The following is a 59,791-nucleotide window of genomic DNA, read 5'->3' on the forward strand; positions in this document are numbered from 1 at the left end:
TTGGTAGGCTCAATCTAATCACCCGAACTCTTTTTTTTTTTTTTTTAATTATTTTATTTATTTATTTATTTATTTTTTTTTACTTTGCAATTTATATTTAATATAAGCATTGTAAGTTTCTATTTTTTTTTAATAAATTTTTATTAATGGTAATGGGATGACATTAATAAATCAGGGTACATATATTCAAAGAAAACTTAAGATTAGATATGTTTTTCTGTCTGGAGTCAGAGAGATGTGGCAGAAGAAGAGTCAGGCAGAAGACATGTAGGAGAAATGAATGAGCCTTGGAACGCTTTTCCCTAGAGCCTCAAAAAAAAAAAAAAAAAAAAAAAAAAAAAAAAAGAAAGGAAAATGCAGCCCTGCCAATACACTGACTTCAGCCTTGTGAGACTCTAGGCAGAGGAACTGGCTGAGCTGTACTACTGTGTGGACTTCTGATTCATAGAGCTGTGCAATAGTAATGCATCTGTGTTAAGTTGCTAAATCTATGGTAATATATTATGGCAGTCGTAGAAAATAATACTTAAGTTAAACAGAGATCTCAAACTAAATATTTCCAATGCAGAAATTAAGATATTTCAAATTTTTATACACTTAATCTTCTCTGATCTTTTCTCTCTCACTAAATAATACTATTATTCACACACCTGCTTGGGCCCCAAATAGAATTATTTCCAGATGATTTCTTTTACTTTAAAACCCAGACCTAATGCTTCATCAAATACTTTTGAATATTTTTCACCTGTTTCTGTATCTGACCACTTTTCCACTGATACCACCCAGTCCAAACCACCAACTTTCTCACAACAATTTTGAAATAGCCTCTACTCTTGTTCTCCTAACAGTGTGGTATTCAGAGACCAGCCAGAGAAGTGGAGATTTGAAAATGTTAATTAATCAGATAATGTTATCCCCCTATTTAAAACTCCACACTCAGAATGAATTCTAGGGCCTTAGGATCTGGGTTTTTTATTTTAGACACCTGTTTTGCATACATATATTTAGAATAAAATTCAAATCTTCAGTCGATGTTGTGGTCTGTCTCTGCCTTCTGGATCTCTCCTCTCCTTTCACTCCTCTTTTTTCTAAGAGTGAGCCACATTATATTCTCTGGTCCTCCTGCATGCATAATTCATTGCTGGTTCAGACCTTTACATGTTTGAACCTGCCTTGAATAGTCTTTCTCTAGACTTTTTACTATTTTACTTCTTAACATTATTTAAGTACAGAGGGTCCTCAGGTTATGACAGTCTCGACATATGACATTTTGAGTTTACGACTCTTACTCCCATAAAAACTCAAAAAAATTGAGATGTGTTTCAGCTTACGCTGTCAGCATCATACTTACGGACTACATGGGCAAACTAGTTTAATTGCACGAGTGGAATAATACACAGTAATGAGTGTATGAGTGAGGGAGTTGGAGTCCCCCAGTACACTTACCTACACCCTTTTGGACTGTTAAAAGCACAAGTGTTTCACCTGTGTTAGGCTAGAGTGTATTTCGACTTATATCAAAATTTAGGTTACTCCACTGTCATAGGAAGGGAACTGTGTCATACCTCTAGCACCCTCTGTATTTGCTTAACTATCACTTCATCAGACGTTTTCCCTAATTATCATCTCAAAACTGCCCATCAACATTTTATGTATCCTCAGCCTGTGTTATTATTTTTAAAGCACTCTCATTTCTTAAATTACATTAACATGTGTCTACTTTTTTTTTTTGTCACAATACAATGTAAGTCCTATGAGGGCAGTGACTTTGAAGGTCTTCATAATTGCTGTTTGCTCAACTACTAGAACAGTCCCTACATAACGGTAGATTCTCAACAAGTATCTATGCAATTAAAGATAGCATTAAGCACATGTAAACAACTTTAGGCTTGCTTTAGATATCTTTGAAAAGTTTTGCTTTATAAGTGTTTGGTGACAATGTGGGTAGTTAGGTGTCCTGCAAGAAAAATGCTGTGCTGTACTTTGAGAGTCTAAAATGTATGAAAAGTATAGCTCTCATGATATAATGAGGCCATTTTGGAAACTGTCATAATACTTCTGATTAAAATGTTAACTAAGAGTTGGAAGCAATGGAAACTTTGTAGTCACAGACATCAGTATTTCATTATTGATGTCTGAAGCCATCATCTATCTCCTCCTTAACTTGGAAAATGATTTCTTCATATCAAATTTCAAGACTCGTGTTTCATATCTCACTTAGATATTTTGATTGGCTAGAAAGGCATTTCTGCTCTGGAGTAGGAGAGACAATATGCAAGCCAATTTATAAGTAATGATCAGACAGTCCTCAGAGATTTTCAGGGAACATGCTGTGGGGATAGTTTAATACTAATCAATATATTATTTCATGTTTTGTGATTGTATGATGGGTTTTGGCGCTCATGAGGGCATAATATTCCTTACTCCTCTAGCTTCATCACCCCACAAGTTCAGGCATGTCACTGTATTTTCCCTTATTACATCTTTGGCCTCATAGTACAAGGCCAAGCTTCTGGAAACAGTAATCGTCACTTGGGTGGCAGACATGGGGACAAACTGGTGGCTCACATGACAACACTGGAAGATTTTATACTACTGTTCAACTCTTTACTTTCACTTTATTTGCCTAATGTTTGGTGGGTTGTTTTGGTTTCTTTTTAAGATTGTTTCTCCCCAACAGCTTTGAGCTATTGGAACATCTTATCTTCTTCCAAATATGGAAATGACTTGATCTAGAAGGCCCTTGGTAGTGGTACCAGCGGTTGTAGGGTTGGTGGAGTCTGTTTTGGTGGTGGTGGGGTTTTCTTTGGTGGTGGTGGGGTTTTCTTTGGTGGTGGTGGGGTTTTCTTTGGTAGTGGTACTCGCTGTAGTAGTTGTTGTTTGGGATGCAGGATCCACGGGAGGACGTTCAGGGAACTCTGGAGGTTGGAAATATGGATATGGGTAATTTGGGTCATAAGGGGGGAAAGGAGGTGGTGGAGGGTATCTCCCTGGGACATATGGGGGAGGAGGAGGAGGTGGTGGGTATCTCCCTGGGACATAAGGAGGAGGAGGAGGAGGAGGTGGTGGATATCTTCCTGGGACATAAGGAGGAGGAGGAGGAGGTGGTGGATATCTCCCTGGGCCATAAGGGGGAGGAGGAGGAGGTGGAACAAATCTTGAATCCAAAGGTTGTGGAGGCAACGGAGGTGGCAATGGTGGTACAGGTGGATATGGTCTCCTGTGGCCTTTGTGACTCTCAGCTGGCTGTGGAGAGAAAAATGAAAAAAATTTAAATTAAATATTTCAATGTCAAACATAAGAACTTATACTCTCTGTGGCAGAAAGAATTCTGAGATGACTCACTGTTTTTGCCGGCACATGCTGGTCTGACCTTATCAGGTGAGCCATTTAAAATAGGTTCTACAGGTCAGAATGATTTGTAGCTGCAGTAAATGCTCTCCTGTTGGCTTTGGAGCAAAGAGCTATGTTGTGGAGAGGACCACAGGAAGTAAATGGTAGACAGGCAGGAGGAGGTGGGAATGGTTCCTGGCTCATAGCCAGCAAGAAAATAAGAACCTCAGTGCTACAAACAAGGTATCCAATTCTGCTAACAATCTTGTAAGCTTGAAAGAGGATCCCGGGCTCCAGAGAGGAACACAGTCCTGGAAACACTTTTTCAGCCTTGTCAGAGCCATGGCAGAGAATCTAACTAAGCCCACGCCAGAGTTCTGACCAAAGAATCTGTGAGATGGTAAATGGATTTTTAAAGCTACTAATTTGTGGAAACTTATTCTGCAGCAAGAGAAAACTATTACATGTATATAAGTCATGCAGTCTGAAAGTCTATAGAAGAAAAGAGGAAGAGTTTCTCTTTTGCCCTCTGAACACATAGGCTCTCAATGAGAGCTGAGATAGCATTGAATGGGGAAAAACTAAAAAGATATCCTTTGCTTATAGTAGAGTCTGTCATTGGAATTAATTTCAGATGGGGAAAATGTCTCTTTATAGCTCATTCCAGAGTTCAGGAAGGTTTCAGACTTTAAAAACTAGTAACTTGTCAAACATACTTGGGCAACAAATTTGTGCAATATATAGAAGTAGTAGCTATGGGGTACAACCATGCCATTTATGAGTCTATAGATCAATACTAGCAGTAGTTACAATACTAGAAGGTAGAGAAATGGTCCATATAATGGCAGAATGACATTTTTGGAGTTTCCTGCTTCTGCTTCCTAGAGAATGTATGAATATGAAGTCCTTTTTGAGACTTTCTCTTACCTCATCAGAAAAATGACATTCATAAAAGTACCCATATGCTAAGGTCATTGTCAGATTTGTTGTGAAACATTATTAGTAAAGTCTTAGGGCAGTGCTTGGCTCAAGTATAGTGCTCACTAAATGTTATGTGCTACTATTTGTTATGTTAACACCTAGAATAGTGATTGCAATTTTTGGAAATAAAAATAGTTGAAAAATAGTGCAGGAAACAAATACATTAGAGATTTAGAGTGATTAGTTTTGGATAGAGGAAAGATGATCTCGTTGAGGAGGCAGCCTTGGAAAGGAGGCTTAAATAATATAAATTGTGAGAGGGCATGCCAAATGGTCGAAACATATGTGAATGCTCCAGTGTGGGAAAGCACCAGTCCTATCCTGAGAATTTTCTTAGGACCCAGAACTGCATTCCCTTCTCGCTGTACTCAGGTCCTTCACCCTATTTGTCTGACATTGACAGTTGCAAACTGTAGGATCCCTAAGTCATCCCTTCTCGTGATTCCTACTTGCAGGTTCTTAACCTGTTGTGGCAGGTGTCAAAAGGCCTGTTCCATGACAAATGTATAGTCCTCCAGCACTGGCCTGCATTCCTTCCAAGTGCCTTAGATTTATGCTACCTTACTTCCCAGAAGCCTAGAATTTACTGAGTTGATGCCAATTTGATTAATTTATTTACATTTTAATGGGATTAATCATAGTCTGTTTCAGACTTTCTCTGAGGATTAAATGAGATAATATGTGTAAAAAATCAGAAAACTACCTATAACAGGATGAACACTCAAAGAATGACTACAACTTACCTGCCCATATTATTATTAATCATCATGAATCTCATGTAATTAAGTTGGAAGAACTTAATTGATTAAGTTGATTAAGTTCTCAATCTCTTCTTCAGCCCTCATCCATCCCACCAAGATGATTTTCCTCCTATTTCTCCAAAGTAATGCAAGCAATTAGAAATGAACTGTACTGTAAAGTCGAAGATATCTGGATTTTTTTTTTTTACAAGTATTTTCCAGAACTCATTCCTTAACTTCAATATGTGCCTTTTCACTGGCTTGTTTTCCTCAGAAAAGAACTATCACCTATACTCTGTTTTTAAACAAGGATGACTTACAGCCATGCATTTTCTTATTATTACTCTTTCTTCACCTCTTTCCTTTACAGCAAATCCTGAAAAGGTAGTCTTGGGACCAACTCCACTTCTTATGTGGTAGTCACTCTTCAACCTGGCTTCTGCCCCAGCATACCAGAAAAACGCTTTTCTTGGTGTTAGCAATGAAACAAAAAATGCCAAGGCACAGTTATGAAACCAGTCCTTATGTTGGGCCTCTCTAGCTCGTCATAGCTTATTGAATTATGGAAAGCATTTGACATAAGGGCTGACAGTCCAAAAGCTAGATCAGGGTGTTTGAAAAGTTTAAGACTTGATTTTTAATTGGCAAGAAAATAAATCTTTAGTGTGGGAAAATATTTCATATTACTTCATTGTTGGGAAAATGAATTCACTGAAAGTACCCTCCGAAGGATATCCTGATATCAATCTAAAAGTTATGTCTAATGAAAGAACTCTTCATAATAAGTATCTGTTCTTTTCCTAATCTTTTATCTTAACCATAATGATTAGCTTTCTTCTACAACTGAACAATGATAATTAACTTGGTATAAATTATGAAAATACTATGTTAGAAAGAAAAATTATCCTCTCAGTGGGCTGTAATTGGAACTAATCTCCAGGATTATTTGGTTTGGGAATGATCCAGCTAAGGTATGAATACTTAGAATCTAAATTTATTTATGTTTTAATGGGATTAATGATAGTCTGTTTCAGACTTTTTCTGAAAATTAAATGAGATAATGTGTGTAAAAAATCAGAAAACTACCTATAACAGTATGAACACTCAAAAAATGACTATGACTTACCTGCCCATATTATTAATTATTAATCATCATAATCTCATGTAATTAAGTTGAAGGAAGTCTTATTTTTATTTAAACTGCTTATGCTAAACTGCTTATATTACTGGACTTCTTGTATTTATTTTCAAAAAATATCATTGTTTAGGTAATCAATGTCTGATTTTTAAAGGAAGAAATTGTTTTTTCTAGAAGAAGTAAAGGTCTCACTTTTTGCAGATGATATGATCCTATATATTGAAAACCCCAAAGAATCCACAAAAAGACTACTAGAAACAATAAGCCAATACAGTAAGGTCAAAATTAACATACAGAAGTCAATAGCCTTTCTATATGCCAACAATGAAACATTTGAGAACAAACTCAAAAGAATAATCCCCTTCATGATTGCAACAAAAAAAAATACTTAGGAATAAACATAACAAGAATGTAAAGGACTTATACAATGAAAACTATAAACTATTGTTAAGGGAAATAAAAAAAGATATAATGAGATGGAAGAATATTCCTTGTTCTTGGTTAGGAAGAATAAATATAATCAAGTTGGCCATATTACCCAAAGCAATATACAAATTTAATGCAATTCCCATCAAACTTCCAATGACATTTTTTAAAGAAACAGAGCAAAAAATCATCAGATTTATATGGAACTATAAAAACCCCCAAATAGCCAAAGCAATTCTAAAGAAAAAGAATGAAGCTGGGGGCATTACAATACCTGACTTTAAACTATATTATAGGGCCACAACAATCAAAACAGCATGGTATTGGCAGAAAAATAAACACTCAGACCAATGGAACAGAATAGAAAACCCAGAAATAAAACCACATATATATGGTCAAATAATTTTTGATAAAGGGGCCAAGAACACACAATGGAGAAAAGAAAGCCTCTTCAATAAATGGTGCTGGGAAAACTGGAAAGCCACATGCAAAAGAATGAAACTGGACTACAGTTTCTCCCCCTGTACTAAAATTAACTCAAAATGGATCAAAGATCTAAACATAAGACCTGAAACAATAAAGTACATAGAAGAAGACATAGGTACTAAACTCATGGACCTGGGTTTTAAAGAGCATTTTATGAATTTGACTCCAAAGGCAAGAGAAGTGAAGGCAAAAATTAATGAATGGGACTACATCAGACTAAGAAGTTTTTGCTCAGCAAGAGAAACTGATAACAAAATAAACAGAAAGCCAACTAAATGGGAAATGATATTTTCAAACAACAGCTCAGATAAGGACCTAATATCCAAAATATACAAAGAACTCATAAAACTCAACAACAAACAAACAAACAATCCAATAAAAAAATGGGAAGAGGACATGAACAGACACTTCTCCCAGGAAGAAATACAAATGGCCAACAGATATATGAAAAGTTGCTCATCTTCTTTAGCTATTAGAGAAATGCAAATCAAAACTGCAATGAGATACCACCTCACACCTGTTAGATTAGCTATTATTAACAAGACAGGTAATAGCAAATGTTGGAGAAGCTGTGGAGAAAAAGGAACCCTCATCCACTGTTGGTGGGAATGTAAAGTAGTACAACCATTATGGAAGAAAGTATGGTGGTTCCTCAAAAAACTGCAAATAGAACTACCTTATGACCCAGCAATCCCTCTACTGGGTATATACCCCCAAAACTCAGAATCATTGATACGTAAAGACACATGTAGCCCCATGTTCATTGCAGCATTGTTCACAGTGGCCAGGACATGGAAACAACCAAAAAGCCCATCAATAGATGACTGGATAAAGATGTGGCACATATACACTATGGAATACTACTCAGCCATAAGAAATGATGACATCGGATCATTTACAGCAAAATGGTGGGATCTTGATAACATTATACGAAGTGAAATAAGTAAATCAGAAAAAACCAGGAACTGCATTATTCCATTTGTAAGTGGGACATAAAAGTGAGACTAAGAGACATTGATAAGACTGTGGTGGTTACGGTGGTAGGGGGGAGAGGGAGAGGGAAAGGTGGAGGGGGAGAGGCACAAAGAAAACTAGATAGAAGGTGACAGAGGACAATCTGACTTTGGGTGATGGTTATGCAACATAATTGAATGACAAGATTACCTGGACTTGTTATCTTTGAATATATGTATCCTGATTTATTGATGTTGCCCCATTAAAAAAATAAAATTAGTATAAAAAAAATTATTTTTTCTCTTCTGGTCTGAGGATATGAAAATATTGATTATCAGCTTTAAGAGCAGATAAATAAGACATAATACGACCTTTAAACACTTCGGTCAGTATATTTTATTGGTTTATTAAAATCATATCACATTTATAATGTACTTAAGTAATATGGCCAAGGTCTGACTGCACGAGACCTACCAAATGGCCTCCTTTCATGAAAGCTGCTGAGAGTAGATAGAAGAATTATTTTATGTTTCAGGATGATATAATTTTATGTTTCCTGATTTGTGTAAGTTCTAGTCTCTTCTGAAAAACAGTTTTTTTTATCTTTTTCACTTAATATAATAGACTATATTTCTTTGGTAGATATTGTTCTGGAATTAATCTTTTTTTCTCCCCCAAAGTAGGAAATTAATCGATCCCTACTCTGAAATTAATTATTATTCCAAACGTTTGACTTTTTTCATCCCTTGAAACTTTGCGTATTTAGAAGCTTCTGTAGTACTTAACCCAGTCCTTTATACATGGTACATGCTGATTAGTATAAATTCTTATAATTTATCAAAGTTGTCTGAGTCCTTGGAAAAATGCATACTCTCAGGTCCCACTCTTAGACACTCATTTATATTATTTATTTATTTATTTTTAATGAGAGAGACACACAGAGAGATAGAGACAGAGATAGACAGACAGGAAGGAAGAATGATGAGAAGTATCAATTCTTTGTTGTGGCACCTTAGTTGTTCATTGATTGCTTTCTCACATGTGCCTTGACCAGGGGGCTCCAGCTGAGCCAGTGATTCCTTGCTCAAGCCAGTGACCTTGGACTTCAAGCCAGCGACCATTAGGCTCAAGCCAGTGACCATGGGGTCATGTATATGATCCCATGTTCAAACTAATGACTCTCGCTTAAGCTGGTGAACCCTCAATCAAGCTAGTGAAGTTGTGGTTTGGAACCTGGGTCCTCTGCATCCCAGGCTTATGCTCTATCCACTGTACCACTCACTGCCTTGCCAGGCAGGTACTCATTTATTCTGAGATATGGCTTGGCTTACTCTATTTTTAATAAGTGAATCAGGTTACTCTGATGCAGATGACCCGTAAATCATTTTTCCCCCCATAAATTTTAGGTTGATAAAAACTGTTTTATTTTAACTATCCTATTATAAAGATGAGAAAATTGAGTTCCAATAAAATTGAAGAACATGTTCAAATATATTCAAAAAGTGGCTTTAAGTATATTGGATCAAAAAATTACAATAAATTTGTTTGCCTACTTGTGCCTTTGCTAAGTGAGTACTCATATTTATACATGTTTGCATAATGCAATCTAATCATAATACATAATTATAGATTTAAAGAATCCAATATGGTAGCCATGAGCATGTATGGCAATTTCAATTAAACTAGATTTTTAATTTAAATTCAAATTAAAGCAGTTAAAACACCATTTCATCAATGACCGATTGCTACTAATATATAAGGAAGAGTAACATTATTAATGTGGGTAACATAATTGTGAGAAAATATGAAGATGTGATTAATGAGACTTACCAAGAAACAGGCTTCAAGGGCCAAAAAGCCCAAAATTAAGTACAGCGGTTTCATCCTCACGGTTCCTCCTGAAAACAAGCACAATGGCTGTTTAGTATTCCTTTTTTGAAAGTGTCCAACCACTGGTGTTTGATGTAGGGCAAGAATAGTACTGTAGTATTTTAAGGCAGTTGTCTATTTTTTATTTTTTACTCAGTATTAATATGAAGCTATACTGTTAGAGATATGATATGACATGTAACTATAAAATGATGAAACAAGTTTTCACTTTTGTAAACTAACACTAGAGATAATGACAAAGAATTATTCGTAAAATGTTTTATGCGATAAAAGTTTTTATGAGTAAGGTTTTCACTTTCAGAAGTAACTATTATATCTAGTAAGCTGACTCTTTTTCTTATTATTGTGATGTCTCAAGAAATAAAATTTAAAATAAAAATATGATTTAGTTATAATATTAATATCTCAAATACAAATCTGTAGAAATCTATAAAGTAATATAATTGCTATTATGAAACATCATGATGTTCACATCCAAATAAGTTTCAATTTAAAAAGACAGTTGACCCTTGAACAAAACAGGTTTGAATGCAAGTGTCAACTTGTATTTTTAATAAATATACAATGAATAAGCCCTCCATATTCCCAGATTTTGCAACTGAAGATTCAACCAACTACAGATTTAAAACTATTTTTGGATAGTAGGCACACAATGCAATATACAGATCATGTCTCATAGAAATGTACGCTTGAAACATTTATTGTCCCATTAACCAATGGCACCCGAATAAATTTAGGGAAAAAACTGTTTTGATCTTCTCATTGGAACTCTATGGGCGCAGAGGGCCAACTGAAAGGATTGATCTGCACCATTACATATAAGGGACTTGCGCATCCACAGATTTTGGTATCCGTGTGGTCCTGGAACCAACCCCCCTATGAGTACTGAGCGATGATTTATGAGTCAAAATTATACTCGAATTTTCAACTGTGGGGAGGTGAGTGCCCCTAACCACTACATTGTTTAAGGGTCAACTATAGTTTAAAAAAATACTATCAAGTAATACATATCCTAATTTCAACAAAATTTTACTAAGTTATTTTATTTCATTATAAGTGGTCTCGCTCTGGCCGGTTGGCTCAGCGGTAGAGCGTCCGCCTGGCGTGCGGGGAACCCGGGTTCGATTCCCGGCCAGGGCACACAGGAGAAGCGCCCATTTGCTTCTCCACCCCCCCTCCTTCCTCTCTGTCTCTCTCTTCCCCTCCCGCAGCCAAGGCTCCATTGGAGCAAAGATGGCCCGGGCGCTGGGTATGGCTCCTTGGCCTCTGCCCCAGGCGCTAGAGTGGTTCTGGACAAGGCAGAGTGGCTCTGGTGGGCAGAGCGTCGCCCAGGGGCAAACCAGGTGGATCCCGGTGGGGTGCAAGTGGGAGTCTGTCTGACTGTCTCTCCCCATTTCCAGCTTCAGGAAAAAAAAAAAATACAAAAAAAAAAAAAGTGGTCTCAAACTACTTCTAAAAAATCCTCATAATGCACATCAAAGACCAGGGCAGAGAAAAGAGAGATGTTCAGGTCTTTTACTCTCAATTGGCTTCAAATTTACAATATATTTCAAGTACAAGATAGCCCGAGTTCTACGCCTCTGTGCCGTCTGGCTTTCTAACGGTCAACTCCACCCATTAGTTGAGTGTGTTGCTGAGCTATATAGACTTTAAAGAATCTTAGGGATAAATGTTACAGAATATTCAATTGTAGATGCATATAGTTATTTTTTAAGTATCATTTTTCCTATGAAACTCTTTTATGAAAAGTTTTTAAAAACAAAGACTAATAATAAAAATGCACTGTAGCACCATTCAATTCTTTGAGAGTACACTTGATAGTGTTATGAAGCTCAAAAGTGTTAAGGTACATTCGGGGGAAATATAGATTGATTGTGTAATTGGATGGATTAATTGTCCCAAGTGCCCAACATAAATGCTTTTCCCTGACATATGGAATTTCACAAAATTTAACATGTTTTATGGCTTACCAAATTTCATGTAAAGCACTTACTATTCTTTTACTGAAAATAAATGTTTTCTAAAAAAACCCATGAAAATGATAGCTTTAAAAGTCTCAGAAAAAATTAGTATTGAAAGTAAAAATTCTCCAGTTTATATTTCTATGTACCTACCTTTATGTGAGGAGCCTTTTGAAGGCTGAGTATTCTGCTAGTCAAAATGTCTCCTCCCAGTTATGTTTCCAAAGATGACAAATGAAGGTGAGAAGGAACAAGAAATCTCAGCTCTTATATACATTGCAATGAATTTCTAGTGATAATAAGGAAAGGCTAGTTGCAAGATATAAACTTCTGGGTTGATGCTCTTTAAACAAAGGTAGAAAAGTGTCAATGCCAATTTGGCAATCTTTCTATGCAGTTTTGTTTTGTTTTTAATTTCAGAGGAGCTTTGATCCATTCAGTATTTGGTGTTTCCTGGGGAAACATATACAATACAATGAATTCTAATGTCCTTTTGTTTTGATGAAATAATCTGGAGCTTGTGGTGCATCATTGCCTTTTTTTTTTTTCCTGTATTTTTCCGAACTTAGAAGCGGGGAGGCAGTCAGATTCCTGAATGTGCCTGATCAGGATCCACCCAGCATGCCCACCAGGGGGCGATGTTCTGCCCATCTGGGGCATTGCTTTCTTTTTTTTTTTTTTTCTATTTCTCTGAAGCTGGAAACAGGGAGAGACAGTCAGACAGACTCCCGCATGCGCCCGACCGGGATCCACCCGGCATGCCCACCAGGGGCGATGCTCTGCCCACCAGGGGGCGATGCTCTGCCCCTCCGGGGCATCGCTCTGACCAGAGCCACTCTAGCGCCTGGGGCAGAGGCCAAGGAGCCATCCCCAGCGCCTGGGCCATCTTTGCTCCAATGGAGCCTTGGCTGTGGGAGGGGAAGAGAGAGACAGAGAGGAAGGAGAGGAGGGGGGTGGAGAAGCAAATGGGCGCTTCTCCTATGTGCCCTGGCCGGGAATCGAACTCCGTTCCCCCACACACCAGGCCGACGCTCTACCGCTGAGCCAACCGGCCAGGGCGGCATTGCTTTCTTGTAGCACGAGCCATTCTAAAACCTGAGGCAATGGCCATGGAGCCATCCTCAGCACCAGGGCCAACTTTGCTCCAATGGAGCCTTGGCTGTGGGAGGGGAAGAGAGAAATAGAGAGAAAGGAGAGGGAGAAGGGTAGAGAAGCAGATGGGCACTTCTCCTGTGTGCCCTGGCCAGAAATCGAACCCGGGACTTCTACACTGAGCCAACCAGTCAGAGCTCTTTTTCATTTTAAAGAAAAAGCTCAAGCTGTTCTATTTTAAGTAATTTTTAAGGGGTCATCTTTGTTATACGTTAATATCACCATACTTACTATTTTATTTAAAAGTTAACCACATTATATGAGAAATTAAAATGTCAAATTATTTTTAAATTGAACTCTAACACAATACAGAGGTAATTTTAAGAGATAAAACCTAGAATTAAAATTAAAAATCATTATTAAATTCATATTGTTGAATGCTGCATACAAGGTATAATAGCCAGTTATGTTCAGCGTATCTCAAATATATTGCTTAAGTTTTGGACCATTGTTCTATAACTTTTGAGGTTACTGTTTCTATTCTTTTTTCAGTTGAAATAATGAAACTGTATTACTATTATATACCTATGTATATCTATGTATCTAATCACCTATATTTTATTTCTCCCATATATGTAAACATTGGCATAGTTAACTGAATGTTTTTGAAGGATGAGAAAAATGAGTGCTTGAATTAAGATTTTGGTCTATGTTTTAGAAATTGCCTGACCTGTGGTGGCGCAGTGGATAAAGCGTTGACCTGGAACACTGAGGTCACTGGTTCAAAACCCTGGGCTTGCCTGGTCAAGGCACATATGGGAGTTGATGCTTTCTGCTCCTCCCCCTTTCTCTCTCTCTCTCTCTCTCCTCTAAAATGAATAAATAAATAAAAATAATTTAAAAAAAAAGAAATAGCATAAAAGAAAAATCTAGTATTAAGAGAGGGAGGAAAGAAAGAAAATTTGTGTAGTTTCTTAGCATTAACTATATCTGAATTAGACTCTGTGTCTAAGATTGTTTCAAGATATTTAGATTATTTAAAAGATACTTAGGTCCTGGCCTGGAGCTTAGTTGGTAAGAGTGTTGTCCCGACATGCCAAGTTTGCAGGTTTAATCCCAGGTCAAGGCACATACAAGAATCAAACAATGAATGCATAAAAACTGATGTTTCTCTAAAAATTAATAAAAAAATGTAAAAAGGTACTTAAGTGGAATTTTTAAAAGATGTTTCCTTTTGCCAATAAAGAATTAAAACAGTTGTCTGAGATCATGTTTTAGAAAGTCACATGCTGTTTGCAATAATTAACAGGGGAAATTTAATTAAATAAACAAAAAATAATTACATAAACTTTTCAATCATGGAGACATTATGTGGATATATTTTTACTTTGATGTGACTACCTATGGATGAGTCACAGCTTTATATTTTTTACAAACTCAGGCTTTGAGGGTTTTCCTGTTCTAGATGATTCTGTAATCTCTAGCTTTTACAAATTATAATAGAATAGTAATTGTTATTATTTAAAAAGAGCTTACCATATACCATAAGGCAAGATGAAATGAGTTTTATTACTATCTGTTTTATACAGAGATACTAATGAACCAGAGTCTGCTCACTTCAAGACCTGAATGCAGTATTCCATGCTGCCTCTTTTTTTTTGTTTGTTTCCAACAAATATTTATTACAGTTAAGCCATGATTCATGATCTTAGGGTGGGATGTACCCAGGTCCCCCTTCAGCTCCCTGGGAGAAGGATGGAGGACACAGGACGAGTGAGGTGCAGGCAAATTCAGATCTTCCCAGGAAATGTGCCTTCTGCCCGGCGGTCATCCCAAGCTGACACCCAGGATATGGGGCAAAGGGACTTGTACACACGCCGGTACCATTCGCACAGAGACATCACCCCTTTTAGCAGTCATTGCCTTCTCACAGCGGTGGAAGTCCAGATAGTTCTGCTAACAGTTCCTGGTCTGGTTCTGGTTGGGGAAGCGGCTGTCAAAAGGGGCAGTCTGGTAGTTCTTGATTTTGGTCTTAATGTCTTCTGCCATGTTGCTGACTTCTCAAGACACCCCTGAAGTGGTTTGCAGCTCAATGTCCATGCTGCCTCTTAAATCTAAATAACTTTCATAAACTTAACTAACATTATATATTATAATATGATGCAGAGATTAACCAAGTGAATTTATAATCAGGTTATTTTGTTCAGAATAACCTAATACCAACATTTAGTTGCTGGGTGATATCAGACAAGCACTTTAACTCATTGCACTTTAATATCTCTATTCCAAAATGCCGACATTTATAATTTTCATGTCATGGAATTTAGCTATTCTATCATTCATTTACTCACTTAACCAACATTTGTTTAATATTTACTATAATAGATGTCAGACATGGTGCTAGTTGTCAAAGTCACAAAATACTTAAATGTATGCTGTGTTAAAAATCTTTTGCAAGTCATAAGTGGTATAAGAGCAAAGAAGCCACATTTTAAGAGTTCATCTTAGTTTTAAATTACTGTACTCAATTTTATCTGTTTTGTTGCACTTTGTTGCCTTAAAAAACCCGATGACATAATCAAGTATAATAAACTGGTTTGCTAACTTTTGTCCCTAATCAGTGACTGACGATTCCATTTCTAAGTTAACATGAAAGTTTGATAAAACTGTTCTTTTGAAAAGAATTTAGTTTGTCAAAAAAGGAGTATCTCCTTTTTCTTGTTTTGATGCCAGCATATTTTTCAGCCAAGAGTTTTAAATTCAGGTGCGATCTACCTTGTAATGGATCACTGGCTATGAAGGACTCAGCATGAAATTGCACGACTGAAAGATAATTTGACTGATTTGTGACCAAACAAGGATTAGAGCTACATAAACCAGTTGAAGCCCATGTCTGTTAAGAAAGAAACAGTCACTCAAGTTAATCTTTAATTAATTCGTGGCTTTAAAAGATCTTGAATGAATACTTTCTAGGATAGTAGTACCTCCATAAAACTAATGTGTCTAGTCACAGGAAGTTTAAGGTGACAGTGGAATTAACTCTTGTTAATTCAGAGACTTATGTAGCAGATGTAAATATATATATTTTCATGAATAATTATATTGAACAGAATTCAACTAAGTCAAACAACAAATATTTGCAGTCTGCTGCCCAGTTGTTCAACAGCAGAACTCTGCTTCTTCAGACCTATGGAAGGCATATGAATGTGTTTCTTCTACAGTATGTATTTGGCTCCAGCCTGTGAATGAAAATAAGTATACAATTGCCTTTTTCTCAGAATCTTATTAGATAGATAACTCTAAATAGGTAACCAAAGAATTTCAGTTCCTCTTTCAAGATTTCCCTGGGGGAATATTCCTGGTTTCATCTTATTATTCAAAATATATTATCTTTGTCACAGTTTATTTTATTTTGTAAAATACTGGCTGTATACAAGTTTTCTTTATAAACTAGATACAATACTTTCAAAAATTTAAATGTAAATGTAACATATTTTTTAGTTGATAAATCATGTTGTATTTATTTTTTCATTTAATATGCAAAATAATTCTAAGGTATAGTCAGGAAGAAATTAACATACTAGCTTTAAAAAAAAAAAATAAGAGAGAGGGGTAGAGTTAGTAGTGAGACCGTATCAGGTTTGTGTAGAAAGGTTCTTTTTTAAAAAATATTCATACTTTTTTTTTTTAATAAATTTTTATTAATGGTAATGGGATGACATTAATAAATCAGGGTACATATATTCAAAGAAAACATGTCTAGGTTATTTTGTCATCAAATTATGTTGCAAACCCCTCGCCCAAAGTCAGATTGTCCTCCGTCACCCTCTCTCTAGTTCTCTGTGCCCCTCCCCCTCCCCCTAACTCTCTCCCTCCCTCCCTCCCATGTCCTCCCTCCCCCCCACCCTTGGTAACCACCACACTCTTGTCCATGTCTCTTAGTCTAATTTTTATGTTCCACCAATGTATGGAATCATGTAGTTCTTGTTTTTTTCTGATTTGCTTATTTCACTCCTTATAATGTTATCAAGATCCCACCATTTTGCTGTAAATGATCTGATGTCATCATTTCTTATGGCTGAGTAGTATTCCATAGTGTATATGTGCCACATCTTCTTTATCCAGTCTTCTATTGAAGGGCTTTTTGGTTGTTTCCATGTCTTGGCCACTGTGAACAGTGCTGCAATGAACATGGGGCTACATGTGTCTTCACGTATCAATGTTTCTGAGGTTTTGGGGTATATACCCAGTAGAGGGATTGCTGGGTCATAAGGTAGTTCTATTTGCAGTTTTTTGAGGAACCACCATACTTTCCTCCATAATGGTTGTACTACTTTACAGTCCCACCAACAGTGAATGAGGGTTCCTTTTTCTCCACAGCCTCTCCAACATTTGCTATTACCCGTCTTGTTGATAATAGCTAATCTAACAGGGGTGAGGTGGTATCTCATTGTAGTTTTGATTTGCATTTCTCTAATAACTAATGAAGCTGAGCATCTTTTCATATATCTGTTGGCCATTTGTATCTCTTCCTGGGAGAAGTGTCTGTTCATGTCCTCTTCCCATTTTTTTATTGGATTGCTTGTTTGTTTGTTGTTGAGTTTTATGAGTTCTTTGTAAAATTTGGATATTAGGCCCTTATCTGAGCTGTCGTTTGAAAATATCAGTTCCCATATAGTTGGCTGTCTGTTTATTTTGATATCAGTTTCTCTTGCTGAGCAAAAACTTTTAATTCTGATGTAGTCCCATTCATTTATCTTTGCCTTCACTTCTCTTGCCATTGGAGTCAAGTTCATAAAATGTTCTTTAAAACCCAGGTCCATGATTTTAGTACCTATGTCTTCTTCTATGTACTTTATTGTTTCAGGTTTTATATTTAGGTCTTTGATCCATTTTGAATTAATTTTAGTACACGGGGACAGGCTGTAGTCGAGTTTCATTCTTTTGCATGTGGCTTTCCAGTTTTCCCAACACCATTTGTTGAAGAGGCTTTCTTTTCTCCATTGTGTGTTCTTGGCCCCTTTATCAAAGATTATTTGACCATATATATGTGGTTTTATTTCTGGGCTTTCTATTCTGTTCCATTGGTCTGAGTGTCTATTTTTTTGCTAATACCATGCTGTTTTGATTATCGTGGCCCTATAATATAGTTTAAAGTCAGGTATTGTAATGCCCCCAGCTTCATTCTTTTTCCTTAGGATTGTTTTGGCTATTCGGGGTTTTTTATAGTTCCGTATAAATCTGATGATTTTTTGTTCCATTTCTTTAAAAAATCTCATAGGGATTTTGATGGGAATTGCATTAAATTTGTATATTGCTTTGGGTAATATGGCCATTTTGATTATATTTATTCTTCCTATCCAAGAACAAGGAATATTTTTCCATCTCATTGTATCTTTTTCGATTTCCCTTAACAATGCTTTGTAATTTTCATTATATAGGTCCTTTACGTTCTTTGTTATGTTTATTCCTAGGTATTTTATTTTTTTTGTTGCAATCGTGAAGGGGATTATTTTTTTGAGTTCGTTTTCTAATATTTCATTGTTGGCATATAGAAAGGCTATGGACTTTTGTATGTTAATTTTGTATCCTGCGACCTTACTGTATTGGTTTATTGTTTCTAATAATCTTTTTGTGGAGTCCTTCGGGTTTTCGATGTATAGGATCATATCATCAGCAAAAAGTGATAGCTTTACTTCTTCTTTTCCGATATGGATGCCTTTTATTTCTTTGTCTTGTCTGATTGCTCTGGCCAGAACTTCTAGCACCACGTTGAATAAGAGTGGAGAGAGTGGACAACCCTGTCTTGTTCCTGATTTAAGGTAGAAAGTCCTCAGTTTTATGCCATTTAATAGGATGTTGGCTGATGGTTTATCATATATGGCCTTTATCATGTTGAGATATTTTCCTTCTATACCCATTTTGTTGAGAGTCTTAAACATAAAATTGTGTTGTATTTTATCAAAAGCCTTTTCTGCATCTATTGATAAGATCATGTGGTTTTTGTTCTTTGTTTTGTTGATATGGTGTATTACGTTAACCGTTTTGCGTATGTTGAACCATCCTTGAGATTCTGGGATGAATCCCACTTGATCATGATGTATTATTTTTTTAATATGTTGTTGTATTCGGTTTGCCAGTATTTTGTTTAGTATTTTAGCATCTGTATTCATTAGAGATATTGGTCTGTAGTTTTCTTTCTTTGTGCCATCCTTGCCAGGTTTTGGTATGAGGGTTATGTTGGCCTCATAGAATGTGTTTGGAAGTATTGCTTCTTCTTCAATTTTTTGGAAGACTTTGAGTAGAATAGGAACCAAGTCTTCTTTGAATGTTTGATAGAATTCACTAGTATAGCCGTCTGGGCCTGGACTTTTATTTTTGGGGAGATTTTTAATAGTTTTTTCTATTTCCTCCCTGCTGATTGGTCTGTTTAGGCTTTCTGCTTCTTCATGACTCAGTCTAGGAAAGTTGTATTGTTCTAGGAATTTATCCATTTCTTCTAGATTGTTGTATTTGGTGGCATATAATTTTTCATAGTATTCTACAATAATTCTTTGTATATCTATGATGTCTGTGGTGATCTCTCCTCTTTCATTTTGGATTTTATTTATTTGAGTCCTGTGTCTTTTTTCCTTGGTGAGTCTTGCCAAGGCTTTGTCAATTTTGTTGATCTTTTCAAAGAACCAGCTCCTTGTTTTATTGATTTTGTCTATAGTTTTTCTGTTCTCTATTTCATTTATTTCTGCTCTGATTTTTATTATCTCCTTTCTTCGGCTGGTTTTGGGTTGTCTTTGTTCTTCTTTTTCTAGTTCCTTAAGGTGTGAAGTTAAGTGGTTTACTTCGGCTCTCTCTTGTTTGTTCATATAGGCCTGAAGTGATATGAACTTTCCTCTTATTACTGCTTTTGCTGCATCCCAGAGATTCTGATATGTCGTATTTTCATTTTCATTTGTCTGTATATATCTTTTGATTTCTGCGCTTATTTCTTCTTTGACCCATTCATTTTTTAGAAGTATGTTGTTTAGTTTCCACATTTTTGTGGGTTTTTCCCCCTCTTTTTTGCAGTTGAATTCTAGTTTCAAGGCTTTATGATCAGAAAATATGCTTGGTACAATTTCAATTTTTCTAAATTTGCTGATATTGTCTTTGTGGCCCAACATATGGTCAATTCTTGAGAATGTTCCATGTACACTAGAGAAAAATGTATACTCTGTCGCTTTGGGATGAAGTGTCCTGTAGATGTCTATCATATCCAGGTGTTCTAGTATTTCGTTTAAGGCCACTATATCTTTATTGATTCTCTGTTTGGATGACCGATCTAGAGCCGTGAGCGGTGTATTGAGGTCTCCAAGTATGATTGTATTTTTGTCAGTTTTTGTTTTAAGGTCAATAAGTAGCTGTCTTATATATTTTGGTGCTCCTTGGTTTGGTGCATATATATTAAGGATTGTTATGTCTTCTTGATTCAACTTCCCCTTAATCATTATGAAATGACCATTTTTGTCTCTGAGTACTTTTTCTGTCTTGTAGTCAGCATTATTAGATATGAGTATTGCTACGCCTGCTTTTTTTTGGGTGTTGTTTGCTTGGAGTATTGTTTTCCAGCCTTTCACTTTGAATTTGTTTTTATCCTTGTTGCTTAGATGTGTTTCTTGTAGGCAGCATATAGTTGGATTTTCTTTTTTAATCCATTCTGCTACTCTGTGTCTTTTTATTGGTAAGTTTAATCCATTTACATTTAGTGTAATTATTGACACTTGTGGGTTCCCTACTGCCATTTTATAAATTGCTTTCTGTTAGTTTTGTATCTAGTTTGATTCTTCTTTTTTGTTTTTCTATCATTTGTTTTTGTTTGTTTGTGTTCCATACTTCTTTCCTCTGTTGCTACCTTTTTTAAGTCAAGTGTTTTTGTGGTGGTTTTTTTAAGGGTGGTTACCATTAAGTAATGAAAAGGGTACCTACCATATTCATTGTAGTACCCTATCTTATAAGTATTTCTGCACTTCATCATCCTTTGCTACTGTTAATCTCCATCCTCTCCCCCCTTTTTTTCCTTTGTTGTCACAGTTTAAGTTTGGTTTTATTGTGTTCTTGGTGGAGCTGTTACTTGTGGTGTTGTTTTCTTTTGTTCTTTGAATCTGGTTGGAAAACCCCCCTTAGTATTTCCTGGAGTGGGGGCTTTCTGTTGATAAATTCTCTCATCTTTTCTGTATTTGTGAATGTTTTTATATCTCCTTCATACTTGAAGGATAGCTTTGATGGGTATAGTATTCTTGGCTGAAAGTTCCTCTCTTTCAGGGCTTTAAATATTGGGGTCCACTCTCTTCTAGCTTGTAGAGTTTCTGCTGAGAAATCTGATGATAATCTAATAGGCCTTCCTTTATATGTTGTACTCTTCTTTTCCCTGGCTGCCTTGAGAATTTTTTCTTTGTCATTGGTTTGTGTCATCTTTATTATGATGTGCCTTGGAGTGGGTTTGTTGGGGTTAAGAAAACTTGGTGTTCTGTTTGCTTCTTGAATTTGAGGTTTTAGTTCCTTCCACAGGCTTGGGAAGTTCTCGTCTATTATTTGTTTGAGTATATTCTCCATTCCATTTTCTTTCTCTTCTCCCTCTGATATACCTATTATTCTTATGTTATTCTTTCTGATGGAGTCAGACAATTCCTGTAGGGCTTTCTCATTTTTTATTATTTTTGAGTCTCTTTCTTCTTCTCTCTGTTGTGCCTCAAGTTGTTTGTCTTCTATTTCACTAATCCTATCTTCAATCTGGGCTGTTCTGTTAGCTAAGCTTGTTACCTCGTTTTTCAGCTCGTGAATTGAGTTTTTCATTTCTGTTTGATTTGTTTTTATAGTTTCAATTTCCTTGGTAATATATTCTTTGTGTTCATTGAGTTGTTTTCTGATCTCCCTATATTGCCTTTCTGTGTTTTCTTGTATATCTCTGAGTATTTTTAAGATTTCTATTTTAAATTCTCTGTCATTTAGCTCCAAGGCTTCCAATATGTTAAGTCTTTTCTCCATAGATTTTTCCACATCTATTTGTGTTACCTCTCTTTCTTTTGTATCCATAATATTAGATTTCCTCTTTCTTATCGGCATCTGAGGGTGGTCTTATTGATAGCACTAATTAGAATTAATAAAGAGTAAAAAGTAAAAAAAAAAAAAAAAAAAAAAAAGGTAAAACACCCCACAAAAAAAACAGTAATAATTTATTATTTCCCCCTTTTTTTCTCTCTTCTCTTTCCCTCCTCTCCCCTCCTCAGGGAAATATCGTGCCTATAATGGAGGGCCTGATTTGGGGTGAAGAGGTCAAGGGGCAAAATAAAGGGAGTAGGGACCTACTAAATGCAAAAAAAAAAAAAAAAGGAAGAAAATCTTAGACAAGCATAAGATGATTTGCTTGTATGTGATGGTCAACTAAGAGATATAATGAGAGGGATAAGAGGGAACCAGAAAAAAGGACCAAAAAAGAATAATAAAGAAGAAAAAATAAAAATAATAAGTAAAAATCTGTTGTATTAAGTGGAGCGAAGACTAAATACAATGGAGACCTTGGGTTGGGAGGACCCAAAATGCCACAAAAATAAACAAACAAGAAAAAAAAATAAAAACAAAAGCAAAAAAGAGAAATAAAGCCAAAAAAAAGCCTTGAGTCCCAAATTAACTAATTTGTTCGTGATTGAGGATTATATGGGAGGAAAGTAAAATGAGAAAAGAAAAAATGAATAGAAAGGAAAAAATAAGAAAAAGAGAAAAATGAAGGAAGAAATAAAATAGGAAGAGAAAAAAACAAAATAAAGCAAGACAAAAAAAAAAACAAAAAAAAGAGGAGAGAGTGAGAGTTAAGTGTTTTGGAGTATAACCTTAAAGGAGGGTGAGGATGAAGAAGAAAAATAAAATGCAACACTCATGGGTAGTGTAGTTCAAGGAAGGGGAAGCATAAGATGGGCAGAGAATAGAAGGACCGAGGTGGAGGAAATAAAGGCAAAAAGATAGAAGAAACAAACAACAACAACAACAAAAAAAAAATTAGTGGATCAAGTTGTAAAGTCTGTGCGTTTTTCTTGATTTTGAGAGGTTAACTTCTTCCTTTTTCTTTTCTCTCCCTCTTCCTGGTCGGTGACTCTGTACCCCAGGCTCTGCCCCTGTGTCACTCTTAGGTAGGGATTTGCAGTTGATGGGATTCTATGGCAATGTCATATAATTGGCTTTAGTCTTGCTGGAAGTAAAGGCTTGTTGGTGTTTGCAGGGTCCAACGATGAGAGAGTTTGCTTTCCTGGATTCTCTCTCCTAGTCCCCCCTTTCTGAATTAGCAGCCTGGTGATCCAGCTATAAGGCTGCAACTGCTTCTGCCTGGGGAGTAAGAGGCTCAAAGAGCTGGGAAATCCCCACTCTATCCCCACTCAGTGCAAGGCTTTGGGAAAGGCTCTGAGAGTCAGGGCCTCCAGTGTAATCAGGCGGGGGTGGGAGTCAATTGTTGTCAAGGTGACTGTTCAGCGCCTATCATTTAGTTGGACCTCTCAACCCAGGCTTTCCACACTTTGTAGCCTGTTTTTGCAGGGAAGAAGAGGCACTAGTCTCTGCTTACGACTAGTGTAGTATAGACCTTATTATCTGCCAAGTCCTTCTTGTTAGCGTTTATCCCTAAATATGGAGGCTCTATTAATCAGAAGTTGCCCCCGCCCCTTTAGCGAGAGGCACTAAAAAATATCACGCCTCTTGTCTTGGATCGCTGAACTGAGAGAGATCTTATCAATTAGAACCGAGGGTGCGCAGATTTTATGGGTTAAGCTAATTTCAGTGATTGGGTCGCAGCTGTGCTTCCGAAGGTATTTTAGGCTGCCTGCGCGCGCCCCGCCCCCAACGCTTGATTATTAGCTTGAATGGCTGGGTGAGGTGCCCCGCCCACGGAGAGAATCTCCCAAGCCTCTCCTGCTCGCCCCGCCGCTGGCGGCTGGACCGCACCAGGCGCAGGATAATGGAGCCCCCTGGGTGTGCGGGCCAGCAGGGCGCCCTGGGTGCGTGGAATGCCCAAGGCACGCGCGCGAATGGGGCGCTCCGGGCACCGGTGGCCGGCGACCCCCACTCGCAGTGTGCGGGCCGCTGGGAACATCAGCGGTGCTCAACCGGACCGGGCGCTCGCGCGGCTGCTCGGGGTGGCTCGCGGCGGCGGTTCGCGGCAGCCGCTACGCTCGCCTCGCGGCAGCGGCTCGCGTCAGCCGCTTGCGGCGGCTCGCGGTTCCCAAGTATATGGGCTGACTCACCACAGGCGCACTTCCTTGCGGTTTGAAAGAACGTCCCTGTGGTAGATTCCTCCACACCCTCGTCTCTCAGATTCAAGTGATAACAGTCCTTTCGCTATCAGTTTGTGTGGAACTCCGGAATGCTCCGAGGATAAATTTTTCTGTTTCTAGTTGATAAATTTGTTGTGATTTAGGGGAGAGCTGTCGGACGCGCTGCTCACGGCGCCATTTCCGTGACGTCACTCCAAATTATTCATACTTTACTGGTAATAATTTGTTACTTAAAAAAATAAGAAAAAACACTAGAAAACAGTATATTTAAAACAATGAAGATTATATGTTCATTATGTAAAAGCTAGTAAAAATACCTTAAATAACAACTTTATGTTTGGAGGAAAATGGGCATATTGTTCTTTGAAATGGCAATCGAGAGACCTCAGTTTCAGAACTGACCTTGCCATCATGAATAATATGACCTTGGGGGAAATGTCATTAACCTCTTAGGGCTTTATTTTCTTCCCTTGTGAAATGGGAAAGTTAAATTGAATAGCTCCCTTTTGTTCTTATTAGAGGCGGATCTAGGTTTGGAGGGGCCTAACGCTTACATAATTTGAGAATTGACTATAAGAAGAAGAATACAAAATTGAGATTACCAACTAATTGCAGTGTTGGTTGATAGCAGCAATAGAGAAGGGAAGAAAGAGGAATGGCTAAATGTCACAGGCTTCATTGCAAGGGGAAAGATTTTTAGATGATTGGGAGAGTAATGGTCTCTGATACTTTGTTTTACTGTAGTAACAACAACAACAACAAAAATCTTGGTGACTAGCAAAAGAAAACATTTATTTCTCTCATATCACATATTGGCAACTGTTGGAAGCTTATTTCTGCAGTTTCATTGTGTGTTTTCTCATTTCAGGACCTCGGTTGAAGGAACAGTCTCTATTTAAGACATACAGCTGTTGGTAGCATGCAAGGAAACACTAAGAGAGCAGCAGGAGTGATGGGAGTTGCCTGTGGTGAATTCTGCTCACATTTGAAAGACAAAACAAGTCGCAGTGCCACTTTTTAAAAAGTTGAAAAAAAATTTTCAATTACAATTAAAATTCAGTATTAGGTTTCAGGTGTATAGCATACTAGATAGACATTTGTATAAATTACAAAGTGATCCCTATGAATGGCTTAGAACAGTGGTTCCCAACCTTTTTTGGGCCATGGACCGGTTTAATGTCAGAAAATATTTTCATGGACCGGCCTCTAGGGTGGGATGGATAAAAGCACAAAATAAATTTATGCAACCGGTGTAAAAACTGTGGTATTTTTAAATATAATTTTCGAACTTACGAGACAAGCGTCAAGAGTGAGTCTTAGATGGATGAAACAGAGGGAATCTGGTCTTTTTTAAAAAATAAAACATCGTTCAGACTTAAATATAAATAAAATGGTAATAATGTAAGTTATTTATTCTTTCTCTGCAGACCAGTACCAAATGTCCCATGGACCGCTACAGGTCCGCGGCCTGGGGGTTGGGGACCACTGCTCTAAACCATTGCTGATGATGAAGACAATATGAAGTACATTAATGTGGAGTTTATGCAGTTCAGGTTGAGCAAAACTTTTCCTCATAAAACTCCAAGATAAGCAGAACACAAAACTGATTAGACCATCACAATTGATTCCTAGTTTGTTTTGACATTCTAGATGTCCTAGGCATTCTTGGTGGGAAAAGGAAATAGTACAGGCTACACCAGCCAGGTTAAATGTCTGCTCTTCATTTACTTACTATGTATCATCATAATTACAGGCATTCTTGACTTTTAACTCATTTCTTCAGGACTAGTTGTGTCTCATTAGTTAGTGAATTTGCTTTCAACACTTCTGTAGCAAGATTTTGTGATTATCTGTGTCTCCTACAATAGTTTATCCATCATAGTTCTCCATCAGTGTTTGCCCTCCCTAAAGAAAAACATCTTTCTCCCTTGTTTGCTCATCATTGTTTCTACTTTGAGTGTAGTATTTACTACAGACTTCTTAGATACTTTTTTAGTTAATTGCCTTGTTTTTAATCTTTGCCACTTGAATTTTTGAAGAATAACATTTGAGGTTTTTATATTTGTATTATTCCGTTCCATTTGCTAGATCTAGGTAATCCCCCTCCCCAAATCTCTTGGAATAATGATCAAATAGAATCAAATATATTTTTGGATTAAGTAATTTGTGAAATGGTACAGTCTCAGAAGAATAATCTTTGGAGAAAATACCTCTTTAGATGAAAGTGTGTGTTTGAGATATTCAGGAAAAGAGTCTCTAGCTATATAGATATGTAACATTTATTCTTTCTGTGTTTTTAAAAGTATGTTTTACTAGACTATGATCTATTTAAAGGTAAGAGTGTATTAGTACTTCTTCTTTGTAACTTTTATCATGCTGGCAATATTATAAATACATATATGTGTATATAGAATTATGTTTTCTAAAAATTATAAATATGTAATTGGTTATGACTAAATGCACTGCTCATTTTTTCTTTTTTCTTAAATGAGAAATGGAGAGGCAGGGATACAGACTCCCACATGTGCCCTGATTGGGATCCACCTGGCAAGCCCATTAGAGGGCGATATTCTGCCCATCTGGGGCCATTGCTCCATTGCTTGGCAAATGAGCTATTTTAGCTCCTGAGGTGAGGCCATGGAGCCATCCACAGTGTCTGGGGCCATCTTGCTCCAACCGGGCCATGGCTGCAGGAAGAGAGAGATAGAGAGAGAGAAGGGAAAAGGATAGAGGTGGAGAAGTAGATGGTCACTTTTCCTGTGTGCCCTGACCAGGAATTGAATCTGTGACATCCACATGCCAGGCCAATGCTGTGCCACTGAGCCAACCAGTCAGGGCCTAAGTGCACTGTTATGTGATATTAAAAGGAAAAGTCATTTCTAATGTTTATAATATTTTAACATAATGTTTTATGGGCTGATTTCAAACAATTTTGGTAGTTTTGCTTGGGAATCATTTACGTCCCCCCCCCCCCCCCACACACAAGTACTTAGTGTATTAGAGTCATTTGAAAAAGTAAAGGTACTGGTAATATTGTGTCACTCTACAGAGAAATTTGAAGAGACCAATACACATGTGATCAAATGCATAAATCAAGTTATCTTTTAAAATTTTTACAGCTTAGCCAAAATAAAAAGGAAAAATAAGATCACATATCCTTTCATTTTTGTATCTTTTTCTCTATTTTTGTTAAAACTAAAATGGTGAGAGAAAGTGATCACAAATACATCAATATTAAGTTTTTCATGGTCTAAAAACAAAACACCACAAATAATTAACAGTACATGAGCTTTTCCTTCTCCAATTGTTTTAAAATAGCCACATGAAGGGTAGGACATTAGAAGCTTGGACCATGGGGTGAATGATAGATGTGAGTATAAAGACTGGTCTGCCGTTTATGGTTTATGGTCTGTTGGAATGTCACACAAAGTCTCACAACCTCAGTTTCCCATCTTTAAAGAGGAAGGAGAGCATTTCTTTATGTCAAATGCATACTTTGTCGGACTTAATAAACTTGGAAGTATAAACTAACTTTTGTATACTGAGACCTTAATTTTTTTTAAATTTTTATTAATGTTAATGGGATGACATTAATAATTCAGGGTACATATATTCAAAGAAAACATGTCTAGGTTATCTTGTCATTAAATTATGTTGCATACCCCTCGCCCAGAGTCAGATTGTCCTCCGTCACCCTCTATCTAGTTTTCTCTGTGCCCCTCCCCCTCCCCCTAAATCTCTCCCTCCCTCCCTCCTGCGTCCTCCCTCCCCCCACCCCTGGTAACCACCACACTCTTGTCCATGTCTCTTAGTCTCGTTTTTATGTTCCACCAATGTATGGAATCATGTAGTTCTTGTTTTTTTCTGATTTACTTATTTCACTCCGTATAATGTTATCAAGATCCCACCATTTTGCTATAAATGATCTAATGTCATCATTTCTTATGGCTGAGTAGTATTCCATAGTGTATATGTGCCACATCTTCTTTATCCAATCTTCTATTGAAGGGCTTTTTGGTTGTTTCCATGTCTTGGCCACTGTGAACAGTGCTGCAATGAACATGGGGCTACATGTGTCTTTACGTATCAATGATTCTGAGGTTTTGGGGTATATACCCAGTAGAGGGATTGCTGGGTCATAAGGTAGTTCTATTTTCAGTTTTTTGAGGAACCACCATACTTTCCTCCATAGTGGTTGTACTACTTTACATTCCCACCAACAGTGTATGAGGGTTCCTTTTTCTCCACAGCCTCTCCAACATTTGTTATTACCCGTCTTATTGATAATAGCTAATCTAACAGGGTGAGGTGGTATCTCATTGTAGTTTTGATTTGCATTTCTCTAATAACTAATGAAGCTGAGCATCTTTTCATATATCTGTTGGCCATTTGTATTTCTTCCTGGGAGAAGTGTCTGTTCATGTCCTCTTCCCATTTTTTTATTGGATTGTTTGTTTGTTTGTTGTTGAGTTTTATGAGTTCTTTATAAATTTTGGATATTAGGCCCTTATCTGAGCTGTCGTTTGAAAATATCATTTCCCATTTAGTTGGCTGTCTGTTTATTTTGATATCAGTTTCTCTTGCTGAGCAAAAACTTTTAATTCTGATGTAGTCCCATTCGTTTATCTTTGCCTTCAATTCTCTTGCCATTGGAGTCAAGTTCATAAAATGTTCCTTAAAACCCAGATCCATGAGTTTAGTACCTATGTCTTCTTCTATGTACTTTATTGTTTCAGATCTTATATTTAGGCTGAGACCTTAATTAAGAGTAACTATATCAAGAAAATAAATTGTATTTCAGCATTGGAAACTGAGGGTGAAATACCTACACATTTGTGAACATTTTATTTATTTATTTATTTATTTATTTATTTACTTATTTATTTATTGTTTTTACAGAGATAGAGAGTCAGAGAGAGGTATAGACAGGAACAGACAGACAGGAACAAAGAGATGAGAAGCATCAATCATTAGTTTTTCATTGCACATTGCAACACCTTAGTTGTTCATTGATTGCTTTCTCATATGTGCCTTGACCGTGGGCCTTCAACAGACCGAGTAACCCCTTGCTCGAGCCAGCGACCTTGGGTCCAAGCCGGTGAGCTTTTGCTCAAACCAGATGGGCCCGTGCTCAAGCTGGTGACCTCAGAGTCTTGAACCTGGGTTCTTGGCATTGCAGTCCAACGCTCTATCCACTGCGCCACCGCCTGGTCAGGCTTTTTTATTATTTTTTAATTTTAATTTTTAACTTATTGTGCTGACATGGTTTTAAGTGTCCCACTCAATATAGCACCCTCTACACACTAGTGAACCTTTTAATTGTGTCTTTCTTATATAAGAATCTGGCAACATTGGCGTTATAGGTATAACCTATCAACTCAAGGAAATGAAATTGAATTTGTGAAATAAAAAAGGAATCAGAGCTTATCCCTTTGGCAGAGTTAGAATCATTAGTTTATCTTTTTCTTTGATGGGGCAACAAACAACAACCTGGTCTTAACGGTATTTAGACACATCTCCAAGTCACTCATTTAGTCAGGAAATATTTTGAAAAATATTGTTTACCTAGGTTTGCCTTTGTGCTTCGTGGTTGCCACCTGTGTAATTGGAGACAGTTGTAGACTTGACTGAAGCTGTTCTGCCAGGTCAGCAGCAGTAGAGCCGGGAGCCTCAGCGGGGGCAGTGCCCGCCACAGCTTTGGTGGCGCCCTCGGCTGGAGGATGCTGGAAGCCTCAGTGCTTGGACACCACGCCTGTAATTTCGGTGGTAGAGACGGTGGCAGCAGCAGCGGTGGTGGTGGGAACTGCAGTAGGAGGAGCACGAGGTGTGGCTGGTGGTGACTGAGAGCCGAGGGTTGCAGTATTCTCAAGTGAGCTGGGGCAGGAGTGGGGAGGATGGCCGGGTTGGCCTCTGTGCCTCTCGGGACGGGACGACCGCAGTGACAATCTGGAGTTCCAGGAGAGGGCCCACATTTTGCAAAGTACTTTCGTAAGTGCTTAGAAAGTAATACTTTAAATAAGTTAAAAATGCTCCTCAGAACTGTCACTAAACTTGAGAGAGAAAAAACAATTGTTTTTATACAGATGATATGCATAAAGTAACCTGAAATTAGGTCTAAAACATATATCTATAATATCACTTTAATGTGTAAGCATTCCAACTTCATTCCATATGTAATTTGAAGAGTGTGTCCCCTAAAGAGAGGGTTTTGAATATGACATTTAGTAAATTTTGAAGTAAACTGTATCTTTGGTATTCTCAAACGCTAATCATTTTATCATAGATTTTCCCAAAATGTGTTCTCTAAATGCATATAATTGGAAAATATTTGGTAGTCAAATAACTATGGAAAATATTTGGATAAATTACACATTTCTCCAGTGCTTATTAGAGTTGTTAAAGTAATATGCCAGTGAATAATTTAGCATATCTAAAGAATATGCAGTGTGTTTTAGTGTTGAAAAAGAACACAATGCATTTTTCAACTCTCAATAAAGAGAACAAAAGGAGACTATAGGAGCTTTGATGTACTGTCTTTTCAAAGACCCCTAAATAAATAAATCCATGTGGCTGACTCATTTGCACAGGATCACAGATGCTAAAAGCTATGAGTGCCCCAGGTCGGTTAGGGCAGATCGCCCAGTGAAATACATTTCAGCAATGCCATGGGCAGTTTGAGTTTGCTTTAGTTACTTGGAATTTTAACATGATATTCCCTTTGATTTTCCATTTATGCCCTTGTCTCTCATTTTGTCTTCAATGGCAGAGGTTTATCCTGAAAATTTGAATAATGAAACTCCTCCTGCCTCTTCATGACACATTAATTCTCAAAGGGAAAAATTCTAGAAATAGATACCTGAGTTTAAGATGAAACAGAAATAAGTTGCCAAAATTCTCATAAATTTGCAAGGTAAATTTAGAATTATGATTTTTTTCTAAATATTAGCACAATTTGGGATTCTAAACCTAGACAATATCTATTCCTCTGTATTAGGAGCAGGATAACACTTTATTTTATTTTTTTGTTTGGTTTTTAAGAATTCATTTTGACTACTTGTCTTGGAATGGGGAAAGGAGAGAGCAGGGGGATATAACAGGATGATGTGACAAATGTTTTTAGTGATCATATCTTATTGTGCACCCTACCTCCACTATGTCATAGAGTAAGGGTTACGACTTTTACGAATGGCAGAAAATGGAAACAGATGGATAATTTTGAAAAGTCCAGATGATTCTGAATGTTTCTTTTTAAAAAGCATTAATTTGGGGAAAAGAAACTAATTTTTGCATCTGGTGGGATCATAGGCAATGCTCCTTATTAAAAATCCATTACTATTTATAAGGAGAAAGACATTTACATTGAACAAAGAAATGTAGATAGTTTTTTTTTTTGTACTGAAGACTGGGTAAACTTTGCTTTTTATGTGCTGAACTGTCCTATTCTTAATACAGATGAAAACATATCTAAGAGGCAGGCAACAGGAGGCAAGATTTTGGTGCAAACAAAACTATTTTTACTGGGTGACCCTCACCCCCTCAACTTTTTTTTAGTTATTGTACCTTGTCAACTCTTCAGACATAACAGATTTCTGATTATAAACAAAAATGTAAAAAGATCACCAGAAACATAGATAAAACTTACTTCTTTGAAGATTTTTCTCTTATGTGCAACAGCTGACTAAAATGAGATGAAGAATACATATATGTTAAGAAAAGTTAGACCCAGAGTATATATGGCATTTTAAGAACACTGCTTATAAACTATTTCTAAGGATAAAATGTGGTTGGGTTAAGGTTAATGGAATGGAATCCAGTGTTACAATTTTGAGTCATCATTAAATGGGAGTGGTTTAAAGGTACCCAGTTCATGGGATAAGGATGATCAGTTTTGTTCTGGAAATCTTTAAGCAGAAGAATTTCTCTCCCTCCTCATTCTCATGAGTGTGTTGGACCAGTCTCCAATCTCCAGGTAATGCGAAATTTAGCTTTTTGTATCATAATAACTAATATTCATCTTAGGTGCCAAACATAGAGACCATTTGGAACCACTATCTTTTTAAAAAAACTAATTAATTAAATTAAATTTTAGAGAGAGGAAGGGAATGAAGAAGAAAGATAAGACAGAGATAAAGAGAGAAAGAGAGAGACATCAGTTTGTTATTCCATTTATTTATGCATTAATTGGTTGATTCTTTTATGTGCCCTGACTGTGGATTAAACCGGCAACCTTGGTATCTTGGGACAATGCTATGACAAACTGATTTACCTGGCCAGGGCTGAAACCAACATCTTCATGAATTGATGTAAGTAAAAACCAGACTACATGTGTGGGAAAGAAAAATAGGTGATCTAACAAGGTCTAGAATAGAGTTTTTTATTGGACAAAATTCCTCCTTGCTACATTTTAGCATGGGACAACAGCGAAAGAGGCAATTTTCATACATGCCAGAGCCTATTAGATGTTGTCAGTTCCTGAAAATAATACTGGATTATATTTGTAGCAATAAGCTTTAGACAATGTAATTTATCCTTTACATACTTTAATTTAGGTGCAGATGTTAGGTAAACAAATCTAAACATGTTAGAGGATGCCAAGCACATGCTCTTGAATGGAAGTTATATATCATATCTAGAATTTTAAAATTCATTTGATCTATGTTTAAATCCTTTATATGGTTTCAAATTTATTTTGTAGTGTTCCTTATAACCAACTTTCTTCCCATACCTTTCTTTTGGGGGAGCCTACTATTGGAGGAAAGCCAAAACACCTAGTGACTTTCTGTTCCCATTCTGAGGAAGTGAAGGTCAAGACCAAGCATACATGACTGAAGGCAGTCACGTCCAGGGAAGGCCCAAGGACATGGGTGCTTGGCCAAACTGGAGCTTTCTGCAGAGCAGGAATCAGACAGCAGATGGTGTGGTGTTATGTCTCAGAAAGGGCAAGAGAAATCTAATCAGTTCGCAAAATTAAATAATAAAATTGTACACTGTATTCTGCTTGTTAGTTTCTTCTGCAAGATGACATATTTCTGCTTAATAAATTGGATAGCTGATATCTCTAAGACACCTCAATCCTGGAGAGATTGCGGTCCTCCACTTGCAGTATTGTTGCTGCCTCATTCCTTTGCGGCTCTTCTTCATGAAACCCTGAACATGAACAATAGCCTACATGAATAAATACTATACAGAAATGCTACTGCAGAGATAGAATCAGAACATACAACTTAAAATCATGATATTATAACATCTTATTTACAAAGGTTGGAAATTCTAGAGACTATTGATAATGTGTAGAAAAATAAAATAAAATTATTATTTGCATTCCAAGGTCAACAAAAGATCATGAAGAAAGTTAAATTAAGGTATTTGGCAAAAAAAAATTAAAATAATATGTGTGCAGAATAAATCTAAGTTGACATAAAACAATGAACTGATTGTACAATTTATGATTAAGAACTAAATAAAGAAAAAATATATGTAAGATATATAATATTTACCAAGAAGCAGGTAGTGAAAGTCAAAACGATAGCAATCAGAATCAGTCTGCATGTTGTCTTACGGTCTTCGAGAAGTAGACAGCAAGAGATGCTTCTTTGGTGGTGGGAAAATAAAAGAAGGACCATTTTGTTTCTGCTGAATTTTAATCAAAGGTACATATTTATAATGGAAAAATATGGATACAGATAATCATGTAGGAACCCCTGCCCCCAAACATATGCATATTTAACACAGACACAGAGACAACAGTGTGATTTGATAGCCAGAGGGAAAGGGGGTGGGAGGTAGGTGGAGGTGGGCAGAGGGGGGATAAACGAGGATGAATGAGACTTTGCTTGCAGTGCTGGGCACACAGTGCAGTATGTAGAAGAAACTTTATTGAGCTTGCCACCTGAAACTGTACCCCAATATATTTAATTTAAAAAATAAATAAAATTTTTAAAATTGAGAAAAGGAGAAAAAGACCACGTAGAAATTTAAAAAATACTTATGTGTAATGGTAAGAAAGTTTAACATCATACTGTATATAAATTATCTAAATAAATAAAGACAGAAAAACAGGCAAAAATTAAAATGTGTCATGTGGTGTTTTAATTTATGAGGAGATTTTCAGTTATTAAAACTTCATGGCTTTTCCTGTGGCCAGAGAGGAGTGTGGCTTTCTCATCTCTGTGCCGTGGCGTGTTCTTGTCCACGATATCAGTACACTCTGGAAGGTGGACGTATCAAAAATGTCACTTTGCCTGCTGTGTTCAAGGCTTCCATTTGACCAGATATTGTAAATTTGTTCACACAAACTTGCACAAAAACAATAAATAGCCCTACATTGTCCGTGAATTGGCAGGTCATCAAACCAGTGCTTAGTCTTGCGGTCCTGGCAAAGCTGTGGTTAAAATTCCCAGAGTTGAAGGTGGTAGAATTCATCATTCTGGACAGGGGGAACTGGAAATATGTCTTGTGGCGGCCACGTGATTGCACCAGTCTAAACCTGGTGCTGTTGGCACCGCAGAGTGAACACAAAACATTGGCATATGCTGTCCACGCGGCCCTGGCTGCCTCTGCCTCGCCAGCGCTGGGCATGTCTACAGGTCATCACATTAAGGAAGTCCCTGAACTGCTTTGGTGGTTGAAGACAAAGTTGAAGGCTGCAAGAACACTAAGGAGGCTGTTTTGCCTCTTATGAAACTTAAGGCCTGAAATGATATAAAAAGATCACTTCTTCTCAGTTGATGAAAGCTGGCAAAGGGAAAATGGGAAATTGTTGTTGTCTCTAGCACAAGGGGTCTCATATCATCTACAATATGGGCAGTGGTATCACCAAAGCCTTCAGAAACATTCTTAAAATTACTCTGCTTATTGTAAAATTATTCTGCTTAATGAAACTTGCTCCTGTTGGGCATGTTGGCATTTCTGATTTGGATTGAAAGTGCTTTCTGCAGTGCTTTCTGCAAGTTAGATGATCTGTGTGTTACTCGAAGTAAAGCTGCCTCCCTAAAGGGTAACTAAACCTTCCCCTGCACAAGTTGCTCAGTATTAACCTTAGTAGAATCTTGAAAATGGATTACTACTCAACCATAAGAAATGATGACATAGTATCATTTATGACAACATAGATGGACCTTGATAACATTATACTGAGTGAAATAAGTAAATCAGAAAAAGCTCAGAACTGTATGATTCCATACATAGGTGGGACACAAAATTGAGACTCATGAACATAGACAGGGGTGCAGTGATTACCAGGGGGAAGGGAAAGGTGGAGAGGGAGGGGGATGGGTGAAGGGGAGGGGCTTAAAGAGAAACAAAATATAGGGTGACAGAAAATGATTTGACTTTGGGTGATGGGTATACAGCACAATTGACTGTCCAAATGATGTGGAGATGTTTTCTCTCAATCTATGTACTCTAGTTGACCAGTATCATCCTGTTAAATTTAATTGTCTAAATAAAAAAAAAATTAAAAAAAGGAAATGCCAAGGGTCCAAAGAGCCTTCCAAACACTACGCAGGAAGATTCACTGCAGAGTCCTGAAGAAGAATCCACTGAAAAACCTGAAATCATGTTGAATCTAAACCCACATACAAGGATCCTGCACTGGAACAGTAATCCTTGCCAGGCCAAGAACCCCAGGCTCCAGGCAGATAAAGCTGCAGCGGCATCAGAAGCCAAATCAGATGAGAAAGGGGTGCCAGGAAGAAGCCCGTGGTAGAGAAGGAAGGAAAGAAGACTGTTGCCCTTCATAAGCAGAGGAAGCGTCTGGTGGGAAAAAAGGCCACAGCTTCCAAGAAACCAGCAGCTGAGAAGAAGCCCCAGAAACCCACCACAGAAGAGAACAGGCCTGTGGCATAGACTTAAATTTGTTTATTTATTCCATAAAGGTCAAATCATGTTGGACAGCTAATTTTGGAAAAAAAACCTGATCAAAAGCAGTAAGAACATGAAAAAAAACTTTTATGATCTTTTGTTGATTTTATAATTTAAACACATAAAGGTAATACACTATACAGAAAAATTTAAACACTAATGTAACTTAAAATGTGTATAGTTAGAAATTGAAATTATTTTATTAATCTTTTGATCAGTATTATTTTCATTATTTATGAGTATTATTTAGAAACTTGACATTTCTGCTAAACATTTTTGATAGGATCATTATGGCTAGGTTCTGTTACCCAAAGAAAATGAGAAGAAAAAGAAAAACAAAAATAATGCAAACCTAAATTTCTTTAATTGAAGTTATTATATAATTATCTTTTCTTCAGAATTTTGCACTCACTTAACATATTTCAGTATTGGATCAATTTTTTAATCAATATTTACATATCTAATTTCTTTCCCAGAGAAGAAAAGTTGCTAAAGAGAGGAATTAATGGCTAATTTTTTATGCTTATATAATCTCAGCATCTAGTGTTACTATTTTCCAATCTTTAAGTTACAATATTAAAAACATGATAGCCACAACATAAGTGACGAAGAATATTTTAACAGTTACTTCATTCAATAGAGCACCTTGTGGTTTTCAGAGAAGAACCACTGAATCAATAGTCATAGAGTTCAGCTTCGTTCAATTGCCAAACTCTGGACACATAACTTAAAGTATCTGAGGCCCAATTTTAAAAAGAATTTTAATTAAGTGATTATGTGATGAAATTTTTACATTTCAATACTGAAAGAATAAGAAAGCAAACCAAATTAATAAGTGTCTTTTCATCATATGAAACAGTCACAATCTCAAGCAGAATGTAAGCAACATTTAGATATTTAAATATTTATATCCCTTTCCTTTATAATAAAAAAGATCAATAAAATGGAAACATCTGATTAATTAAAAAATCAGGCCTCAAAGTTTCTTGCATAGTTTAGCACAATAGATGTTTCTGCTACTGAAAACATTTTTATTTTTATAGTTACAAAACTAAAATAATTGATTTATATCTAAGACCTTTACTTTAAATTTGAGTACAAGCTATTTTTTTATTATCATAATCATTATTGAAATTATTAACATTTTACTAATAAAAGTGGATAAATGGTATATGTTGATGACTTAGTTAAAGCATTTCCATTTTTTTAAATGTATGATATACTTCCTTTAAAATGCATTGTATATGAGAACTCTGTGGATAACAGAGTTTGAGATCTCATAGTAATTGAAGTCTTTGCAGTTTTAAAAATGATACCGTAATAAGGGCTCCTCTCTCTGCTTGTCCAGCAATGTCGGCTTTGCCTCAGCTTCTGCACTGGAAGGGTACAGGTGATTTATGCCTTATAAAGGATTTTTCCCTCTTTTATCCTATTTTGTTCCTCTTGCTAAGCAAAATATTATTATTATTCTGGCATTTGCTTCTGAGCTAATTCAACTATTTCCTGAAGCAAACAAGGTGTGGTATAATCTTTAAAAGTTGACCTTTATCCTTTTCATTTTTCTCAGAAACAACATGATTAATTACCTGGGTGTCTGAAAACAAGAAAGCTTATTACTTAACATTTTACTAACCTAGCAATAATTAGTGAAACTTGACTACAAACTCTAGGTCTTATGAACACTTTTCTGATTAAGACTGCTAATTGTAATCTTTTCTTTACTAGTATGTACAAATATTGTGGTCGTTAAACTGGCAGAAAGTATTTGAAGATTGTAGCTTCTTTTGTGCTCATTTTTAAGGTAAAGTACTTCATTCCTGAACATTAGTTTTTAGAGATTATAAAATGAGCTCTACTTAAACATAAGTAGTTGGAAGGCAACTGTAAACATTGCATTCTCTCTTGACTTTTCAAGACATAAAAATGAGAAAAAGATGGCTAATGAATCATTCTGACACCCCTTATTACGCTTGCTACCACTAGACCAATAATAATTCTTTAGGTTGTAAGAGGAGGTATGTTGTGCGCCACAGCGATTATCCTGCTGAGGAGAAAAGTTCTAGCTATTGAACAATACAAAATGTAGTAGTTTGACATTTGCTTTGGTGTCAGTTAAGTTTTACTTTTCGTGAAAATGTTATTACCAGAAAGATGAGGAAACATTTTGTATTTATATATGGAAGGTCTGCTGGTGGATAATCAGATTTGTAATGCTTTTTTCCCCCCAGTTAGCTGTGTTAGTTAGTGATGTGTCTTGGTGTTAATTTACTTGGTGATGAATTGAAGAGCAGATGAGAATCTTTAGATTTTTTATCCTAAAGGTAAAATTGAGGACCTTGCACACAGAATCTCCTTTGTTATTGGTTTTTGCATTTGTTCATTTCTCTTTTAAAACAAATTTTTAGGAAAACAACTTAAACTCTAGATCAAGATGCCAACTTATATTTGTGTACTTTTACAAAGTAATTTTGTACCTGAGGAAGCTGAGACTTGAAAAAATAAGTAATTAGCTCATAGTTTCAAAAGCCATTATTTTAGCCCAAATTTATCTCCACAGATTTTCCTTTCCATTGGACCAAGATATTTTAAAATATGCTTAACTTCTGTTAAGAGAATTTTTGATTGTTAGAGAAAGACAGACTCTGCCTTAAGCATTTTTTTTGTGCTTATCAGCTAATTTCCTGACATAAATTTAGATGATAAATACAGCTTTTGACCAAGTGAATATATATGATCTTACTTTAGTCTCCTGACTTTGTTTTAAATTATATCTAAACCAAAGTTCTATAGAATGAGAGAAAATGTGAAAATCCTGAATCACAAGATGCTTGCTCTCATTAAAAAGAGGCAGCCAACTTGGCTAAGAATAATGACAAATTGGGAATATTTGAACTTTCAAGTTTCTACCTAAAATTTTTATGTCCAGGGGTACATGTAGCTGAATGTGTGCTTATTTTATTATCATTTTAGTTAATAGTATAAATATGATATATTTATAAATATTAGAATATATTGATAATTATTCTTATTGGTTTCTTCTATGATTTCTTGTCTCTCTGCCTCTTGCTTTCTCTAACCTCCAATTTAACTTTTACTTCTTCATCAAAATAATCTTTCTAAAGCACAACTAATATATTTACCTCTTTCTTAAAATTTTGATGCTTATCATTGTCTATATCAGCATTTCCAAAACCATGTTACACAAAGCATTAGTACCTAAAGTTCCTGCAGCTCCCCAAATACTTTATAGATATATTCTCATTTAAAGATTCCAGAAAATTTATTCTAGTTTATTGATGAAGTTGACTTACTTCAATATTATTAAGCACTTTATTGAACGCTTTTTAGCTTCTGCAAAAACCCCTTAAAACAGACAAACAAACAAAAACCAAACTAAAAACATGTTAATTCTAGTGAAACTAGTGCAGGAAACATCAACTGTTAGTTATGTGAAATTTTAACCTTAAACTATTACACATAGTGTTTTGCTTAATTTTTTGTGTTAACTTGGCTAGGTTATGGTAGCTAGTTGTCTGGTCAAACACTAGTTTAGATGTTGCTGTGAAAGCATTTTATAAATGTAATTAACATTCATAATCAGTTGACTTTAAGTAAAGGAGATTACTTTTCATAATACATGTGGGCCTCATCTACTCAGTTGAAGGCCTTAAGAGCAAAGACTGAAGTTTTCTTTAAAAAAGAGGAATTCTGCTTTGAGACTGAAACATAGAAACCCAGTCTAAATTTCCAGCCTACTGACTTGCCCTGTGGATTTTGGACTCAAGACTGCAATATCACTCTTACCTGAATTTCTAGCCTAACAATGTGGGATATGAGTTTTGAACTTGACATTCTCCACAAGTACATAAGCCAGTTTTTTTAAAAGAAATCTCTCTATATCATCTATCTATTTATCTATTAAAATCTATCTATTATTATCATCTATCTATATCATTGTTTCCTCCCCCATTCCTGCCCAGAAAACCCTGATTAATACACATACATGGTCTAACACAATTTGATTATTTTTTGCTTTTGTAAGGTTATACTCACTGTCACAATTTGATATACACGTTAGTTTTCTCTCTCAGATCCAGTGTGCGCTAACCTCACTTCAATATGATGGAGCACACCAAATATTTTTATGCTCTGAATCTTTGTCCCTGCCCTTCCCTCTGGTTGAAACCAGTTACTCCCTTCTCATCCTAGTAAACTCATATTCGACTCTAAGTATCCATTTATACCATTCTTACTCTGGGAGCATTTATAGCCTAATAAAATTATTAGTCACTGTTTTATTTAATTCATTCATTTAACATGTTTATTGGAACTCACTGTGTTTAAAGCTCTCAGAATTAAGCAGTGGACAGAAGATATGATCCCTTCCCTTAGAATGGGGTGATTAGCTATGTTTACTCGGGACACTCTATTTTATTTCTGTTGTTTTGGAGTCACTATTAATAGTGCCTCATTTCAGTCTCAAAAGAGTTTTGGTTTTGATAGTAAATTATGTGACCTTCTTAATTATCCAAACATAAAACCTAGTAGGGAAGGTAAATATTAAACATATTTTATGGGTTGAATCATGTCTTTTCCTTCACTCTCAAATATGTTGGAGTCCCAACTCCCAGAACCTGGGAATGTGACCTTATTCACATATGGGGTCTTTGCAGATGTACTCAAGTTAAGAAGTAGTCATACTGGACTAAGGGGCCTAATGCAATGACTGGTGTCCATATAAATTGAGAGACGTTTGCACACAGAGACACACACAAAAAGAAAAACGTGATGTGGGAGACAGAGATTGTAGTGATGTGTATACAAGCCAAAAAATATCAAGAATTTGACCAGTAACCATTAGAAAGTAGGAAGAGGCGAGAAAAGTTCCTTTCCTCAAATCTTCAGAGAGCACACGGCCCTCCTGAAATCTTAATTTCAGAACTATAAGAAAATGCATTTCCATTGTTTTAAAGCATCTAGTTTGTAGTGATTATTAAGTCAGTCCTAGAAAATTAATACAACAGATAATTTTTTAAAATTATGCATGTTACATAAAGCAAGCTATTGTGTGCCATGAGAAATTGTGATGGGACAGACAATACAGGGGACTGCATGGTTGGAGGAAGTGACATTTAGGGGAATGACTCAGGGAGAGTATAGTATTTATATACTTAATGATCCTGAGAGAAGACATAGCGTTATACATTAAAGAAACCAAAAAATATATCTAGTTGGGATTTAAGAGTAAGAAATGACCAGTAGCTTATCATGAGATTTTATATGTAAGCATTGTCCCGGTTGTGGAGAATCTGAAAACTATCATGAAGATTTTGTACTTTATCTTAAAGTTAGTGTAAAATCACTGAGCAGTATAAAGAAGGGAGTGGCATGATCAATTTTTGCTCTAAAATATCACTCTTGCTTGATAAAACTTGGGATAAAGAACGAGCAGTGAGAATGAAGGCAAGTGGGTGTCTGAGAGCCCATAGGTGAAATCTTTTGTTGGGCTAGGGAATGAAAAAGAGATGTGGTGGAAGAATCTCAGTTTCTGGCTTGAACAACTGTGCAGATGGTGTCTTTTGCTTAGATGGAGAATATTAGGGAAAAAAAAAAGCTTGAGAGGAGGGGAATGCTAATTTCATTTAAGAGTTCTGTTTTCTTTGAGATCTATGGGATAAATGCAAAAGGACTTTCCAGTAGCATTATGGAAATAGACTGTAAACTCAAAATTAAATTCATATGTCATTTATGCAAAAGATATTAGAATTAAGCAATGGCCATATACCACACTTTCTTTGTAGTCAGGAGTTCATTCATTTTAAAACTCTCTCATATTGCCATCAGAAATTTTTTATGATAAGGAAGAGAGTTTTATGTAACAGGCTAGAAAGCTGTGCGTAAGGGATATAGTGTGGGCTGAGAACATTACACCAGGTTACATTAGGATAGAGGGGAAATTTGGACAGAGGTATCTTGTGTCAGAGGGAGCTATCTTGTAGGATTACCTTGTGACTCAGAAACCATTTATGGTCCCAGGTTTTGTTGTGTCTCCAATTATCCACATTTTTCAATTTTTAGCTTAATTCTCACAATGTCCCTGTCAGTGTATAATGCAATAATTTTTCCTTGGTTGTCATTTACTTTTTATTATATTAATTTTCATTTTTACTGGATGTTAACTGTTCATGATGGTCAAATCTGTTAATATTTTAGGTCATTTGTTATATGCTTAGATTTCTCAACTTCATTTGGATAAATATACATATAGGTTTCCTTCTAAGTTTTTGAATGATTGATTTTAAGCCTTTGATTCATGTATAACTTAATTTAGAATATGGTTTTAAATAGTACTCTAGATCAATTAACCACCAAATTCCATGGTTTTGAAGTTCACTTTACCATATACTAAATTTTTGTTAAAATGTATTTCTGTGTTTTAACCTGCTACCATAATTATTCTAGTTTATAACCTACTTAATGGTATAATCCTTATCCCTCTTAACTACATACCTCCACATCTCATATGTATCATTTACTATTCACCCAGTGTTTTTCCTTTCTTTTTATACAATAAAATTATAAATCTCTATAGAATATTTCTATTCTTTATGTTCAGAACTAAGTTATTCTTTAAACAATCCTGATTTTTATTTTATATTTTTCCTAATTTGAGAGTCTTGTGCTAGAATATCAAACACACGTACACATAGTAAGTCAGTTGCTGTCAAGATTTATTGAAGAACAATCAGCAAGGTGAAAACAGACAGATTTCAAATGTCTGTGTCAGAAAAGGATGATGACATTATATCCTTAAATTGCTAACTTCTGGCAGAAGAAGAGTGTGATATCAGTGCTCAAGACCTGAAAAAATTGACAAAAAATCAGGAAAGAAATTTTAAAGAAAGAAAATTAAATTCATTCATACATTTATATACAATATTGTTTCTGACAAATGTACATGTTTGTAAAATATCACTTCACCTTACTTTGCATACAACATTTTTCTAGAAATCTGCAGTATTTGTTTCCTACATGTGGGTACAAAACAATTGCTAAAGACCCTTAGTTCTTATATGCGTGAGTATTACAGTTATACTTTTAATAGACAAGAATCATTGTTTGCATACCAATGAAAAAAATCTACAGTAATATTTTGAGATATTAATTTGATCTCTTCATCTCTTAAACTCTCAGTAAATTATGTAATTGAGGATTAGGTAAAATGAGGTAAATCATTTAATGTAGCAGAAAGTAAGTTTTATTTATTGCTCTCTCTTCATATCCCTAAAGCCTGGGATTAATAATTTTATATTAAAATAATTATTATATAACTCAATTACATTTTGTTCTACTAGTGGAATACCTGTACTGTCGAGATTTGTAACTTCCATAAACATATTCTGATGCATGACCTCTATTCTTAAACATCTGCATTTTCTAAGTCCAATACTTGCCTTAAATGCCTACATTCTTCCTTTTATTAAGACTTCTGCTTGCTGGTCAAACTTCTTAGATAGTAAAACTAGCTGTCTAGGCTATTGCACAATTCAACGTGGCATCTCTTTTGTTGCTTTCAAATCAGGAACTCATCTGGTTCTTCTTTCAGTAGTTTAAAGACACCCATTTCATTTATAGAAGTGTCTTCCTTTTGGCTTAGGTTATCTAGACCAGGGGTAGTTTTGGAAAATGCCTCAGTAGCCTCAGTTACAGATTCCAGTCTATTATTTTCAGACAAATCTTCTTTTGTTGTAGGAGGTGAATCTTCCACGAGGTTCATATCTACTAATTTAGGCACAATGAAGTCATATCTGGATTCAACAGCAGTCAGCAAAACAGGATTGTTCTCTGCTTCACTGGCAAAGTCTCTGTCAATCCAAACATTGACTCTATTTGTAGACTCTTCATCAGTTAGCAGAACGTCTTCTATTAAAATGTCTTCTGGATTATTATTTTCTCTTTTGACAGTGGTATTAAGTTCAAACACAGTGATGAGCTTTTCCTCATCCGAGTCAGTTAGTTTAGACACAGCATCAGGATCATCTTCTGGAAGAATTAAGCCAATTTCAGTTATTTTCTCTTCTGGAAGGGAAGTTATGGCTGGAATCTTGGTGAAGTCTTTTTCAGTAGTGAGAGTGAGTTCAGTTTTAGGTATAGAGGAGTCAGTGATCTGGACAGCCTCGTTAGCAGTGACATTGGATTTAACGGAGGAACTATGATTGTTAATATCAGGTTTACCTTTCTTATCTGTAATGGCTGGCGTGTCAGTATCACTGACAGTATTTATCTTTAGTGAGTCAGAGACTTCAGACGTTATTGAGACATCTTTGTCTCCTAGGTCATTGGTATCCAAGAGAATATCTTCTTTTGCCATGTTAGTAGGAAATTCTATTAAAGAAACAGAAGTGGCTGGTGGTGAAATGTTACTAATTTTCACTGGAATAAAATTTTCGGTAATGGAGTTTGTAGCACCTGACAGAGCATTACTTTCTTTCTCCAGATGGATTGATGACTTCGTAATATGAGACTCCACATCATCTTCTGAATTTAGTTTTTCCTTTGGAAACGAAAACTTGTCTATAGTTGTTGAAAAATCACTTTCTAGCACATAGTCACTTACTGCAGTAATGTGGTCTCCTTCTGAAGTAATAGTTGTTTCTGATCTTGGAATAGTGTTGTTAGCCTCAAAGAAAATGGTTGCTTCAGTTGTTATTTTGCTGCTTTCTGTTTGAGGATGAGAATAAATTTTTGGCAAACCATCTTCAGCCATGGGACAAAGTGGCACCATGCACACTCACAGGTCTTTCTCTGGTCCCAGTGGTGTCCCTAGGCAGGAGAGTGGTATTTATTATAGTGACTAAAGCATAGGTCATCATAGTGATTGTTGCATCAACCCCATGGCCAATGGCACTGGCTTCCCTTGGAGATTGTTTCTATGCTCTGATTGGGCACCTAGCATTGATGTTAGATAAAAAGACAATAAAGTCCTCTCCAATTGTGGAGTCAGCAGTCAACATTCATAGCCCAATATTTCAATAGCAAGGAACTCAAGGTTCCCATGTTAGAAGAATGTGCCTTCCAATGTGGAGTTAGTGTCACTTGGAACAGACAAGCAGAGTCTGCCAGGTACTTTGTGGGTTTAGCATTAAAAGGAACACCAAGATTATCAGCATATGTTTCAAGTTGCTTCTCTTTCAAGTAAGTAACTTTGAGGTGCAGCATCTCAAAGTAAGTAAGCTTTGAGGTGAAGCATCTTCTCTTGTGATTTATGTATTTAAATGTCTAAAAAAGCTGGCATTTTGGCAGTGAATGCAGTTACAGAGATAATTAGGTAGTGAGATTTCAGTTAGTTCTCTTCTTTAGAGAGGGAATTCTCATACCCCCAGTAGGGATAATAAAAATAAGTTACTGGCCTATGAAGGTATTTGCAGGTTTTTTCCCTCATTACGATTCTTACTTTTTCTTGAATTAACTTGAATAACAGTGAGAATTTCAGGTTTTGTAGTTTTAATTTCTGAGGAATGTTTTCTTCAGAGAATGTTCTTTCAACGTCAAAAAAGTATTTTGTCAAGGAGTTGGTAAATATGTCAAAAATCATTTAAAAACAGATCAAAGTATGGAGTAAGTATATTAGTCTGGGGAATTATATTTTCAATTTCAGAAGGAAGATTTTCTTTAATGATGTTATCTATATCAGTCATCATTATTTTGTCTCACTATCATCCTTAAGATTTAAGTAATTAGATAATAAGATTGTGTCTAGTGTTAATTTTTTCCAGTGTCTTTAGAAGAAAGGATTTTCAGACTTGGACACAACTAAATTTGAAAACAACAGCAATTCAGCCAGAGTAGTGGATTCCATCTCAAAGGTAAATACTTATTCTTCTTCAATATGGACTCAGACTCGAAATTTACAGTATCTTTTTTTTAGTTATTAGTTACCTAAAGCTGTACTAAATCTCTGTAGAAATATCAGATAGATTTTAAGATAGACACTGTTCATTTTTAGAAATATAAGCAGCCCTGGCCAGTTGGCTTGATGGTAAAGAATGAGCCCAGTGTGTGAATGTCCAAGGTTTGAATCCTGGTCAGGGGACACAGGAGAAGCACCCATATGCTTCTCCATCCTTCCCCCTCTCAGTTCTCTCTGTCTCTCTTTCTCTCTCTTCCCATCTTGAAGCCATGGCTCAATTGCAGTGAGTTGGCCCTGGGGGGTTAAGGATGGCTCCATGGCCTCTGCTTCAGGTGCTAAAAAGAGCTTGGTTGCTGAACAATGGGAGCATCACCCCCTAGTAAGCTTGCCAGGTAGATCCTGGTCAGGGAATTGTGGGAGTCTGCCTCTCTGTCTCCCCTTCTCTCACTGAATATTATATATTTAATATTTATTTATATTTTAATATTTATTTATTATTTATAATATATATTTAACATTTAATAATATATATTAAATATGTATAAGCAACTTATTCAGAAATGTTTTTTTGCTTCAAGAGGATATCACCACTGAGGGTTCCAATGTATTGATGTAGGAAATAATGTCAGAATCAGGAACAGGGAAGGAAGTTAGTGATAGGCACAGGTTTTTTATTTTTATATAGAAATACTATCAGGTCAGGTGTCAGTAATGAAAATTCCAAAGTATAGACATTATCTGGGTTGTTTAACTTAATGTTTTTTAACTCTTATTTTTTCTTATAATCTAATGTTTGTAAAGCTTAATTCAGGGTAAGTTATGATATAAAAAGCAGAATTGGTGTCTTTTCAGGGGAATTTTTTTTGTGTACAAAAGGGGGGAAAAGACAGAGGTGTTAGCTCTATAGCTGCTAAAAGCAACAACAGGCTTCAGAATAAAAGGGTTAATGTTCACTGAATTTATGTCTCTTAAATTCACTGAAATTTTGATTTCAGAAATATAAGATTCATTCTCTACAACAGTCTCTCTCCTGAGGAATGCATTGGCCTCAGTTTCTGAGATAGTTATTTCTTTTACAGATGGACTGATAACTGCTTTATTTACATGATGACTTACAACATGGTCAAAAGTTTTAGTTATCTGCCTTTTTATCTAGATTATAGGTTGAAAGGTTGTATTAGGTACAAAGGTCATAGTGTCAGTTTTATCAAAATGTACCCATTTTCAGTGGTAGGTATGTCAGTGGCTACATTTATAAGATTCTCTGAAAAAGTTGTAGGATCTTCCAGAAGAACAGAGGAGACCATAGAGAATGGCTGAGGGTCACTTTGCATCTTGCTGACTTCCGTATTTTGGTCAATAATAATAGAGTCTTCACTCAATGGCTTTGAAACCTCTAGTGCCACAGATTTATCAAATAAAGAATCATGATTTTCACTACAAGCAACTGCAGTTCTAGGTCCTTTGTTATTATTGGGAATTAATAAAGATTTTAATTTTATGGACAGGATACCATCTACTGACACTATGATGGATTCACTGTTTTCACTGCTCTCCTTACAGTAAAAAAGCAGAGGCACTATGGGAAATAGTGGTGACATGTTTTGGCATTTGTTGGCATTAACAGGAATTAGAGAAGCTATTGAAGCTTTTTTTATTACACCCTCGGTAACTTTACCACCATAGGAGATATTCTCAGCTTGAGAAGCAATGTCTTGAACTAAGGGGTTAGTGTAATCTCTGAAGGCATTATTTTAGAGATGTCCATTCTATGTTCATTGACTTTGGATTTTTCTGATGTTATAGAGTCTGCCAATTCCAGGGAAGCTGTGTTATAAACATTGGATAAAATATCTTTCCTATAGAAATGACCTTGACTTTGACTTTTTGTGGGAATGGAGATCACAGCATAGTCAATGGGGACAGTGTTAAATGTTCTGCTCTCTCCCATGGTCATTGTTTTTGTTTGTGGTTCAAAGAAATACTTGATTTTTTTATTTCTCAAATCAGAAACTTCAGGAAGAATGATGATGGCATCATCTTCACTTAGTGTGCTATTTCCTGCAGAAAATTTGTCTTAAAATTCAGGGGAAAGAGTCTCAAATATATCAATTAGGGAAGGCACCATGGTTTTCAGATGCTGAATACTGAAATTTTTGGTGTAGTCTGAAAAAAGTGGCAGGAATATCAGACTCAGAATTTTCTTCTTTGAGAATAATAGTTTGGTATTTTTCTTTAATTTTAATCTCAGAGTGAGTGAGTTATTCTATACTGAAGACTCTTTGAGGCCTCACTTTTGGAGGAAGGTATATGATATACAAATCTACTGGGCCCTGTATAAATTAAATAGTTTTTTTCTTTAGTGTGAGAGGAGGAGAGATAGTGAGACAGACTCCCACATGCGTACCGACCAGGATCCACCCAGCAATCCCCATTTTGGGCTGATGCTCGAATCAACCAAGCTATTTTTAGTGCCAAAGACAGATGTGCTCTGACCAACTGAGCTATTCTTAGTGCTCAGAGCCCATGCTCAAACCAATAGAGCCACTGGCTGTAGGAGGGAAAAAAGTAGAGAAAGAGGAGAAAAACAGGTGGTCAGTTCTCTTGTGTGCACTGACAGGGAATTGAACCTAGGACTTTCATATACCAGGCCAACACTCTAACCACTGAACCAACTGGCCAGGGATGAATAAGCTTTTTAATAGAATTATTTTATCCCTCTTTTGTTCAAAGGTGCTGTGCTTATTTGAAATATAATCAGAATAACTTTTATCAGGTTCAATGAACATCAGGTCCATAGCATTTAGATTATGTTCCTTGCCAGAGTGGTCACTTGCCTATCAATAAAGGAATCATCTCTCAATGTATTTGCATATATCAGTGATAGAGGAGGGCCTGTTTCAGAGAGATGGTAATAAGTTTCCACATTTATGTCTTCAGAGAATACAGGTGTGGAGAAAGTCACACGTATAATGCTTGTATGAGAATTTGTTATGCTACTTGTAGCAATTTGGTCTTCTTCTGTTCCCAGATCAGTTTGCTCATCAATATAGAATGTATAATTTTTGCTGGAAGTTTCTTTACCTAATAATACAATGTCTTCCAGAGCAGGGTTTATATTATCTTTCATAGGAAGCCCAAAATCTGATGCTGTGAATGTATATCTTCTTCTAGGAAGAAAGATATGTCTATTAGGAACATTTTCTTTCATCATCAGATAAAAAATATCATCACCAAAGAATGCATTGTGTTCAGCACCACTGTTACTGTTTCTTACAACCAGGTTTTTTTGAAACTCAGGAGTAAACTTCCCAAGTAGAGGTTTTGATATTTCAGCCATACATATAAGATGATGTAGGATTTCAAATTGAAGTTGGTCAGCTGTGGTTTTGGTTGTGACTTTGAATCTGGTAGAGTCATATACATCAGAGTTAAGAGAATAATGTTTAACTGCCAAGTTGTTGCCATTAGGACCATTATTGCCTGAATTGGTATAATATAAATATAAATATGATCCTTCACATTTTCTACTTTAAGTACTTCTTCTTACACTGCCGTAATGTTTATGTCTTTTGGGGAATCTGCTACATAATTCAATGTTATATCTTCCTGAAGGAGCTTTCAGATTCATATCTTGATATATAAAACATGTCGTCAACACCTCCCTGAGAAGCAATGGTGACAGCTACTGTCAAAGCTGCTGGGGTAGACTTACTGTGAAAAGTGGCATTGTAATATCTGCCAAAGAGGTTTTTTTCACAGAGTTTCTTGCTTGAAGAGGGGCAACAGACTTTACAAAGATAGAGAAATCAGTTGTTAATCGATTGTCATCATCTCTTACACATTGTGATTTTCTCTGGAAATGGTAAAGGCATCTCTTAGTTTGTTAAGTGTATTGTTAAAAGTATTAACTTTATTCATGGTCAAAAGACTCAGAATAGGAATAGATTCAAAGTCATTACTACTTTTGGAAGAGAAAATGTTAGGTGATTGAATATTAATTGTAGTTCTCTCATGATTCTTCATGTCTGTAGCATCAAATACAATAGAATTGTCTTTCTATGGAAGATCAGGAATGTTGCTTGTAGTTTTGCCATATCTTTCCAGGTAAGTAGTGTCAATTTTAATTATATTTTTGTCCTGTACGTAAGGAACCTCAAGCAGAGTTTTGTAATTTTCTGGTATATCTATGACATAGTTTTTTCTACATTGCCTTCTTTTGTAAGGGCTGTGGTACCAATAATGGATATACCCTCTGGTTCCACTTCTTCAAGAGTAGTGGAGTAAGTTCCAAGAAGGTTGTTTGCATGTGGTATGGCAATGGTACTCTCATCTCCAGAGATCATTCTTAGCTCTTTGCATGTATGTAGCAGGATTAGGGGCAAAAAAATGGTTTAGATTTTCCAGTCGAAGGAAAGAAAGGTTCAAGACTCTGAGTTGTCTTGGAGTCTTTCTGAAAAGAGAGCATTGCAATAAATCAGACTTACAATAGTGGGTGGTCATGGATATTGGTGCTGAGAAACTATTGTCCCCACAAACAGTTATCTTGCTCTGTATTATTCTAGAGTTGGGTGTAAATCTGGAAATTGTTGTACTGACAGCGGAAGTATACTGTATAGCAACAGATGAAAGTGAAGTATTGCTCCTGCATAGCAATGGATGAAAGTGAAGCATTGCTCTTTGGAGCCTTTGTCAGAGCAGAATTGTATACTGTACCCTCAGCATTAGCTAAGCTAGCTGAAGTCTGGTTAGCTGAAGGGTTGCTTGGTGCATAATCCCTAAATTTGGGAAAGCATATATATATATATATATATATATATATGCTAACTTAAAGAGTCTCTGAACAATTTCTCTTTGAAAGAAATCTAGAAAGCCTTATTACTCTATCAATAGACTCAGAGTAGCTACTTAAATAGGTTGTAGGTGCAGAAATTTCTTTTGTTCTTAGCATGGAAAAGAGTTGACTTGTTGTTTGGCTGTCTAATGAGGGCAAAGGTAGATTGGCAGACAAATGCTGATTTGTCTGATTCTGTTTCCTGACTCCTATTATCCTAAAGCAATGGTTCTCAAAGTGTGCACCAGGACACACTGGTGCACCCTAGAAGATTTTGAGGTGTGCCCTATGGTATTCCAGAGCAATATGTGACTGTTGGGGACCAAAAAAACCAACATGGTTTTTGGAGTTTAGTTTTTGGGGTACAGATGTACCGGGAATTGGCTATAAGCTGACAGTCTGCCCAACTGCCCACCTCACTTGTCTGATTAGGTTGCAAAGGCTGTTAAGCTGTGGTGCTGGATTGTTTACACTACCCACCATGTTCCCAGGAAAGACTGGAGGCAAGTTCCTTCTATCCTTTGTTTGGTGTAAAATTAAAATGATAAGTATGGTGAATGTTTTGGATTGATGACTAAACATAAGGAATTGTTTCTTGAAGGCCTTTTGGATTTCTATAAAAGAAGGATATGTGTCAATATCTAAAAAAGCTTTAAACATTTTACTACAATTTTCAACATTCTATTTATGTGAATTAGGATTTTCTACTCTCAACACAATTAAGAGTAAAAAGAGGGGAAGGAATTCTTCAATGTATTGATAAGGAAATGAGAGTTTGCCTTTCAAATATAGGCCCAAACATTGAAGAAATTACTAGGACACATCAGGCTCATGTTTTTTATAAACACAAGAATGAAAAAACTTAACACATTTGCACCGGGACCTGGCGAATTTACTAAATCTTACTAAGAATGTGTCTATATATAAAAAGATTACTTTTTTGTTGTTATTTTATTTTTTAACCCCTCTCTTTTATGAATTCTAAAAAGCATAACTCAAAAAATGTAACATAAAAATGTTTTTTAATTTCAGAATAAATTTAATTTTGTTGTATTCATTTCATTTAATTACCATAAAAGCATGCTTGGAATTTATATTTTTTCTTTAATATTTGACTTATTATTATAACATATTTCTCAGAAATTTGTATATAGTTCTCCTACAATTATTTGTAGGATTTTAAATATGCCTTGACTTCAAAAAGTTTGAGAACCACTGTACTAAAGGGAAAGAAGTACAACATTTTTGTGAGATTCCCCTCATAAATCACATTTTGTTAAAAGCCTGAAATTAATAGTTTCTGTGTTAAATTGATCAAATAAACATTGTGAAAGTCTCTGCTTCTTTATTCAATGGTTATTAAGTTAATTAAGTTAGAAATACACAATATCAATGTAAAAAGGAACAGCTAGTATGTTAAGGTTAAGTGCTCTCTATAAATAGAAATTCAGGTGCCCCACAGCAAACATTCAGTAAGAAATCTCTTATAGTATAAAAAGTATAAGGAAGTACCATTCAAATCCTATACTGTCATGCACTATAACTTCTATAATCTTTATTCATTATGTATATAATTAATTTTAAAAGATTAATAAGTAGAAAATAGAACTTTAAAAATACAGTGATGATTTGTTTAGCAAAATATTCTTTTTTTGCATTAAACATAAGCTGATGCTCCCTCCCCTCCCCTCCCTTCCCTTCCCTTCCTTATCTAATTTTTAGTTCTATAAGGATACTGTTATTTAGAATATTGAAACTTACCAGGAGGTAAGCCACAAAATTTAAGATGGTCAGAACTAGGCCCTTCATCATGTCTTGCTATTCTCTGTAACTAAAGTGCAAGACTGTCCTATGTTATATTAACACAATGACAATTTAAGTGACAATTTAAAAAATACCAAAGATAATCTCTTTTTAATTTTAATATTATTGATGTTCACTATAATTCTGGCTTATCTAATAAAAAAGAAACAGTGACCAGGTAATTCTAGTCCATTATTAGAAATGATAAATATATAGAATAGAATACTCTATTTTCTAAGGTCAATACTATTTTGACTAATTGGTGTGAATAAGAAGGATTTCGTCTATTTTCTATAACTTATAGAAAATCAAGGAATAAATACCTAACTAGCAAACACATTTTGAACAGAGTACTTCAGTGGGACTTCATCATAGAAACCCACCTTTATTCTCACGTTAATAATGATCTATTTGTTGCATTTTCAGGACCATTTAGACAAAAGTTAAATTAGTGAATCTATATTTATCCAGAGATTTAAATCTAAGTACGTAGATTCCTTAAACAAAAAGATTATAAAAAAGAATAGGTATTTGATAAAAGAATGGCTCCAAACCAGATTTATTCAATCATTCACCTTGCAAAGGAATCCTTCCTTTCAGCTACTGTTTACTTTCGCTCTTGATGAAATCAGCCTGGGTCAGCAATGCATGGAGATGCAATACTTGCTAAGAAAGTCTAAATCTAAGAAACACAAGCTCCTCATTTTCCCTCCTTTATGTCAATGGGAAAAAGCTTCACATAAAGGCTTGCTTCGGAGCTAATCTCAAACCAAAAGAAAAGAGAGGAAGTGGCTGCTGGCCTTTGTGCAAGCATCTCTCAGGCACTCAGTGACCCTATTAGCTTCTCTGCCTGACCTGGGCAAGGCTCAGGTTTGAAATATGATGAAGGCTTTTAAAAATTAACTCTGGAGCTTCTAGTGCCATGCCCTCCCTATTTTTCCTGTTATTATTTTTTAAATTGCTCCTGCCTCGGCTTCCACAGCAAAAATTTGATTCACTTTAATATCATATAACATGTATTGCCATTTGTTAGTTGACATTGGTATTTACCCTGAGGTTGTGGTTTTTGTAAGGACAGTATTTTATTTGGTTGAGTGTCTGAAAATTATATTTCTACTATGGAAGAAGAATACATTTTTAAAAATAATGGGCTTATAATGATCCTTCTTCCCCTCCCCTTTACTGCATGATTTATATAGATTTTATCCTGACCCTCCAGGCACCTGCTTCCTTTGGTAAACTCAACACTGACTGATAGAGCTGTTAACTCCAGTTTCTGAAGCTAATTGTCTATTTATTTGGAATTCACCAAAATTTATTATCCGTATTTTGTTCCTTGCTAAGGTAATTCATTAAGATATATTCTAAAATTTCTATAATAACTGAACTTAAATTGTTATTAACTTTTAGTTTAAGCCATGCAAGACAACACTACCTTTCTAAAACAAGATAGAAACTCTATCTGAATTTGATTGGCTTGCTATCTCTTCTCATTTGAAGACATCTAAAAATGTATTTACTGGCAATTACAACCTGTATTTTCCCCTAAATACTTCTTTCATATTGTGTAACCCTAAAATTCTATAATGGTTGTGATACATCAGTTTTGCTATGTCTTATTAGCTAAAAAGATGAGCTCAAACTTGTAGTTTTTTTTCTTCAGCCTTCCTTGATTTCTCTATTCTCTGGTTCATCTTAATACCTTTCAGTAGCTGATAGTCTTTTATTATGCATTGGAACAAATACTAAATTTCCAAAATTTGTGTCCAACACTGTTACTAAATTGTTCTTTTTGTCAGCAGAGTATTGATGTATAAAGCATCTATGTACATCGTAAATTACCTTCAGACCAAAAGCAATGTGTTGTGAAGAATTATAATGTTATTACTTTTGTAGGTTGGAAATACCATTCCCATGACATTAAATATTTCTTTTCAAGGGAACTAAAGTAATTGTTTATAAGCTAGTGCCATAATACATACTTAGGGATGGAATGTTCATTTAATTAAAGATAATATTTTCAGGTCTTTTCATTTCAAGTAAGCCTCCAGACTCAAGCTCAGAATCCCTGATTGGTACTAATTCTTCTTTATAAGATTTAAGATAGCTAAGATTTCTGCCTCATGGCTTCCAAAAATAAACTGGAAAAATAAGATCAAAGCTTTGTCTGCTAAGAAACTTCATCTTTGACATTATTTTTCAGTGTTCCAAGAAGTAGCAATCCATTGTTACTCTTCATCCAGGTAAACAGTTCATTTATTTTTTCACATACATTCCAGTTAATGACTCACTATTTCTGGAAGATGGCCTCTATACCGAGCAAGTAAGTTAACACCAGTGCTTTTCCATATTCTAAAACAATCTTATTAGGCTGGAGCTACAGATTAGAAAACAGGTTATTAGTATCCACATGTAGTTATGATTCGGACACAGCAAAAGTGAAGCTTAAAGGCATAGTCTAATTGATTGTACCAGAATGCTTGTTTTGTTTTATTGACTCTCCAAGTTTATCAGTACCATATACAGTGTGTCTGTAAAGTCATGGTGCACTTTTGACCGGTCATAGGAAAGCAACAAAAGATGATAGAAATGTGAAATCTGCACCAAATAAAAGGAAAACCCTCCCAGTTTTTGTAGGATGATGTGGCAGCATGTGCAGATGATGACGTAACACCGTGTATACAACGGAGCAGCCCTCGGCCATGCCAGTCGAGATGTGGACGGTAGAGAGGAGAGTTCAGTGTGTTCTGTGGCTCACTACATTAGAATCCGTGACCAAAGTGCAATGTGAATATCGGTGCATTTATAACAAAGCTTCACCTCATAGGAATAGCATTACTCGGTGGGATAAGCAGTTGAAAGAAACCGGCAGTTTGGTGGAGAAACCCTGTTCTGGTAGGCCATCAGTCAGTGACGAGTCTGTAGAGGCTATACGGGATAGTTACCAAAGGAGCTCTAAAAAATCTGTGCGTGAGCCCACGTCGAACTGCACTGAATAGGTATGAAACTGGGAGAGTTTTCCTTTTATTTGGTGCAGATTTCACATTTCTATCATCTTTTGTTGCTTTCCTGTAACCGGTCAAAAGTGTACCATAACTTTACGGACACTCTGTATTTAATGAATGAGACTATATTTGTTCTACAAGTACTTTTGAGTGTCTGTTAAAGACACTGGTAAAAAACAGAGTAGAAGATATAACACTGATTCTCAACGAAATTATAATTTAAAGAATGTCCATAATAACCATGCCCATTGCCATTTGTTTATTTATTCATTCAAATCTTAATTGAGTGCTTGTTAACTTTAAGGTAGTGATTCAACATTTATATATACTTTACAATGTTATTACCACAGTAAAGTCTAGTGACCATCTGTGACCATACATAGTTATTAAGATATCATTGACTCACTTCCTTGTGCTGTATGTTATAATGCCATGAAGGTTTCTTTACTCTTTCAGACTCAAGTGAGTACAGCACATTTTTCTTACTTCCCTTTATCAGTGATCAAATTTTTTTGCATCCATTTGAAGGATGTGGCATTCTGAGAGTTCAAAGTTTATGTAGAGATACTCAGTTCCAACTATTTTTCTGAAGTAGGCTCAATGCCCATAATTTTGTCCTCATTTGGGTTTTAAATTCAAGCTCCTGATTCAACCATGTCCTTCAGGGCAAACTTAGAGTCAGTGCACATCTTCTCCTCCATTGATTTTATTTTCATTTTCTATTGTGTGGTTTTCCCTTAGTATAAATATTATTATCTTCCAAAGTTAACTATAAAATATATTTATTAGAATTAATTCAAAGTTTTTCTATCTCAAAAATTTAATATATATTTTCATGGTCTTAAAAGTAGGTAAAGTGGGAAGGACATTTCAGATATGTTAGTGGGCACGACCCTGTTTTCATTCCTTGGATTTCTTCTTGTGGAGCTTGGAGTTTTCACCCAAATTTTGTTTATAGTCTGCATTCCACACATTTACCTGGTCAAAGCAAAATTGCTGGACAACATAATTATACAGGTAAGAAAGACTTTATTCAAGACTGTTTCAATAGTCAAGCCTGCTTAAACAAAAGCTGATGGGGAAGAGTGCTGGAAAGTGTTATTGAATGTTGGTAAGTGGGATGTGTTGAATACTATGTAAATCTTGAGTTTGCAAATATTTTTTCTCTGCGATTAAACCATTTGTGTTTGTTAATTGGGACTAGTCTAACTTAGGATCTTTCCCTCCCATTAGTGCCTGAAATAGGAACACTGTCTTTTTAGTTTCCAGATCCTTAAGAAAGACATTCCTGGGCCCAGGCCAGTTGGCTCAGTAGTTAGAGCATCAGCCCAGCATATGAAGATCCTAGGTTCGATTCCCAGTCAGGGCACACAAGAGAAGCGACCATCTGCTTCTCTTCCCCTCTCTCTTTCCCTTCCTTGTCTCTTCCGCTCCCATAGTCAGTGGCTTGATTGGCTCCAGCATGGTTATGGGAAGCTGATGTGCATCAGCCTCAGGCACTAAAAATTGCTCGGTACGCCAATATCAGCACCTGACAGGGTTGCCTGATGGATACTAGTCAAGGTGCATGTGGGAATCTGTCTCTCTATCTTCTCTCTTTAAAAAGAAAGAAAGAAAAAAAGAAAGAGAAAAAGAGAGAAGAAGGAAGGGAGGAAGGAAGGAAGGAAGGAAGGAAGGAAGGAAGGAAGGAAGGAAGGAAGGAAGGAAGGAAGACATTCTTGGGTTGTAAATTTGGGAATATGCTTTTAGAAAGATAACTGTATCTCAAAATGACAGAAAGAATTTGTAATTGCCAGTGTTCTAAAGAAATGTTCTAAGACTCCAGAGGCCTAGGGTCAGAAATAAACCTTTCTAAAGTTTAGTTAAGTTTAGTCAACCTGATATTTAAATATTTTTTATATTGGAAACGTTTTAGAGGAATAATTATAGTAATCTTTTAACTCACTTCTAAATGTGTGAGAGTGATAAAAATACAAACAGGAAACACATAATTTTCAAAATGATTTATTGAACAAAAGCTGAAGAAGTAAAACTGACCACATTTAAGAAGTGAGAGTTGAAAGCAGAATTTTTAGAATGGTCTCATTTCTGAAGTGCCATTACAGTCAATTTTTGAGGCAATATTGGTAAAGTTTAACACTTAGGTAAATTAGGACCTACAAAAGAATGTTTAACAATAGCAAATTAAATCCTACAGTCCTACAAACATCACCTAGTTGTTTTAAAATTGCTACTTCTTTTTAGATGAAATTCATTCAATTTTACTTGCTTTTCCCTGCCTCTACCATCACTTTCTTATTTTCTTCACAGCTCATAATTTTATTTTAGTCCAAAACATACCCAATTACATAGTTTGTGTTAAGAGTAAAGCATAGTTAGCTGGCTGTGTTTAAGGCCTAGCCCCTCATTACTATGATCTAGAATGTTTTTATCTACCTTAAAACAAAAATGGAATCTTATACAAAAATTTGATAGATTATAGGTACCAGCAATCTTTTCTATGAAATAATCTCAGATCTGCTTAGACTATTTTATTTTATTTATTTTTTTTTTAATTTTTTTATTTATTTATTCATTTTTAGAGAGGAGAAAGAGAGGAGAGACAGAGAGAGAGAAGTGGGGGAGGAGCTGGAAGCATCAACTCCCATATGTGCCTTGACCAGGCAAGCCCAGGGTTTCAAACCGGCGACCTCAGCATTTCTAGGTCGACGCTTTATCCACTGCGCCACCACAGGTCAGGCTGCTTAGACTATTTTAGAGTTTTATATTGTGGTTCTATAATCTAGACCAGTTCGTTACCATATTATATCTTGATGACTATAACAATTCCTAAATTTTATATTCTTCTCCATGGGTGTTCTTTATTAATAGTAGCATTTTGCCCTCATTTCCAGCTGAAGTTCAATGAGGTGTCACTTTTGGTATGCAGTCATGAGTTGCATAATGATGTTTTGGTCAACAATGAACTATATATATGACAGCGGTCCTATAGGATTATAATGAAGCTGAGGAATTCCTATCACTAGTGATGTTGTGCGTTATAACATCAGTATATCACAATGCATTGCTCATTTATCTGTGGTGCTGCTGGTGTAACCAAACCTCATATACTGTCAGTTGTATAACAGTATAGCACATATAATTATGTGTAGTACATAATATTTGATAATGATAACAAGTGACACTGTTACTTGTTTATGTATTACAATACTATACTTTTATCTTTATCATTATTTTAGAGTGACTCTTTTTACTTATAAAAAAAACACTTGATCTAAAATTGCAGGCTGTGTTATGCCAGGAGCAGCCTCACATATCTCGTGTTTACCATGTCTATTGATTGCATCATTTCTTCTGTACTTGAATTAATTTCACGTTGTTTCATCAATTTAGCGTAGCCTAAGTGTACAGTGTTTATAAAGTATACAGTCGTGTGCTAGGTCTTCACATTCACCCTCGTCTCACCGCTCCCTCACTGAGCCACCCAGAGCAGCTTTCAGTCCTGCAGCTCCCCTCATCGTAAGGGCACTGTCCATACATGTACACCATTTAAAACATATTTTATAATGCATTTTTACTGTACCTTTCTTATGCTTACATTAAGACACACAAATACTTACCATTGTGTTATAATTGCCTACAGTATTCAGTACAGTACCATAATGTATACCAGCTTATAACCTAGGAGCACTAGGCTATGCCATATAGCCTAGGTGTGTAGGAGGCTGCGCCATCTAGGTTTGTGAAGGTACACTCTGTAATGTTTGCACAATAACAAAATCTCCTAAAAATGCATTTCTCAAAATATATCCCCATTATTAAGCAGCGCATGATGTAGTTTAGACAAGTACATCTGCTTACAATGTGATTGTGTTTGAGTTTGTATACCTGCCAATTTCCCTTTCTGAATTACCACCTGGGAGTCTTCACACTGGTAACCTTATCAGCCTTCTCCATGCCCCCCAAGTATTTTGTTAAAAATACATATAGTTTCCAGACTGATAAAGCTCAATAATCTCTATGTTGAAAAAAAAAACCAAGTGATTGTGATCCAAGTAAGTTATCTTTTGGGGTTACTGTAC

The 59,791-nt window shown here is 35.9% G+C and overlaps 2 protein-coding genes and 2 pseudogenes across 2 annotated transcripts; 1 reads left to right on the forward strand and 3 right to left on the reverse strand.

The window, feature by feature from the left end:
- Positions 1–2,676: 2,676 nt before the first annotated feature.
- Positions 2,677–12,135, reverse strand: LOC136306912 (submaxillary gland androgen-regulated protein 3A-like). The gene is made up of 3 exons (XM_066233778.1): positions 12,063–12,135; positions 9,889–9,956; positions 2,677–3,246 (listed from the first exon to the last, which is right to left on the reverse strand). Exons 2-3 carry the CDS (start codon positions 9,940–9,942, stop codon positions 2,701–2,703), a joined length of 600 nt encoding a protein of 199 aa, XP_066089875.1. The 5' UTR covers positions 9,943–9,956; positions 12,063–12,135; the 3' UTR covers positions 2,677–2,700.
- Positions 12,136–14,672: 2,537 nt separating this feature from the next.
- LOC136338263 (cytochrome c oxidase subunit 6B1-like) lies at positions 14,673–15,091 on the reverse strand (annotated as a pseudogene).
- A 19,021-nt stretch (positions 15,092–34,112) lies between these two features.
- On the forward strand, positions 34,113–36,142 carry LOC136306634 (large ribosomal subunit protein uL4-like; annotated as a pseudogene).
- A 7,588-nt stretch (positions 36,143–43,730) lies between these two features.
- CABS1 (calcium binding protein, spermatid associated 1) lies at positions 43,731–44,942 on the reverse strand. Its single transcript, XM_066278646.1, has one exon. The coding sequence runs from the start codon at positions 44,940–44,942 to the stop codon at positions 43,731–43,733; it is 1,212 nt and encodes a 403-aa protein (XP_066134743.1).
- Between the last annotated feature and the right edge of the window lie 14,849 nt (positions 44,943–59,791).

Source organism: Saccopteryx bilineata, chromosome 5 (assembly GCF_036850765.1).
Source record: "Saccopteryx bilineata isolate mSacBil1 chromosome 5, mSacBil1_pri_phased_curated, whole genome shotgun sequence".
In the NCBI taxonomy this organism is placed as follows: domain Eukaryota; kingdom Metazoa; phylum Chordata; class Mammalia; order Chiroptera; family Emballonuridae; genus Saccopteryx; species Saccopteryx bilineata.

Excerpts from the sequence above, each read along its gene's own strand:
- LOC136306912 (XM_066233778.1), bottom strand. The coding sequence starts at position 9,942 with ATGAAACCGCTGTACTTAATTTTGGGCTTTTTGGCCCTTGAAGCCTGT. Across the intron at positions 3,247-9,888 it reads CCCTTGAAGCCTGTTTCTTG|CCAGCTGAGAGTCACAAAGG; the intron begins GTAAGTCTCATT and ends TTCTCTCCACAG.
- CABS1 (XM_066278646.1), bottom strand. The coding sequence starts at position 44,942 with ATGGTGCCACTTTGTCCCATGGCTGAAGATGGTTTGCCAAAAATTTAT.